This window comes from Malaclemys terrapin, chromosome 5 (genome assembly GCF_027887155.1).
Source record: "Malaclemys terrapin pileata isolate rMalTer1 chromosome 5, rMalTer1.hap1, whole genome shotgun sequence".
Classification (NCBI taxonomy): Eukaryota; Metazoa; Chordata; order Testudines; family Emydidae; genus Malaclemys; species Malaclemys terrapin.
The window spans coordinates 95,459,396-95,531,484 of NC_071509.1; the positions used below are offsets into that span (position 1 = coordinate 95,459,396).

At 39.3% G+C, this 72,089-nt stretch overlaps 1 protein-coding gene and 1 long non-coding RNA gene across 7 annotated transcripts; one reads left to right on the plus strand and one right to left on the minus strand.

Annotated features, from left to right (window-relative positions):
• Window positions 1-7,061: 7,061 nt before the first annotated feature.
• On the minus strand, window positions 7,062-45,311 carry PCDH10 (protocadherin 10). Of its 6 annotated transcripts, XR_008445102.1 has the most exons (7): window positions 42,463-45,311; window positions 40,655-40,713; window positions 39,938-40,044; window positions 30,679-30,984; window positions 28,194-28,226; window positions 23,866-24,212; window positions 7,062-8,650 (listed from the first exon to the last, which is right to left on the minus strand). XR_008445102.1 is itself a non-coding variant. In XM_054030003.1 (6 exons), exons 1-5 carry the CDS (start codon window positions 45,055-45,057, stop codon window positions 28,213-28,215), a joined length of 3,081 nt encoding a protein of 1,026 aa, XP_053885978.1. In that variant the 5' UTR covers window positions 45,058-45,311; the 3' UTR covers window positions 7,062-8,650; window positions 28,194-28,212. The 6 variants fall into 6 exon arrangements, 4 of the variants coding, with proteins under 4 accessions (XP_053885978.1, XP_053885977.1, XP_053885975.1 ...); XR_008445101.1 differs by lacking the exon at window positions 28,194-28,226; XM_054030003.1 differs by lacking the exon at window positions 23,866-24,212.
• On the plus strand, window positions 44,782-49,055 carry LOC128838114 (uncharacterized). The gene is made up of 2 exons (XR_008445103.1): window positions 44,782-44,868; window positions 45,902-49,055. It is a non-coding gene; the product is annotated as an uncharacterized LOC128838114 (long non-coding RNA).
• Window positions 49,056-72,089: the final 23,034 nt, after the last annotated feature.

The window sequence follows — 72,089 nt, forward strand, 5'->3', positions numbered from 1 at the left end:
TGTGGCTCTATTCCCAGCTCTGTGAGAAATTGCATTGTACAACCTGGATCTGAAGAAATGCTCTGCATAAGCTCAAACGGTCGTCTTTCACCAACAGAAGTTGGTCCAATAAAAGATATTATCCCACCCACTTTGTGTCTCCTAATTGTGCAACCTCAGTAATTCCTTCAGTAAAATGAGGAGACTAGTACTTGTATCCCTCTTAAACCAAGGATCTGAGGTTAATAATAAATTATGTGAAGTACATAGAATACCTGTTAATAGAGAAGGTGAGTCTAGAATACATGGCTTCCTGGCTTCTACACACGTGCACCTTCTCCTAAGCTAAAGGTTATTCTGATGGATTAAAACAGGAGGACTGTTTCATCTGTGTCCAGTCTGAAGGTTCAATTCTGTATGGTTACTTCAGAACAATACAGGAGGTTAAATGTGGCATGGGAGCATTCTCAGTGCTGTTGGGACTTTCATTCACAACATTAAGGATTAAATATATAACAAATTCTACTGTGCACATGCAAACGATCATTTTGCTTGGCTTATTATTGCTAAATCAGGACTGATTTTTCAGTCAGATTTTTCACATCTCTGACCTCAAGAGTATTCCCTGGATCAATTTCAAGTCCCTGCTCCTAGCCACTTGTGTGCTAGAGGTAGTCCAAAATGATCCAATCTTTTTTTTTAAAGATTGGCAAATATCTAGAACCCCTGAAATCCTCAGATATTCTCTTTATATCAGCAGAAATCCGCATCCACGGGTGCGGATAACTGTGGATCATTTTTGTGGACCGCTGATTGGATGCAAATTTTGTATCAGTACAAGACTCTACAAATATCTTATTTTTCACTAGCATTATTCTTGGACACAGTGGAACTTTCTGGCTAAAACTTTGAAAAAACTTAAAGCTGAGGCTGAAACAAGCATGGAAAAATTTTGCTCAGGTGTTTGCTAAACTTTAAAGTTATAAGTGAAAAGCATTAGGCATCCTTTATGTTAACCTTGCACTTGCTCCACCTATAATTATATTAGTAGTATTAATTGAGTACAAATTTAAACTGACTGGTCAATTTTTAACAATCCACATTGAGAGAAATGCAAATGGTAACCAAACAGTGTTAATAATAAAAAGTAATCTAGGTTGTTAACATTTTTTCCAAATCTAATAATCTAAGTGATAGTAATAAGGGCATTTGTTCGTACATAATGATTTACTGCCCCGTTAAAGTCAGCATTATTTGTTTTATTAACAGTATATACCTCAAATGGAATTAGACTGATTTGGGGTTTTTTTTAGATGAATCTTTCTGCTCTAGGGTCTGATGGAGGTTTATAGTATCACTATAAGGTATACTGTCTTTTCTTCTTAGAGTGTATTAATTAAGTAACTTCCCTCTCAGTCTTTCTCTCTCCCACTCTCGACAACGTAAATATAAATCCAATTGAAAATTCTCAAAAAGCTGAGTGGTTGTGAGTTCCAAGGGTAACACTGACTGTCATCTTCAGGGTATATAATGTTCACTTACATTCTTCATCTTTTCCCAGCTACACTAAGGCACAAAAACACATTGCTGTCACAGTTAGCTCTTTCTCTCTTACAATATTTATGGTGATGAATAACCGACTATTATTGTGTACCAATTCATGGCATCTGTGAGACCAGTAAAACTAGAGTTATTACCAAGAGAAAAAAAGATCAAACACTTCCATAAAATTCTTTGTCATGTGTAGATTCTACTCTCAATTACACTGATATACATCTGGAGTTAACTCCACTGATGTCAATGGAATTACTATGGACATAACTGGAAGCAGAATTTAGCCTACAAACTGCATCAGAGCCAGGAGGGTATTTTTTTTACACTGAGATATAAATGCAAAATTAGAACATCTCCAAACAGGTAGGGATGGAGTGTGTGTGGGTGGGAGGGTGAGGAAGGGGCACATATTACAGCAATGTTTCTAACAGAAAGATTTTGAGATCACCCTCCCCCAGACATAAAAGGTAGTAACGTTTCAGCCTGGAACCTTGGGGTAGACTAAATTACACCACCTAGATTGAGAACCTATAAGCACAAATATTTGTTAGTGTCCAGTATAGTTAAGGTTGAAGAGCAGTTTCTATAATAATTCTCTGTAAACTTTCCAAATTCACCTTTTGGGCTGATATTTTCTATTCTTGCTTTCTGCCTACAGATTTATATTTATTTTTCCCCAGATAGCATGAGCATAACTCTTTGGTCAGCTTTGAATTCTTTGTGAGTGGACTCAATACACCTTTTTCATTTAAAAAACAAACAAACAAACCAAAAAATAATGGGTTTTTTTAGACACAGTTACACTCTGAAATTTGAAGCTTTGAGCACAGATATAGTCCTCTCTGCCTTTGCTTGATTTGAGATAAAATCTTTGGAATTAAAATATGGCCATGTGAAGACTTCACACTGATCAGGTGCAATAGAAGATTTCATTAAGTTTATACATGTTCACACAGCTATAGACACTGCATACATATGTTAAATACACAGTGAATTGGGTTTTCCTTTATTGTCTTCAGATAATTTAAAGGCTCCTCTGGAGAAGCTTGTGAGCTACACATGCTAAAAAGCTGTGTGGAGAAATACAAAGCTTCATCTTTCTCCTATTTAATCAGTGGAATTTTGGACAGGCTTCATTGGAAACGGGCTTGGTCTCTAAATGCACAAAGAAAGTGTTAATAAAATGTTAAGGTTACAAGATCAAGCACTTGAGTCAGGAAATTCAAAAAGTTAAGGTTGGTCTGGCTACCTTCACTGTGCCATGTTGTCAATGTAACCCTTTGTTATTAATGTAATTCAATGAACAGTTACTAAAAATAAACAGATGTACAACGAAATTGAGTTAAATCTCACTTGTTTTTGGCTTTTCCTGACTTTTGTGTGCTTGAGTTCAGAGATGTATTGTTTGATTAGCACATGGTTTTATTACATTTGTGCAAATTGCAGATTTGCATTTTGTGTGTGTGTGTGTGTGTGTGTGTGTGTGTGTGTGTTTCTTCATCTCATTAATTTGCAGCAAGAACAGTAAATGTGTTACCTAAACCCAGTGTCGATGTTTTCTGAGTAACTAACATAACTAGCCTACATCCAATGGATACTTTCATCAGTTCAGACACACAGAACAAGAACACTGCCTCTGTAGCTTCCTCACAGTCTGTTTCATCTTCACTCAGTAAAATTTGCAGCATTTAGGTTTCTAACATTTCTGGCAGGATGCTTCCTAGATGAGGCATTTGCTTCCTGGAGAATTACACCCACATAGCTTTCATTCTTTCTAACGTTTCAACCAACATACAATATCATGAACTTTATTAACAAATTCAAATTCAAAAACAATTTCAGTTCAAGAAAGCTGTCCAAGTTTGTTTTTGCCCATTTCTTTACATATGAGGATATCTACAAAGACACAGATTTTGAACAATGGTTTTTAAATGTGTGTGTGTGTGTGTGTGTGTGTGTGTGTGTGTGTGTGTGTGTATTTGTATGTGTATCTACTTTATACCAAAACAGATTAGCAGATTAGTGAGAAAATAAAATGGAAGAGCTTTTTAAGAAGCTTTTGGGCTCTGATTGTGGGGATCAGTGGAACAGATTAAACTCAGTTTCAGAATTTTTCATAGTGGTAATAGCATAATGACGTCTTATTGGCCTGCTGCACTGTACTTCAAATAGATTAAACAACTTTCCCATATTTATAGACATCTGGTGCCAATGTGTTGCAGTAAAACCGAAATGACTAAATTTACATCAAAGTTGCTTATTTTGAATTAGGATTTAAAGATTTTTATACAAAACTTTTCCTGGAAATAAACTGGAGACCCAAACATAGAACAATGGGAGAGTATGCCTAGCCCTTTTTAAAAAAAATAAATAAAGGCCATATAAATACATAACAGCTTTGCAATACTACCAGGGAAATACACCATTTCAGGAAGAATATCTACTCATCTGCCCTTAACCATGACGAATTATAGTAATGAAAAATGTGTTTTTTCTTATCTATGGACAAGTAAAATTTTGTATGTCTGGTGTGTGTGTGTGTGTGTGTGTGTGTGTGTGTGTGTGTGTGTGTGTGTGTGTGAGAGAGAGAGAGAGAGTGAGTAATATAATGCATAACAAAGAGGCTGAATTCCCACTTTACATGGAAAACTTAATTCAGTCTTCATTATGGAGCCATTACCTCTATAATAAGTAATCTCATTTTTTTACATGGATGGTACACCTCTGAAAGAAACTCAGTTGCAGCTTTTTAGATTTTAATTAAAATTATCTCCATATATTATGGATATTATTTATAAATTAGAACCATCACAAATAGATGAAACTGTATTCATCTGTATGTAGGTCATTCAACATCCTTTCGTAACACTGGGAAGTTTCTCAGCAATAAACGTATATTCACTTTATTAACTTTCTAAATATTGGTCAAGTCAGCTGATAATACATTATGTGAAATACTTCATTTTTTCCTTAGAAAATATAATTTAATAAAACCCTATGTTAAACTACCTTTTTTTTTTTTTAAATAGCTAAAGAGTTTATTACAATTTGAGATTCTGGCACAAAGTCAGTCTGGAAAGGCTTTGAAGAAACTGAATGGGTAAGCCACTTAGAAATTCTCTCATATGTATCTAAAATGAATTTAAAATAAATAAATAAATATTATCCTCTCCTTATCCTTCATAGGATCTGATCTTGAAAGACTTTTCTGTATGTAACTCCCATTGACTTCAGGGGCAGTTCTGCACAATGAGAACTTGCAGTATTGGGCCCATTATATATATATATATATATATATTAGACACCTAATTCAGAGCTAGATTGTTCCTAACCTCAATGTAGCCATGCAGGAAAGGCAAGATAGCTCAGTCCCTATACATCTATTTAGAGCTATATGTAGATCCAGGCCTTGGTGTTCAGATGAATGCAAGTACATATTCAAGTTTCCCCTGGGAGCAAGAGGGTGGGAACTGGGGGAAGTGGGAGAGACCTAGTGCTAAATTTTTAAATGTCTTTAGATTCCTAAAGATGCAGATAAGCAGCTAGTGATTAATTTGGCACCTAGGCACTTTTGAAAATTCCACAGGATGCCTATTTGCATCTATAGGTGCCTAAATATATTTTGAAATCAAGCCTATAGAACTGTACACCCCATGTAATAGCCAGCACAACTGCCTGAATGCAAGGTGAGGAGCATACTTCCCTTCCAGTGCAATGAAGGGCCATGGGAATGATTGTGTTTCTCAGGAGCAAAATGCAGCCCAGGTGGGGCTTGGTGAAATTTGTCATGCAAAACTTTATTTTGCCAAAAAACACAGATTTGGGTTAGATGAAACCATTTACAAATTCAAGTCAATTGGCAATTTTTTTCAGTCAAAAAACAATTTAAAAAGTTAGAAATCTGGATCATTTTCTTTCAGAAAGACAGTTTGTTTCAGAATTTCTCTCAATTTCATATTTATTTTTAAAAAATTAAATCTAAAAAACAAATATTCATTTCGGGTCTATGGAAACAATTTGGTCAGCCCAAAATGAATCTATTCTTTTACATTTTGGCTCACAGAAAATTTTGAAACATTCTCATTTCAGGTTGACCCAAAATATATTTAATTTGTTTTTCCAGACCTGCACCTGAACTGGTTATTCAGTTATTTGGAGTGCAGAGCTCCTCCTGTGGCAATGCAGCTACATGCTGCTTTTTACTATCAGCTAAGTGCTACAAACACAATCTAGACCTAAATAGTGCTCAGTCTGACCATTGTTCTACATGTGGCTCTCCCACTGCACTCAATAGGATTATTTTGTGTGGACTGATAGCAAGATTAGTTATGGTAAAAAATGAAATGGATGTATGCAAGTACATAAACAGTACAGAGTTCATGGAACAAGTCCAATCATGGAGATGTATGAAATCATTTTGATATGGTTATTTTAAAAAATTGCATGCAACGTGTGAATGAGGTTTAAGTAAATAAAAAGCACTTCACTAGTCTATTAAAAAAGAAAAATGTGATTTTTTTTTCCCTCCCAAGACTGAAAACAACCTTATTTTACAGTATATATCTCAGTTTAAAGATAGGTTTAGAAATAAAGCAAAGCCAGTTCCAGGAAGGGCAATCACTTTCTTGCCTTAAAAGCAGCAACAACAAATTGACAGACTTCTTCAAATGAAATATACTACACACATTTCATTACTAAAATAGCCCATTTTTTCATAAAACTAACAAGGCATGTAGGTGACTAAAGTCCCATTACCTAAAGCTAAAGAAACATCCTACTGCTGTGTTTGTTTAGATCAATAGTTATTTTCTGTGCTTTTTTGTGATTATTATATATACATTTTAAAAAGGATCCCAAGAAGTTTTTGTAAATTGTACAAATAAGCTAGAAATATGTGTTAAGTGTTTAACAAGCCTATTTTGTTAGACTTATGAAATAAACTGATGACGTTAGGGCTCAATCCAGGTAGCATTCTGTGCATGGAACTCTCCCTGAAAGCAGTTTCAGAGTAACAGCCGTGTTAGTCTGTATCCGCAAAAAGAAGAACAGGAGTACTTGTGGCACCTTAGAGACTAACAAATTTATTAGAGCATAAGCATCCGAAGAAGTGGGCTGTAGTCCACGAAAGCTTATGCTCTAATAAATTTGTTAGTCTCTAAGGTGCCACAAGTACTCCTGTTCTTCTTTTTCCTGAAAGCAGTGAGAGTCTTGTGTGCATCAATAGTACGGGAGACTCCATACAAATGATCTGCATGTCTCTATCTAATAGCAATTGCCATTGGAAAAAAAGGAAAAACAAAAACAACTTCCACCACTTGGGGGTCAGATTCTGTCACTCTTACTCATGCTGTGACATATACTCAGCACTGACAAGGCTTTCAGAATCTGGGCCTGATCCAAAGTCATAGAAGTCAATGGGAATTCCATGTTCTATTGACATCAATGGGCTAATAACACAAAATTCTATAATTTCGATTCAGTATTTGACAGGCAATAATTAGGAAGTATAGAAGGAACAGTACAGTAGAGAATGTAAAAAAGAAAACATTTTACTAGATTTTACACTTGTAAATGATACTTCAACTCTGCGGACTTGAAAGTAAAGTTAAACTTTACTTTTCAAGGCTTTTCTTTTCAAAAAAGTTTTTTATATATGTATGAATCTGTGAGATAACATTTCAGTCTGTTGAATTATTAAAAAAGGTAAAAACAATATGGACAGGCTTGATCCTGCTCCCAATGAAATCATTGGCCAATCTCCTACTAATTCCAATGAGAGTAGGGTCTGTCTGAGAATGTGCCATGTTCCTACTCCAAATCTCTTCAATGTAAAAAAATAAGAAAAAATAACGGCTCAGCCAACTCTATGCCTTTGTGATTTGTCTTTTATCAAAAACCATTTCTAGCCAAGATGAAAAGATATATATATATTTGCTTAGGTTTGCACAAAATTATGTCAAAGAAAGATGTGTGTGTTAGGAGTTTGGGATGATTTCCTTAGAACAGTGATCTTCAGTTACATTACATCTTACATTTCAAAATGTACAGACACCCAATGTTCTTTTTAACAACATATACAGGTGAGTTTATAGATCCTTTATAAAAGGTGTTGTGATACCAAATTAAAAACCATAGAAATAGAATCAAAATAATGAAGATTGATATATACTTTTGATAGTACATAGTCAGTGCTCATTCTGGTAAAACTGACAGCTGCATCTTTGGCATTGAAAATTCAGTACAACTTCTAAACAAAATGTTGTTTCTTACAGCTTTAAAAATAACAAAAACAAACAACAACAACAAAGAAAAAACAGGACTGACCAAAATACCAAAATTGGGGAAATATTATTAAAGATTTATTTTTTTTTTAGCAAGGATAACTTAGGGACCCTGAATTACCTTCTCACTTTAGTGTATGGTTTGGACTATATGAATCCATTTAAAAATCAACTAAATTGTACCACATTTTTCGGAAAATTATATATAATATAATATATATATATTTTATATTTATTTAGAAGCTTTGAAATAGTACAGTAAACACTTTGCAACACGTGTATAAACTACAGAATGTCTTTGATATTTTGTGGGTCTGCAGATTAACAACATTTTTATGACCCACAGGTGAAAAGATTATGATCACAATCTCTCTTGTAAAGTTGGGATAGTTTGGGGAACACTTGATCACACAAAAATAATATAAAACAGTCAAGTTTAAAACAGTGATATTGCATTTATAATGCACATTTCTTTTATCTGTACGATTGGCTTCTTGTGGTGAATATAAACATCTAAAGGGCTCAGTGACATTTTGGAGAGAGAAAGATATATAGTGCTGTAAACAGGCACACACTGATCAGAAAGGCAAGATCAGTTGCCTCTGAAGTTTCTACAGTTCCACACATTTCAACTCATTTCTCAGGCCTGCTGAGAGCAATTAGGTCCTATTGTTGGCCATGATGTCTCCAACAGCACACAAATCTTTCAGTTACATAGAACTGGATGGCCAAGATAATGAAGTTGAAAAGTTGATGCTTTTTGTTGGTCGACTTTTGTGCAAATCATGCTGCTTCAGGTAAGTCCTGTAGAATTGACTAGCATATCCTTTTCCGCGCTGCAGGAAAGAAAGAAAGACACTTCTGAGAAAAATAAATCAGTCCCCAACACTTCTTTGTTTTAGTATTTCTTAACATGTAGAGAAACAATCAAAACTTGTGACAAACTGTCACTTGGAATTCCCATTGTAGCAAATAGTTTAATGGTGAATCGCTTTTCAGAGAACAGTCTTACTGTGGTTTGATATTCTGAAAACCAAACGTTGCATGCTGTTTTATTATCTGTCTAACATGTCATGGCAAGTATTTCAATGTGCCTTTATACAATCGGTTTATGAATAAGGCAAAGAGTCACACTTGCAGGTTCACTATTATTGATATTTCCAAGTCTATTTTTTTCTAGTTCATCTTTTTATTTGAAACAAGACCTAGAATCTCCAAAAGAATCAGAAGCCGACTTTCCTTCCCTTTCAAAGAGAATCATTATCCTCATCACCAACTGACCCTTTAGTCTGGTTTGACAGAGAGATAAAAAAAATATGCATTAGTTCTACAATTTGAATCCAAACATTTATTGTCATGCTGGAAATTGAACTAGTGTTATATGGGTGAAACAGGTCAATGCATTAGCAAACCAGTATCCTAATCCAGCAGTTGTGGTAGCTATATTAGCTCCAGACACTGGCTATTTTAACTGTAATTGGGAGCAAAGTTAACAAATGACTTGTACTGGCATTCGGAGTCAGATTCTGATCTCAGTCACACTGATGCTAATAAGAAATGGAACTGGCTCACTGGATTGAAGTCTTGATTTTTTTTTAAAGGATTTCATGATAAATTCAAGTTTTAACCTAAACTTCAAATTGGCAAAGTCTGATGTAGAGGAATCAAAGATTAGTCCATTCATGGAAGTGAAGTGTTACAATTAAAGTAAAAGAAATCTTCCTAACTGTATAATGATTTCATATATGTAAATCACATAGACCTATCCCAAGTCTCAATTCTTTAAAAACAAAACAAAACACCAATTAGGTTCACCTAACAAATACTGTAAATCAGTACAATATAATTCACAGGGAAGTTAGATTATTCATGGGGAAATCTATTAGCATATGTTTTATGTATTCATCTAATCTAGTCTTCCGACATAGACTATCGTCTGGCACTCATGATTTACAAATATAAGAGATGAAGTCTATTCAGTATATCATCCTATCAGTTCAACACAGGAAACTACCAGATCTGTTATTAACATTAAAACTAAACCAAAATAAGAAATATGTTTTTTTTTTAGTGACTATGAATTGTAAAGATTTTTTCCACTGGCAAGATGCATCAAAACAGATAAACTAATGAGATACTTTTCTAATAAATATTCACAAACATTACTAGTGTATATTTGTTATAAAACTATCTATTTTGTGTCTGTTCTCTTGCAGTTGAACGGGGGTAAGGGGAGGACTTTACAATTCACATTAACCACAACAAACAACAATAAAAATTTCTTTTTTTATTTGGCTTTAGTTTTGTAGGCCTGTGCTTTAGAATGTAACGGTCCTGACTGTGTCTTCTGCTGTAATAGAATACTGTAATAATTTGTGTGTATATTGTATGATGTTGCACTAGATAGATAGATTAGATTAGATATTACTCTCACAGCAAAATGACTGACCAAGTATTCTACGATTGGTTAATAACATAATAAAAGCATCCCAACTGGTTAATAACTTTGATTGGTTAATAATTAAATTGCACAGTATTTTAATATGTGCTGCAAAGAGCCGCAGGAGACACATTAAAGAGCCACCTTACAGCGCCTGATCCTCAGAGTATCATTGCGGTATCCAGTAAACTCAACAGCGGCTCACACCATGCACAAAACTGTCAGATTCTAAGTACTGGATTTCACATCCTTAAATAAATAAATAAATACCATATATATTTCCTTTAATCTTCAAAGCTCTTTATAAACACTCATATATTAATCTTCACAATATCCTGGTAAAATAGGTAAGCACAGTAGCCCCAATTGCCTGCCACTATTGAGAAAGCCATGGGACAGATATGCAGGAAATCACAACTGGGATTCCTGTCATGCATTCCCATAAGACAGTTTAATTTGAAGCCCTGTGGAATTTGCAGGGGATGCACCCCTACAAACCCACATCAGGGACAACTGCTGCTCTATTAAGGTCTATTGGCTTTATTTCCTATCTAGCAGTGTGAGTGCACTGGAATCAGGTCATTGGAATCTAGGTCTCTCAGAGCACACAGTATGACCTCTCTGTTTGCCTAGGCTTTCCTTAGAAATGTGCATTTTTGTAGTAGCTGGATGGTGACATCTTTGCCTTACCTTGTGTCAGTGTGTAAATTTTCTTATTTACTTACTATTTTTAATTTATGTGCTTACACTACAATTAGCCCATTTTATAACACTAAGTACATATCTGCAATGTCTGTGCCTTGGGAAGCTGCAAGTTCCTTACCCAAGTCTTTCCTGGTCCCAAAACCTAAGAGAACCCTTCCACGTGGAACACCAGCAGAAACAGATTTACTGGATTCTAAGGGTGGTGATTAAACCTACCTCCTCCTCATTGTTCTGCAAAGGTGTCTGGCTAGAAATTCATGTGCAGATAAATTTGTCTGACCCTGTATTATCCTTGTTTACAGATGGGGAAACTGAGTAAGAGAGCTAAAATGGGAAGAAGGATGGTCTTGTGGTTAAAACAGAAGGCAGGAAGCCAAGACATCTGGAGACTGTTCCTGGTTCTGCTAAAGATTTTCTGTGTGAATTTGGGAAAAATCACCAAACATCTCTGTGCCACTATTTCTCCTTATGTAAAATAGGAAAGCAATCTTATTCCCATCTCATAGAGGTGCCACAAGGCTGAAATCACTATTCTTTAAAATCCACTTTGAGATCCATAGATAGGAAGCACTATAGAATTGGAAATTATCAAAAGCAAGGTAAGAAATGGTATAAAAACTCAAGAATTCCTGGCTCCCAGTCTTTATCTCAGACAACACTTCTTTCTTCATCCCCATTTAACTGTTCTTGTACTCTGTTCTCATTAATGAACTCTGAAATATAGTGGAGTATAAAGCTATATATATACAGCCACTGGGAATGATGGTTTTTGGTTACAAATGTTGTAAATTAGTAAAGTTTAATAATGTTACTACTATACTCACATGAGTTCAACTCTTTAATAAGTGTCTTGGGGGAAGAAGGAGAAGGAGGACTAAATAATCAGCACAAATAGAAAGCCATTTTAAAATAGGTATTTTTCTTATTAGCATACTTGTGTGATGGGGTGCATAAGGATGGAGGTGGAGTTTAAAAGGAAGCCAGACAGCTCAGAAGAGGGCTGACAAGGCAGGAAGACCGACCTGTCCTAGAAGCTACTGAGAAGGGATGTTGTGACTGTGCCTCTGAGAAAAGAAGATCCTACCTGCTGAGCCCAGACAGACTAAAGGTGCAGTAAACACTTTTTCTTCAGTAACTTTTGCTAGAGACTGCAAAGCTTGGACTATAGAATGAGGGGTAGGAAGTGGTCTAGGGAAGGTATCTGTAAGGCATTCCTGGGTGCCTGCCCTTTGATAACCCTCACAGGACCCTGGACTGGAGCCTGTGCAGTGGGAGGGCCCGGGGGCCCCCTACCAGCCCTACTCTGTCTTAAAGAGGAGCTGACCCCCTAGCCACTATGTGAAGCTTCCATCGTGCACCAACCATCACAACTTGCATGAAGGGTACTTCAAATATTGTTACAGATCCATAATCTATGTTATTTTGGAGGTAGTTGTCCTTCTCCCAAGGGCAAGGGTTTTGAATATTACTGTGAGAGAATATAATATAGAAAATTTATAATAGATTTAAATAAAAATTGGAAACAGAGTACAGCAGCCTTACATTAACATTTATTCTTCCATTAATATGCATGCATACCTATCCCATTAATAGTTACTTATAGAGATTGAGGAAAGAAGACACAAAAAAGACTTGGTGGAAGAAGAAAAAATGAAAAGGGAAGAAAAATAAGATAATAGGAAAAATAAAAGAAAAAAATACAATAACGATAATTAACAATTCTGGCTTATAAACAACAACAGAAATATATTGAACAAAACAGAAGATCTATCAAGATACATTCAAAAGAAACCTTTCCATCACAAAACCTCACCCTTGTACTCTTTTCCCACTGCCTGCCCTTTTGTCTGTTTTCTCTCATCTTGCCAAGGAATCACTTAGGTCTGGATTATAGCTAAATTCTAGGTGGGTTATGAAGAGGGGGAAAGGTACAAGGAACATTCCTTACTCTAATAACTCCCAAACAGGGACTTGCCACATTTGCAAACCTTGCACTTCTCTGAACAGAAGAGTAGTCCTGTTAAACATTGCTAGCCACCCTAGAAGGACAGGAAGGAGGCAGGGCCGTGACCCTGCAGCTTCCCTTCACAATGGCCAACAGAGAGGGTCAGCTGCAAAAGGGAGTGCATGTACCTCTTTTATGGCATAGCTGCAGTCATGCCCACCCTATGCACTGACAGTGCCAGAAAAAATCATGGCATAATACCTGTAGCAGTGTGACCCCATACTTCCCCCATGATGGGGCAGTAGCTTTAAGATCGAATTGAGCCCTTACATTGAAAACTCTTCAGGAAAGGGACCATGTAAAATGCCATGCATACTAACGCTGCTGTATAAATATTAGTGCTACTGCTACCAAGAGGAGGAAGAAAAAAAAAATCTCTTCAATCAGAGACACCCATGTAACCAAAAAACAGAAAGGGAACAAGGCAGCACTATACATGCTATATTTACTACCTGAGGGCCAAATTAACCTTTAGTGTGGAGTTTAAGTACAAAAACTTTTATACTCCTTAACCCTACATAGCAGCTGTGCAGGAGATTGCCATCTGGGCTGCCATGCAAGGGCACAATCCCATGCACTGTATTTGTCTCCATGCCTTTCTATTTGAGGTAAGCACAGAGGGTCACTTTGGGGGGTAAGGTGGGTATTTCTGCCATAGGAAAGAAAAAAGCAGTCATGGGACTGTGTGGCAGACCTCCCCAACCTCCTCACATTCCATTCACAAACAGCCCAAATACTCAGGCATTATACAGGTACAGCAGGGGTCGGCAACGTTTGGCACGTGGCTCGCCAGGGTAAGCACCCTAGCGGGCCGGGCCAATTTATTTACCTGCTGACATGGCAGGTTCAGCTGATCGCGGCCCCCACTGGCTGTGGTTCGCTGTCCCGGGCCACTGGGGGCGGCGGAAAGCCACGGCCAGCACATCCCTCACCCGCGCCGCTTCCCGCCACCCCCATTGGCCCAGGACGGCGAACCACGGCCAGTGGTGGCCGCGATCAGCCGAACCTGCCGCATTAGCAGGTAAATAAACTGGCCCAGCCCACTAGGGTTCTTACCCTGGCGAGCCGCGTGCCAAATGTTGCCGATCCCTGAGGTACAGCAAATTTCTTCCACGGATGTATAAGAGTCCTACATCATATTTACATTATGTTTATCTTGATTTTAAATTTGCATTATTAGTTGTCTTGAACTGTCTTTATATTTCTATAGTTTGTTTGCATTATTATATGTTTTAAACACAGATAGTGATATCTGGCACTATCAAACTCCCATTGATTTTGACAGGGCCAGGATTTCACCAGGGATGCTGGGGGGAATGGATTACTCAGATGACTAGCAATATATATCTGCTCTGTATTTCTGGTGCAAAGTTAGCCCAGTTTGTTAGTGATTACAATTTATCTGATGGTAGCTTGGTGCCCTATATGAAAAGAATTGGCAGTCTCAGTCTAGTAATTAGTGGGCAAGTGTCCACATCACAAAACCAATCCAAATGCCCCTTTTTAAAGAGCAGTTAAGGAGTGAATGGGAAAGTGGAGTGAATTACAGTACCACAATCCAACACCCTTTCTGGTGGTTTATTCAGGTAAAGGACGAGATGCATTGCTAGGTTGGGGATGTGGGAAGGGGAAGATTACACTCCTGCTGCCCATGTTAAAGCTGTTCTGTGGACAGAGAGTGTTCCAGTCACCAAAGCTGTCAATCCAATACATTTCACAATCCATAAAGTCATTTTAAATATGTAATATTTAAAGAGACTTTTTAAACGATTATTAATGATATCTTATAAAAATGCCATTAAAAGACATTCCAGATATTTCTTAATGGGATACTGTCAGTCTTGTGCAGTTCCCAAATCACTAGTTCGCAAATGTGAAGATGACATTTTCCCAAATATTCTTTCCTTACTGATGCAGAGAGGAAGTTTTTTTTTTTTTTCTTTAAAGAGTTTAGATGAGATGTTTTGTGCTCCATACATACACCTGTACATCTGCATGTTTGTTTTTAAAGTTCAGAAGTCACAATTTAGGGGATTTTATTTTGCTTAAAAACTTTCTCTGCATGACAACAATGTGTTGCAAAAAGGACTTTGGAAAAATACTCATTTTATATCTAGAAGGAAAAATCAACCAAGTTCACCCATGTTGTAGCTCTAGTGAAGTGAGTAGAATAACATCAGGGCTCGATAACTTCTTAGGGCTCCACTGTGCCATTTAGATACAGTTCACATAGTAAGAAGTGGTATAAAGTTACAATGGCCCAGAGGTATTTAGGTGTCTATCAGCCTCTTTAGGCACTGAATTCCATTGATTAGGTGCCACTGATATTTTCAAAATTGCTGCTCAACTGCTGCCTGATCCTGTACACACCTAAGTTCCCTAGATGCCTATGTTTCTGATGGTCAGCATTCACAAAGCTGCCTATAACCTGATGCTACCCCACAACTAATGAGCAGCTCAGAGCCCTGGCTCAAGCCAAAGTCCTGGAAGCCCTGAACTACAATTCTCAAATGCAGCGGGGGACTGCCTATCTCACAAGTAGGGACTGACCCTATAGGCATGCTCTGAGCATGCCTAACATCTGTTACCTACCAACCCCACAGCAGGATGACCAGATGCAGGCCACTGATGACTGGGGAAGCAGCACAGAACCTGCACCAAAGTCAGTCAGAGAACAGGGAAACGTAGGATGCGTGAGAGAGGTATCAATCATGAGCAGCAGACAGAGAGAGATAAATGGGTTTGATTGCTAGGGGATGAGCTACCTAAGCAGCTGACCTGGAGTAGGAGCCTAACTCCAGGAGAGGGTTTGTGTCTGAGGATCCTGAGCAGAAGGAAGCACACTAGGTCAGCTACTTAGGAGTAGTCTCCTCTTCTCTTTCCATCTACTCTTCTCCTCAGCATTTCACTCCTAACTTAAGTGGTTTCATGATCACTTTGCTGGCTCCAGAGGATCCTTTTCTTAAGCATTTAACTCTCTGCCTGGGCGCCTAACTCAGGACTGAGGATTCAACTATGTGGCAGGCTGCCCATAGATTTGGCATTGCAATGCTGAACAGAACAACACCTATGTACCTTTGAGGATCTGGGCCAAAACCTCAGACTGAATATGAAGAGCCACTACTCCCAGTGGTGCTGAAAGCCATTGAACCAAACTGTAAACCCTGTATATCATAGAAACCTCTTCAAGCCAGTGGGTGCTACTGCACCTCCAGCACCCATAGTTCCAGAACCCCGACTACACTCTTTAGGGAGATCAGTCACTTCTCTTGGCCAGTGTGTGTATATGTCTGAGTGTGTCTTTGTGCAGTGGGATCCTCGCTATCTGTCCACCAGGGGAGTAGGAAACGCATAGTGCATGCTTTTTCTTATGCACAGGGCTGTGCCTGGTAGAACTACTCGAAGTCGGGAAGAGGATGAAGAACCTCCCCCCCCCCCCCCCCCCCCCCAGCCAACACATATTGTAGCCAGACAGAATTTGTCCTTTGAAATCTGATAGCATTTGGACTGGTATGTACAATTACTCAGATTGTGTAAAATCAAATGAGAACGTGAGCATTAGGTCTGCAGGCTGTGAATAAAATAATGAGGCTGAAATACAAAGGATTAGTAATTGCTATGCTGAACACTTTCTCACAAACATCCTTGCTTTTATCTAAATAAATAAATCCTAAAGATCATTAAATTCTGTTCACTACACTGAGGATTTTCTACACACTTAGGATTTTCTACACTAGCATACCCCAGAGTTATCTTGCCCATAATAAATAATGTAACCACATACAGTGCCCTTTCCTTTTGTCTTGCATAAGTGCGTATAAGATTTAATTGTCCAAATTCACTGAAATCAATTCAAGGACAATGATTTCAAGCAACTGGAGATTTGACACTGATAGACGTTGCACTGATCACACCGTGTTTACAGCCTATTGAGAATTACTTTGATACTGATATTACCTCCTCTCCCCCCATTCCCCATTAAAAAGGGGCATATCACTTGTCTAAATACAAGAGGGTCACTTTGCAGTGATTTTTCCTACTAGAAATTAATTTTGAAATCTGCACCAACACCTAAATGGATGATCAACTTGTTTTTAAAGTTTGTTGTCCAAATTCTATATTGACATACACTCAGTCAACTTGACTAGCTTCAGTGCGGGATTTAACAGCACATGTTTTAGGAAATTTAATTTCCTCATTTTTAATATGCTTCTGAGTTCTAGGCCCTACAGATACAGTGACTACATTGGGGAATGTACATGCATATCTGTGTGGACTAATGGACCATTCACATTTCCATTTTCATTCCAATCTTAAAAAAGAAAAAAAATATATTCAATGACCATAGTTCTGAGAATAAAATCCTCAATATTTTGCTACATTGAGGGCCATTCCAATAATTTGCCACACAGTGCAGACTTGAGGTACCATACTCCCCCACTCCATACTTAGAATACTTAGTGTGATAAGAGACTGGTATTTGATGGCAGATGCTGCCTTTGTAATGCAACTCCTGTATGATATTAAGATTTTAGCCATTTCTCTAATGCTTATTTTTAAGATTTCAGTAGTGCTTGGCTTTTGCTGGTCCTTTGTCCAGAAGGAAATTTCACTTGCTATGAATTAGATCTGATTCAATCAAGTGTTTAAGCACTGTTCAGGGCCATACTTAAGCAGGTGCTTACCTTTAAGGATTGACTTCAATGTGATATAGGTGCATGGTTACATTTAAGCATGTGTTTAATAGGGATGTTTTTCTGAATTGAGTCCTGGCTGTTTGTTGCTACCAGTGTTCTGTGGCATGTATGGTACTTCTGTGTGTACTTGATTTTCTGTGCTAAATGCTGAGGAATTTTTTTAACTACCAAGTACAGCCTGGTGGCAAAATATGTCAGATTTGATTAATCTTCTAGTTGTCTTTATTTACTGTGGAAATGATGCCTTCCAGATACTACTGGTGAATGCAGAGAACAGTCAGCTATTCTCTACAATGGACCAAAGAAAAGTGAAAGCCAATGTTCTGACTAGAAGTACCAACCAGTAGCAATTTTTTCTTCTCTGTTGTACTATATCCATAATATCTTCTGATAACATGGTAGATAATACACACAGCATCATTGTCTTAGAGACAGAATCATTTCAGACTTGAAGACACCTGAATAGGTCACGTAATCTATACTCATGCATTCTGGTGGGACTGATTTCATTATTCCTCAACCATTCCTGATACATGGGTGTTATAGCTAGCATTGAACATCTCCAGTGAGGGTAATTCTAAATTGTCTATTGGCAACCTATTCCATTGCACATGTGTCCTAATCACTAATTTACATTTTTCCTGCTTCATCTTAAACCACTCATTCCTTGCTGTACTCATTGACTAATGACCATAATTGATCCCTATCTTCTTTGTAACAGCTGTATGTGTGTGTATATATATATATATATATATATATCTTTCATTTCCCTCTCAATCTCCGTATCTCTAGATTCATTAATCCCCACTTGCTTAGCCTTTCGTCTGTCTTATTTTCAAAATAATTCAACATTTTCACTGCACATTTCTGACATCTATGAATATTTGTCTTTTTTTAACTGAGAAGCCTGAAACTGAACAGAGCACTTTGATACAATATTACACCAGCACTGCATTCCTGTCTTGTGCCCCATTTAACATTTACTATAACCTTTGGTGCTTTTCTGAGGCTGGTATTCTTTTATCTAAGCATTTTATTTGTCCTTCTTAAATGAAGCTTCAGTTTTTACTGAATACCATACTTTCAAATTTCTGCTAGTCCCTCCAATTTACCAAGATTACACTGTGTTTATTATATTCTAGAAAGCATTTGTAATGCTCTCCAAGATTCTATTGTTCAAAAATATGATTATCACATATCTCCACAGTATCTTCCAAGTCAATAATGAGTCTAGAATAGGCCACTTCAAGATACTACAAATATCCTCTCCCTAGCTATATATATAAGCCCATTATAACAACAATTACTGCTTTTTGTTATTTGTGAGCTAGTTTTTTAAAATCCACCCTTCCTTTTTGCACTCAAAGTTATGTGCGACACATTTAGATGTCATGTGAGTGTGAATTTGCTGTCATTTAGATGTCATATGAAAGCATAGCCAGGTAGTTGAACTGACTGTACTTAAGGGTTCAAAGGCCCACGTGAAATATTGCAGAACCAGGAAGGAAGGTTGCGTTGAAGCACTGTTCATCATCAGTCCCTCTTAATTGACTCCACATCCATCATTATACATTACATTATTTCAGCTTACCGATGAAAATGTCATGTAAAACAATAGGAAACTCTATATCAAGAAGATATGCTTGACCACATTTCTGAATTTTTGAAACCAGGATTCTGGATTGCACACCACAGATCTGGACAGTACATATTGCATGCTTAAATACTACAACAGAATATGTAAAACTGGCAATTATGTGTACATTCAAATACAGGTTTTACTCTTGCAACTCATTCATGCACACATTTTGCAGGTAGAATTTAGGAACATGTTTTGAAGACTTGCTTCACTATGTTGACTATATTTTCTGTAACCAATAAAGATTGTTTTCCTATCAAAGAAATAAATTAAATTAGTTTAGTCTAATTTGGTTTTCATGAATCCACATTGCTCACCAATCATAATGTTATTTTACTCTTGGTGCTTACAAACTGAGTCTGACTGCTTTATTCATTTTTTTTAAGCAATTTACCAGGAACTGAAGTTAAACTTAATGGTCTAATTACCTGGGTCTCCCTTTTCCCTTTCTTAAAACAAGTTACTATGTGTGTCATTTTCCAATCCTCTGAGATCTCACTAGACTGCAGTGACTTCTGAAAACAAATTAACGATATTCACAGTAACTTCATGCCAGCAGCTATCCCCATTGCTAGCATGAATCTCTTGGCATGGTCAGTGGCTGACATGTGAGAACAAAGTTGAAGCACAGTCTATGGAGAAGAGGGCTTGTCAGGTAACAATGTGGTACTGGACATTAGAGTGTTCATGTGTAAATGTCAAGATATCAGTGCAGTTACTCCTGAGGACTGCTTTTCCTTGCCCCCCCCCCCCAATTATTTATCATATTCTTTAAACTGTTGTCCTCTTTCCTGAGGGAAAAAAAGCAGTTGGGAAAGGGGATGTGCCTTTACAAATGAAAGTGGAGGAAGGAGAAGCAGAGCCTTTTGGAGGGTGTTTTCAAGGTTTTGCTGTATATAGAACAGTGAGAAGACAAGCAAAGGAACAGGAGCTAACTAGTGTGGGTGTATGAAGAAGATCATTTTGCCCTGGAGTGAGCTGTGAGCAAGAACCACTTGGGGTCCCGCCTCCATTGTGGAGAGCATATGTTGAAGCTGTGGTGAGGAGAATCTACTTTAAATAGAGCCAGGGGGAGAAGCAACTTCTGTTCCGCACTCCAGTGTCAATCACCAGAGAAAAGGACAGAGGCAGTGGGCCTTCATAATGAATGTGATGCTAGCATTGACTTCTATAAAACATTGCATGCCTACCGTGAGTAAAATTTTCAAAGCCACCTAAGTGATTTGGGAGCCTAAGTACTGTTGCCGAAGACACTTCTGAAAATGAGACTGACTGCTAAGTCACTGAGATGCTTTGAAAATCTTATCCTATGATGACAGACACAGCATTCTCAAAAATAACTGACAATGTATTCAGCAGATTTTTTGTTAGTTTCTTTAATACTTTAGTGTTGGTGATTCAGAAGATGACACTCTATTTTCTGATGGTATGGCTACACTGCAATTAAAACCCCAAAGCTAAGGAGTTGTTTTACTGTGGTGTAAACATTTGGGCTCGAGCTCTGAGACCATCACACCTTGCCAGCCTGAGCCCCAATATCTACCTCACGGTTAAACAGCCCCTTAGTCTGAGTCAGCTGGCATGGACCAGCCACATATTTTTAACTGCAGTGTAGACATACCCTGACATTACTCAACCACTGTTCTAAAATGGTGTGTGTGTGTTTGCGGGGGGGGGGGGGTGGTGAGGAAGAAGTCTGCTGTCTTTCAGTGAGATGTAAAAACAAGATTCCAACAACTTGATATAAAAGAGCTCATGGCACCTTTCATAAAAGTATGGGGGTAAATTCAAGAAACCTGGTCAAATTCAAGTTGCCTGCCTCACAACAAATCCCTCTTTAAACCAAATAGAAAATGTATTCTTTACTTTTTGCCCTAAACTGTTGTGAGTTGCTGATATTTGTGGTATTTCATCCCAGAAGTGGCTGCATTTCAGTGGTGGAAAAAGTGTTCCCTATACTTCAGGGGTTCTCAAACTGGGGGTCGAGACCCTTCAAGGAGTCGCAAGATTATTATGTGGGGGGTCGCGAGCAGTCGGCATCAACCCCAAACCCTGCTTTGCATCCAGCATTTATAATGGTGTTAAATATATTAAAAAGTGGTTTTAATTTATAAGGGGAGTCACACTCAGAGGCTTGCTATGTGAAAGGGGTCACCAATACAAATGTTTGAGAACCACTGCTATACTTACTATTGCATTCCTCGCTATTTTATAATATAGAGGGATACTATGAAGTTCTGTCTAGTGTCTTAGCTATATAAAAAGACTCAGGTAAATATTGCCTAAATAAGGCAGCTAATATTCCTGGTTTAGAATGGAAAATTGAATGAGTCTCTCATTTTTCTTCATGTTAAAAAAATGGTACAATTCAATTAAAATAACATCACTCCAGGGTAAATTTTATTAGGCCATATTAAAATGAACATATTCAGTTATTTCTGCATTTTCTAAACTTTTCCTTCTGGATTTTGCCATGTGACTTATCCATTTCCTCTCTAACTATTATTGCATTAGATACCCTGTTACCATTATTCCCTTTGAGACATGACTGCAAGAGGAATACAGTCACATGAAGACTATAAAATAGTGGAGAACAGGAGTTTAAAAAACATTACATAAGTTACTCAATAATGGCTGAGCAGTGAATGATCATGAGTAATTTATGTAGTGTCATAGAGTACTTACTGTAATCAGTGAACACATATTACCTCTCACGCTTACCTTATTCATTCCTATAACAAGATTTTTAAGTACTTTATTTTATTTAGAAATATAGCTTAAATTACTTTTAATGTCCCACAACAAATTTAGGCTGATAAGTTTTACTTATATAACAGCTTCTGTCTCTCAGCATTTTAAAAATGACAGTGGGAAATCCAAGAGTCCCTTGTGGTGCTTAGAAGAATAGGCCAAATGCACAATTGGGTTATAGGTATTAAAATCTATCTATGCAACTCAGCCTTCAATTTTTGTGTGTGCAATTTTGTGCGTGCAAATCATTTGCACATAAAAGCCTGGATCCTGAAATCTGAGTCATATGGGTGCCCAGGAAGAATTCCATTCACTCTACTGGGACTCCATGCCAATGTAAAGGGATCACATTTACAGGTCAGACTACAGGATGAGGAGCAACTTTTTAGCCATCTTTGTGCACAAAATTATAGAATTATAGAAATTATATAACTCACTCATGCATGCATATAAAGTTTTACGCATACACATTCTTTTGCTTGCACACCCAAATAATAGTACTCGAACTTGTGCATTTCAGTGCAGACTTGTTTGAAGCCACCTTTGAAAAATTCAACCCTTACAGTCAATTTTTAGAAGTAAGAACCCAACTGCACATGCATTTTTGTGCATGTTTATATATATTTGATTGCAAATATGTACCTCAATTTTACATGAAAATTCTGCATTTGCATGAGAAAAATCACAAGTTAGGGGCCCAACTAATCTTTGTGATACCAATATCTGCTTTGTTTGTACAACTGTGTGAGAAATTATAAGCGCATAAATGCACATGCAAAAATGGGTACAAGGCCACTATCCTCTCCTTTTAGAAATCAAGCACCTATTTTTTTTCCCAAATGTTACTTTTTTTTTTTTTTTTTTTTGGTAATGCCACAATATTGGTGAATATATGGTTTGTTTGGTACCTATTTATTTTTATTATACTTTAAAGCCATGGTAAAACTATGCAAACAATTTTTCAGAAAGAAGGCATAACTACACAAAAAGAAAAGAAAATTCTGCTTTCACAGTACTGACCACATAAGAGCCTCACTAATTACATGATTGATTTTTAATTTTTCCAAAAAATACAATGGAATTCTTAATGAAATGTGTTTTTCCTCGATTTGCTTTTACCTTTTGTTGAAAAGTGTTCTGTGGTATATATGCTATCATGAAGTAACATTTCTCTTTGATACTAGGGACACCCAAATTCCAGTAAATAAATAAATAAATAAATTAAAAATCCTTATCAACACACTTTTATTCCTTGAGAAAAATCACCACAGGGCAGCGACTGACTCCGTGTAATGTTAAAAAGATATGGAACACTTTTTACTTCTGGGTCATTTATTCTAAACCGATGCAAGTTGATGGATAATGACTACATTTGGAAGGATCAGATTTTTAACAGTAAAGGTTGGTAAACATTGATAAGTCCATACACACACAAACCAATAAAAATATATATATCCATCGATGATAATCAGAATTTCAGAAAATTAAAGTAATAAAAATGCTGCTTGAGAACTTATTAGAGTTTGATTTAAGGATATTTACTTTGTATATTTTAACATGTGATATTGACAATGTATGTTTTAACAGTTATAAAGCTTTAACTTTTGAATTTCAACATCTATTGTCGATAAATTATTATTGTCCGAGCCCCCACTGTCTGACCTCCCCCAGTTTCCCATACCAGTGAAAATTTCATTTGATACAAATAAAAAATGCTTAAAAATAAACATTGACATTAACCATTAAAATTATATTAAAAAAACCTGAATTCTGCTAATCCTAATAATGGCTGTGGGAGGGAAAAAAAAACATACCTTATTATTGTTCTTTGGTAGCTTGTTTGAGATTAGTTGATAGTCCAGTTCCTAGGCAATCAGTTCTTCAAAGATATATGCATATACTTAACTTGATGCATAAGAGCAATTTTGTTGACTTCAATGAGAAGTTAAGCTACATGCATGCAAAGTTAAGCATGTACCTAAGTCTTTGCAGGACGGGAGCCCTGGAGTTCATATCAAACAAAATCATAACAATCGTGGTCAAAGATTATAAATGTAGGGAGACTCCAGGTCCAGGTTGAGGCACATTGGTGAATAGTGTAGCTAAGCTTGGTTAGTTCCTGCCTTACATTGCCGCTGTCCATGTTGTGCCTGTTCTGCTGCTGATAAGAAAAAATAATTCTCTATTGATATCAATTCACAACTCTCAGAAGCTCTCAAAAGTATTTCTATCTATCTATCCATCTGTCAATCAAGGATGACCCACAAGATACACAAACGTGTTTAAATAGGATGAAAGTCAATGCATTTTTTAAAATTAAGGGTCAAATTCTCAGCTGCTGGAAGTCAGTATGGCTCCACTGAACTCAATTAAACTATGCCAGTTTATACCATCTCACGATCTGGTCCTAGGTGATTAGGAACAGGTTGATGGTCTAATCCAGGGATCAGCAACGTTTGGCACGCGGCTCGCCAGGGTAAGCACTCTAGCGGGCCAGGCCAGTTTATTTACCTGCTGACGTGGCAGGTTCGGCTGATCGCAGCCCCCACTGGCTGTGGTTCGCCGTCCCGGGCCAATGGGGGCAGCGGGAAGTGGCGCGGGTGAGGGATGTGCTGGCCGCGGCTTCCCGCCGCCCCCATTGGCCCGGGATGGCGAACCACGGCCAGTGAGGGCTGCGATCGGCCGAACCTGCCGCGTAAGCAGCTAAATAAACTGGCCCGGCCCGCTAGGGTGCTTACCCTGGTGAGCCACATGCCAAATGTTGCCGACCCCTGGTCTAATCCCTTTGGTCCAGACGCCCCAATGAGGATTGGGGCCCCATTGTGCTGGGTGCTGTACAGATATGTAGTGGGACACAGTCCTGGCCCAAGGAGATTAGACCACAAAAACAACAAACATCTATTAGCAGAAGAAGAACAAAGGTTTAGAATTAGAGCTGGGGGGAAAATGCAATTCTCCCCACCCCAATATTCATTCAAATTTTTAAATGAATTTGCTCTAGCCCATGTTCAGGATTTGATTTCTGTGACCCTTCAAATGATCAAGTTTTAATAGGAAAGATGTTTGCAGAAAGTCAGTTTCAAGTCTATGCCTGACTACTTGAGGAAAATGAATTTTTAAATTTGCATGCACAAGTATTCAATTTAGTAATGCTTGTTCATTCATCCAATCAGAAATGAGTAAAGGGCCCTGTGATTTATTGCCTGAGTCACAACTAAGCAGCACAGCGTGAATTTCAAATATTTATGATAAATCCACACAGTGAAAATTTTGAAAAGATATTAATCAAATAACCTAGTATAACAAAGGAATTTGAGGATATCCTGATCTGCTCGTGGATGTTCCATTAGCATAAAAATAAGCTAAATTCACAGGAACATAGGAATTGCTATATTGAATAAATTCAGTGGTTCAGCTAGTCTGATGTCCTGCCTCTGACACAGGCCCGTTCCAGATGCTTTTGAGGAAGGTGAAGAAAAACCTATAATGGAATAATCTGCTCATAGGAGATGTTTCTTCTGAACTCCTTTGAAACAGGAGGATTTATATCCCTTTCTATGTCATCATACTTTCTAATGTGGTTGCTGATGTTCTCATTTATCCATACAAATGTCTGATACTACTTTTAAATTCTACAGAGTTCATGGTTTTAATTACATCTCATAACAATGAGGTTAACTGTGAATTGTATCAAAAGTAGTTCCCTTTTATGAATTTTAAATTGATTGTTTTGCAGTTCCTTTGTTGCCCCCTCATTCTCTTGTTATAAGAAAGTGTAAATGGGACTGCTTAATTTACTTTCTCTGTATCATTTATTATTCTGTATTCCTCATGTTCCCTTTCACATCTTCCCTAAACTAATCAGTACTAATCTTTCCAGTACTTCTTCACACAGAAGTATATTCATGCCTCTAATCATTATGTTACGAGTTTTTCTATGTTTGGTTTTTGTTTGTTATTTTTCAATTGGAGTGACCAGAACTGAACACAGCAATAAGGTGAGAGGGTATGATGAATTTACATAATGGCATTATAATATTTTCAGTATATTTTCTATTCCATTATTTGTACAACGTAGCATTTTCTTTACTGTTTTAACTACCAGTGCACATGAACCAGATGCTTTTCATTACATTGTCCTCAGTGATTTTAAAGTCTTTTTTTCTCAGTGCTAACAGTTAATTTATAATTTATAAAGGTACAAGAATAGTTCAAATAACTCTTTCCAGTATATATTATGTTCCCATTCCCCTAGCTTTGCTAAGTCTCTCTGAAGTTCCTCACAGTCTACTATGGCAGTAAGGAGTCTGGTGACACCTTAAAGACTAACAGATTTATTTGGGCATAAGCTTTCATGGGTAAAAACCTCACTTCTTCGGATGCATAGAGTGAAAGTTACAGATGCAGGCATTATATACTGACACATGGAGAGCAGGGAGTTACTTCACAAGTGGAGAACCAGTGTTGACATGGGCCAATTCAATCAGGGTGGATGTAGTCCACTCCCAAAAATACTTGCAAAGTAACTCCCTGCTCTCCATGTGTCAGTATATAATGCCTGCATCTGTAACTTTCACTCTATGCATCCGAAGAAGTGAGGTTTTTACCCATGAAAGCTTATGCCCAAATAAATCTGTTAGTCTTTAAGGTGCCACCAGACTCCTTGTTGTTTTTGTAGATATAGACTAACACTGCTAACCCCTGATACTTGATACTATAGCAGTGGTTCTCAACCTTTGCAGACTACTTTACCCCTTTCAGGAGTCTGATATGTCTTGCATACCCCAAGTTTCACCTCACTTAAAAATTACTTGCTTACAAAATCAGACATAAACACACAAAAAAGTTTCACAGCACACTATTACTGACAAATTACTTACCTCCTCATTTTTACCATATAATCACAAAATAAATCAAATGGAATACAAATATTGTACTTACATTTCAGCGTATAGTATGTAGAGCAGTATAAGCAAGTCATTGTCTGTATGAAATTTTAGTTTGTACTGACTTAGTTGCCTAGTTTTACAACAAGGACTAGCAATCTAGATGAATTGATGTATCTCCTGGAAGGCCTCAGTATATCCACAGGGGTACATGTACCCCTGGTTGAGAAACACTGTACTATAGTATTGACTAACCAAAATAATTTACTGTCATCTGCAAATTTCCCCCTCTCACTTTTCATCCCTTCTTCCACCTCATTAAATATATTAATCGGTATGGGTCCCTGTACAGGCCCTTGTGGAACCCGATTGTTAACCTTCTGTTGGTGCTAAAAACAATCCATTTATTCCTAATAATTTTCTCTCTCTTAGACAGTTTCAAATGTGTGATAATACTTTATCTCTAACCCTGTGACTATGCTTAGTCACTTTAATAGCCTCTTAGAATTTGTCTGAACATTCAAAAAGCTTTTGACAAAGTTCATCTTATCAATCAATTCTTTTTTACCCACCATTGCTTAAACATCCTCAAAGAATTCTAAAAGATTGAAGAGGCAGGATTTTCTTTTACAGAAGACATGCTGGTTTGTTCCTAATATATTATATTCATAATTGTATATTTTTTTAAAACTCCATCTTTCATTACCACTTCAGCCATATACCTGGTACTAAATTGAGAAGGCGTACTGGCCCATAATTTTCAGGAGCATGCTTAGTGTTTTTTAAAAAACAACAACACTTTTTATTAAGGCATACTTACAATAAAACATTAACATATTACTTTGTATATTACTTATTCAGGATCACATTAGTATTGAAAGAATTTGACTAAAGATTCTGGCTTGCTGACTGGGGACCCCTCCGCCAATGAAAGCTACTACATTTCCCACCTATTAGACAGCCCCCACAATAGCTTATTTTTGTCACAAATTCTGCCATTTCATTCTAAACTTCCTTCAGAACTCTTGATGAATACCATCTGGTGCTAGTGACTTGTTTCTATTTAATGTATCCATTTATTCAGTCCCCTCATCTTTTCACACCTCAGTTTCATTTTTCTCATCTTTACTTAAAAAAAAAATTGGTCTGGGGTAGGTAGTTTCCCTAACACTCTTTTTGTAAAGACCAATGAAAATATACTATTTAGCTTCTCTGTGATATCTTAACCCTCAATAATTGCAGATCAACAGACCTACCTGTTCTCTCACAGGCTTCCTACCTCTGACATACTAAAAAGAATAAAAAAAAATGTGTATTAGTTTTCATATCTTTGGCTATTTGTTCTAAAAAGACCCTCTTATCTCTCCTAATTTCAATCTTACAATTTATCTGTTTTAATTTATGATTCTTCCTACTGGGTTTACTTAAGCTAAGTATTTTTTAAATTGTACCTATTTATCTCAAGTAACCCTCTTCTCTCTTGCAATTTAACCATATGTTTTCTTTTTTCTTACCTTCCTGCTTTCTTTTAACTTAGGGTTTTTCATATGTGCTATGATTCTGGTATGGTGTGCTTAAATAGATTTTATTTTCCTCACTTGAGGGCCCTTTTAGACTAGCTTCTTTAAAAGAAAAAAATCACCCTTTCTAAAATTTATTATCACCATACCACTTTTTGGTGCAATTCCTCCCAGGAGGATATTAAACTTAATTATATTGTGGTCACTATTAATTAGTGGCTCAACTATAGTTATTTCCTGAACTGGAGAATGCATCTCCTGTGCATTCCTTAACAGTAAATTGAGACTAGCCTCTTCTCTTTTCTTATTCTATGAATAAATTATTCATTGTGAATTATCTGCTCAGCTTTACAGTGTAATAGGTTCACTTTCTTTTCTTTGTTCTTTTATTATTTGCTATACATTTTAAAATCTAAAATTGTACTAATGAAAACATTTAATATGGGAAAATAGAAGACAGGAATATTAATTTAGATTTTTTTGAAGGTTTGTATTGGAAGTCCAGTGCAATTCAGAGTCCAGATTTAATTTTGCTGAATCTGGTTCACAACATACCACTCACTCCTTCCAATGTTGCCTCAACTATTTTATTTTCTCATGCCATAGTTTGTTAGGAAAATAAAGTTTAAACTATGGGACAATATGCTTACAGACTGATAAGCTGAATAGTTTATATTAACTGCACACAAGTTTAAAAACTAAACTAACAGGAAAAGGCACATTTACTTTAAAATAATCAACCTCCAAAACATAGAACAATTAAACAGAAGCATCAGTTTTGCATCGTTATGGATAATCCTCACTATAACAAATGTATGTATCTAAACTGAACAAAAACAGAGACATTGTCATAATGAGGCTGGAAGTGCTATAAAATCCAAACATTTTAGTTGAAATTATGAAGATGAAATTAATAATGCATGGCAAGAATGTGCCCTAATATTAAAAGACACTTGTGGAAGACTGGATGGTTATGGGGGATTGGTAATGAAAAACAGAAGAGTTCACTACAAGGTCAACTGTTCACATTTGACCTTTGTCAGAAGAGTATAGGAGACATTGCTAGCCGATGGCTGTGTTTTTGGCCTATGGGAAATGAGATGCTTGCCTCAGGCCAGTTCCTTATAAGTGAGTGTGCACATCACAAAACTAATAATTTTCCAACCTTTTTCATAGTTTCAACAGAAAATCCAAGGACTGAATGGGTAAGAAGACTGAACTACCCTCAAACTTTGAAAGGTACCCTCACACTATCAGGACAGAGCTGACAGAGATCAGAGAAACAAGCACCACTGCTGTCCATGCTGAATTTTTCTGGAGACAGACTTCAGTTTCCAGGGCTCTCGGTGCAGCACCTTTCACAACTACTGAATTCATATGAAATTTAAAAATTAAATAAAAAGCCCACTCCAGAGAAACATTCCTCACCTCATCTACTGTCCTAAGGGACTGCTGATGCTCTAAGAATGATCACAGGTATAACACAGCCTCCTTGGCTCCAGTCACACAGACTAAATGAGCATCATAAACTCTTCAAGCCAAGGGAGATCTTGTAGTGTCTTAATAAAATACAATGGGCTAGTAAATATAGTGGGAAAACATCTTAGACCAAAGTATGATTTTAGTGTACACCTTTTAGCTCAGAATCCAAAACGCATAATTAACTATCTTTCCTATGTCTACATACTGTCTTTTGTGTCACCCAACCACAATGATGACTATAAAAGAGGTAAGAATTCAGAACAAGATAGAAAGCACTGAGCAGAATACACAAGTTTATATCTTGTAGGATGACCAAGAAAGTAAAAGATAGTGAGAACAGTATGAAAAAAAAAAAAAAGACTCATCTGCTGCCTTCCAAACCCTGCCTCAAGTTAGCAATGTAGGTATGATACCAGCACTGCTTGATGAACAATATTCAGTATCAATAAGAAAATGAGGCACCTGGAGCAATTAAAATGTAAAGAAAAATTTAGCTTGCCATCACCTTATACTGTTTTTGCTGCTAGCAACAGTGACCTAATATCATGACACAAAGTCTTTTCTTTTTTAAGTAGATTCAACAATGTCCTTTTCAGTGGTATCTGAATCCAAGAGCAGTAATTTTTGTTCTCATTGCCTCCAATACTCTGACTGTACTATTCATAGTAAGGATAGCAGAGAGCCAAGTTTTATTCCCGCAAAGGGAACATTTTCACGCAGCCTTCTGAATAGTACTTACTCAAATATGGTGGTTTGTAAGGCGCTCGTGTATTAGTCAGCAGTCCATCCAACTCCTTCCTCTCCAGAGTATTGTGAAGGGCCTTCTCCTTGCCGAAGGTGGAAAAGGACCTCTCTGTTCCAGGCTGGGCTTCTGGTGTTTCAAACACTTCAGTGTCTGGAACAGAGTCCATACCGGGCACATGCAGATTGCTGCGATAATCTGCAGCCTGGCGTCCATCGGATGCGACAAAGGACGGCATCCAGCATCGATCCGAGTGGCCCAGTGCTTTACATTCCTCTGTGCAATTGGAGAAGAGATCCATGCCTGCAAGCAGGAAAGAGAAAGAAACTGTAGATATAAGCTTCAGCATCATGACAAGCTGCTGACAGATGAGAAAGAACATGGTGGGTGAAAAGAGAGATAGGAAGAGAAATCTTACTAGAACTCTTTCCACTGCCTTCATTCCACCAACAAAAGATCTGATCATTTTGGTCTTCACCAGTCAATGCTACCATTTACAAAGAGAGGTACTGCCAGAATGTCACAGTGTGCAAAACAATCATGAGAAGAAGTGTGATGATGATTCACTTCTCAGAATCTCTTGTGAACCTTACTTCCTAGAACCCATTCAGGTACAAGACTAACTCAACTTACAGGTGATGGCAGCAGATCATCGCTTGTTAATACTTAATAAGGTACAAATGGGAAAAAAATTGGTGAACATGGATCTTACAAAAAGAATGAAATTTCAGTAATAAGAAATCTGAGAATTCGCTTTTGAAAACTAAATACTAATGACTCCTATAAAGCAATTGTTTGTGTGTATATGAATGTATATAGACAGAGACTATGAATTACTAAAAAGCAGTTCTGACAAAATAGGTGAATGTACGTAGCAATCGAGTGTGCGAGGAAAATGATTTACTAAGACCATCCTTTTAGTTAATTCTTCAGAGTTAGTTATCATTGCCACCATAGTAGCTCTTACCATCATCAAGCCACTCTAGTGACTGGAGAGAGTCCCATAGTAAATTACAGTAATTAGTGGCACGAAGGTAGCTGTAGTCCGATGTGACATGGCTGCAGATACTATTGACAAATGTGTTAATGCTCACTATATCAGCAAACACTTGTCTCCACCAACTGAAAACTGTTTGCTTACAAATCCTTTAAAGCTATTAAGATTTCAATGACAAGCAATACTTCCATTGACTACCTTCAGACTGGTATTTCAACTGAATATTTCCTGACTCTGATTCCTTAAATTGTTGGCTTAAATTTCTTGAGGGAGGAGTAGTGTCTGAAGTCTTTGGAGTAAAATGGAATAAATACTATTGTCTCAGATTGATATTCAACAGCATAAAGAAAGAGCACAATTGTAGAGAGGTATTTTTCCCTTTATTTGTAGAGTAAACTGAATGTTTTGGAATATATATGTGTCAAAAATGAACAAGATCAGTTATAAATATTGTATTTACAACCAGTGCATTAGAATTACAAAAAAAGTGTCATAACTCACTGAAAGAGAACTAGGAAAAAATCTGAACACCTACAACAAGATTCATGTAATGTAGCTTATTCACCAGTCTACACCATAAAGAACTTGATAAGCTTGATCTTCTGGGTGAGGATTAGTATTTAAAATTCTGCCACAGTTCTGCATTGCAATTTGATTTATATTAGTAATAGTTATGTGTTATCTCTCACTGTGAAAAACAATTTTTCAGCAAATAAGAATCTCCTTTGAATTATCAACAAGTGCTTGAGAACAGAGGGCAATCATTTAGATAAACGATAAAAAGAAGAAGCTTTCATCACAGATTAATCTCGCTTCATAATGACTTTTTTATTTTAAATTAAGCTATGTATGTTACTAAGTCCAGCTTCGATTATAACCTTCCATTGATAATTGGTAAGCAGAAGTCTGGAAATAAATTACTGATCAGTGAGCTGTTGAGGAATGCAAACGTGAACTGCAGTTGGAATTAAGGAAACAGACAGGGAACAGCATGCAAGACCTACAAATTGTTCATGAGGTAGCTGGCTAGTTTAGTTCTTGATATCATAATGGTAGCATCTACTACAAAAAGGGATGATAAATAAAACAGAGAAAGAAAGGTTTACCCATGTACATTCTACGAAGAGGTGGCCATACAACATCACTACTAACATTAGTATTAGAACAATTCCAATATTTTTTTCTATGCAGAGTAAGGCATTCTTTATATTTTAAGGATTCTTGCAAATCAGAAGGTAGAGGCAACGCTTAATACAAACTGATATACTCTGTTTTCAGATTTCCTAATTTAAGTCAAATGTAAATAATATCCATATATTTTGTAGGAAAATTATTACAAATTACATTTCACTAATATTACCTCAGTGATCAAATTCATTCAATGTCTTCTGAAACTGAACGGTGATGGGAAAGGGAAAGAAAAGCTAGAGGAAAAGCATTGAACTGTTGTTGTTCGTTTGTTTTGTTTTGCCAGTGGGAAGAGACAGCTTTAGATATTTATTCAAGGGCAGACCTTTTTTTTTAACTTCTCCCTAGGTTTATTTTTGTCCTGGAAAATTACCTGCTATATTACTATTTTGGTTTTATATCAGCTCCTAAACCGGAAAATTCTGTCTATCCACCTATTACTTCTTAGTTTCCTTTGATTTCTGCTTGCCAACAGCAGTGCATTGAACAGTTTTATATAACAGCTTATTATAGGACCTGAAAATGATGTTATAGCCACTACAAATCAACATTTTAATAAATGAAGAAATGAAAACAGGGGGCTCTGAAATGTATATTGTATGTTCCAAATCTGATTTATCTTGAAGGAAAGGGAAGGTACCAGAAGATGATTTAAGAATAAAGATTTAGCTACTAATATCCATGGCTGTAATAGACAGCCAGAATTCAAGTGCGTATATAGGTGCGTGGCTGGTGGAGAAACAGTCCAGGGATGACTGCTCCCACTTCTCAGTGGCTACATTCCCACAGACTTTAACAGGTGCAGAATCAGGCCCTTAGATATTAATATATTTACAGCACAGTAAATTCAAATTAGCATTCTAGTTTTGAAATCTCATGGGTACCTATACTCACTTTTATTAACTATGATATAATAGCTAGATATTTGTCCTTTTTAATTATGGTATAATGGGATGACACTCGCAAATCATTTCTAACTGGAAGTATTCAATGTGCAAACCAACAGAGAAAGGAAAATGATTGTTCATTTTTCTGTTTTGAAGAAAGGAGGCTATATCACAGAAAGTGAAATAAAGCATCCGGCACAGGACTCCTTCATAAACCAAACACGATATTTGTGATTTATAACGCACAAAAAAAGTTCAGGCTGTATAACACTTCCATTGTATCTCCTTCATATATCCGCCAGATGTACAGTCTTTCTGGACTAAACTATCCATCATAATTGTAAATCCACAGTGAAGAAATATTTCATACTATAATTGAATTGAAAAATATAAAGTCTTATGTACCAGATAAACTGAGATTTTAAAGGTGAGAATAAATTCAATATCTACATCAAAAGAATATAAATATCTGGCACAGAGTTCTCAAATAACAATACATGATAAACACTGCAATTTAATATATGCATGAAAAAAGACCAGGAGATCATTCCTTACCCTATAATCCAGTTATTGGATAGGTCACTGGACAGTGAACAATTCCACATGCCACATGGCCTGACATATTTAGGATGGCCAACGGAGATAGGGGTTGAGGGCAGAGTTTTAACGCTAACTCTCATTCCTGGATTTGGTTGGTTTGGACCAGATTCTTAATGTACTTTATTCTGTAAACTATCCCTTTTATCCCAATTTTAAAAAGACAAAAAAAAAAGGGCTATGAATATGTATGTTAGTTGGCATGAAAGACTCTCTTTAGATCAAAGAGATATTTAGGTAATTTTTGAGATTCATTTTTTAAATAACTTATTTTTTAAATGTAATTAAAGAAAAATGATTCACATGCCAAACCTTCAGAGTAATGAATTAATATATTCAAACATATTATTGATGTTAATTATGTAATAAAAATAGCAAATACTGATAAAGTGTTAACAAAACAACTGTTCTTTTTTCGGGGTGTGTTATTTTCTACGGCATCATTTTTTATTAATAATGAAAGCATGTTACCAATTTCTTCTGTTATGAAGATAGCCTTCACAAGGCAAGTGATATACTGCCCCGCATAAAACTGTCTCCATCCTCAAAACAGCATGAATAAAGACTTAAACATCCCCAAGATTCAGTACTTCCAAATAATAACTTCAAAGCCTAATCTGGATCACTGAAATGCAAACATCGTTAAGAATTCAAGAATCCTGCCCCTCCCCAAAAGGGGGGGGGGGGGAGAAACTCGGCTAGAGTCAAAGAACTTTTCTACACCACTTTATGTTCACCTCCATAGTATTTTTGCCCAGATGATCTTCAGAACAGTATTTAATTGTTATATTGGAAAGGAATAGTGATTTTTTTCTTTCCTTTCACTGTTGGAATTTCTTCTCTTTATTTCTCAATCTGTTTTCCCCGTACCAGTTACAATATGGTGCTGTTCCTACATCCCACAGGATAGACACATTGGCTTGTGCTAAAGCTATTGAACAAATCACTTGATATGAGGGTTTGGAATGGCACAATTGGCACCTTAAACTCCTAGAAACTCACCAGATGTCTTTGTAATGTTCAATCTCTTAAGATATAGGCCTGGTCTACACTACAGAGTTAGGTCAATGGAAGGCAGGTTACATTGACCTAACTCTGTAAGCGACTACACTAAAATGTAACTCCCACCAGTGTAACTTGCCCTCTACACTGGCTTAATCATTCCATCTCCAGTAGAGGAATCATGCTTAAGTCGATGTAGTTAGGTCAACACGGTGTCAGTATAGATACTGTGTTGCTTATATCGACTATTGCTGCCTTTCAGAAACCATCCCACAATGTCCCACACTGGCAGTTAAATCAGTGCAAACACTCCTAGGGAGGATGCACACCACTGACATAAGGAGCGTAGTGTGGATGCATAAAACTGAATCAATTATTGTGGTGGCTGTATGTCGACGTAACTTAGGTCGACTTAATTTTGTAGTGTACACTTGCCCATAGTGAGAGGAAGACTAATTTTAGATCTTAGCCTTGTGATCTCTGATATTGCATGTTTGAATAGTTTGCAGAATAGGTAGATGTACCTAATGGAACAATGTGGGTGTATCGTTGTATCTACAATGTTTCATATACATGCAAATATATCCACCTGCAAATATATCTGTCTAATTATGCTACAAAACTAATTCCAAAAAATGTGTTATGTAAAACTAATGGTATACAGAATTCAGCAGATCCCAAGCGAAAATCTAGTGTTTAAAAGCCATTATCATCAGATGATTACTTGGTGACCAGCTATATGAAACGAACTGGAAGCATCGCGCCAAGTCCTTGTGGACATGTGTCTACATTATAAAACTTAAACACACACACACACATATATATATACACACACACAGAGCAGTAAATGGCATCTATGTTGGCAATCTCAAAAGAGAGGCCAAGAACATAATTAGGTGTGGAGAACAAATTAATTTCATTCTTTAAAGAGATTTCTCTAGAATATGATTGATACACATTTAGGGGTTGATGTGGGGAAGCTAGAACTGTCACTGCTCTAGTTGTATCTGTTCTACAGATAAATAAGAACTTTTCTCTCCAAGACTCTAAGTCAGAGAGAAAGTATGTCCAATAATTAGGTTCCTACATACACTTGAAAATCCTGCTATAAGTGACTTTCCCAAGATCATACAGGTAGTTTGTGGCAGAGCAAGGAACAGGTTCTCCTGAGACCCAGGCTAGTACCCTAACTCCCACTGATTTCAATGGTAGTGCCTGAATTCCCCAACTGTGAAGTGGAACTAATAGTACTTCTGTACCTCACAGGGATCTTGGGAAGATAAATACATTGAAGATTGTGAGGTATTCAGCTGCTACAGTACTGGGGACCATATAAGTATTTAAGATAGACAGACAGAATCAAGCACCTTTCACATGCACTAAATTCAATCAATATTAAGAAAATATGAATTTTTTAAAAATGAGTCAAATTCTTGGTTCAGTCACTGGAGCTGCAGTATACACCAACAGAGGATCTGCCCTATAATATTTCAAAGGATTGTAACATCTTACTTCAATATACCTCCTAAGCAGTTGTGCATGGTGGAACTATCACACAGTGAAAGACTCCCATTATGCATATGTATCTGTGACATGGTTCACAATTATTAAATCACTACCTCTTCCACAGTCACTTTGACCAGGCACTGGACTACTACAGGACAACTGGTAACAGCAGGAATAGTCACACAGTATGTAAAGTGAAGTGCAAAATGCCTTTCCAAGCAAAGCCAGCTTCAGTGTGAAAATGACTAGGAGTGTATTTAATTTTGCCGACGAACCATTTATCAAGTATTTCTGGACATGAATATGATGCTATTCTCTGGCAGGTACTATCTTGAGAAGAAGAGAGACAGATGATAAAATGGTGATGAGGAAGAAAAAAAAACAAAATATAAAGAAAGGCAAAAGAGAAGAAAGCAAAAGGAAACAAATATAGAGCTAGAGGAAGAAAAAAGACAAATGCAAAGGAAGGACAGTAGATAATAGCATATAAGCAGAAAGGCTGAAAAGAAGCAGCATAAGGGGATAAGAGAGCACAGTTGGGCTGCACGTATATAATTTTTCACTGAGATGATGTTGCTCATCATTATGTTTTTGTTTTTGCTAGCCTTTCTGTGGACCAATGTGTTTTTGATGGTAATTTGGAAAGAATTGAAAATCGAAGAGCTACATTTAAAATTAATTGAGAAGCAATGTCCTCAGACATCATATTCCCTCAAATCATTGAAATTCAAACAAGATTTACTCTCATCCTTTCATATAATTCATTAAGAAGTACTGAAAGTGTATGAGTAAAAGTTTAATACTGAACTCCTTCTCTGTATCATCACTAGTGCCGATGTCTGTTTAATGACAGCAAGATTCAGCCCAGAATTTATATTAGATTTTACTATATGCATCCAATAGATCCAAAACACCCTCTAGAAATTTCCAGTATACCTTGTAAATACATATTTACAACCTGTTTTGTAAAAATCTTTATGCAAAATAATTACCCTAAATGCACTGCAGTAGTTCATCAAAATTGGATGTTGAATTTTGTATGTTTGTGTTTTCAGTTTGTGATATTAATTCTGATTAGACAGAAAGTTTATTGTCAAATTTCATTTGTTCATGTCAAATCTCTGTTTTAATTGCATGAGCCCATAAATCATATTAAACTATTATTTTAACACAAATTAAATGTCCTTAAAAGAGCAAAATCGATTTTTTTCTTCATTGTAAAACAAAAGCAACAAAAAGAATTGGCTCAGTCTGAAAACTGGTGCCAAGTTTGAGAATGGTTTCAATATTCATGTCTGAATTATAATACTTTAAAAAAGAGGAGGGGGTGGGGGAAGCAGAAACATAACTATAGTAACAACACTGGATGATTCCAAAATAAAATAGCTTTTGGCTGATGTGCAACTATGTGATTATATTCCCACCATCAGTCTTTCAAATCCAGCCCCTTATGCAGCTGTTTATTCTTTTCTCTCCTGTTTGGTTATTATCGTTCATTATGCTGAGGGACTAAACTGATTGAAATGTTCATCGAGATGAGTGCTGCAGTAAAACATGTAAAAAAATGAAATGCAGCTAAGTTAAAAAAACAGAGGGAGAGGGGCGGGAGGAGTGGGAGCTTTTTATAACTCTCTAGCACTGATTGCTGCTGCATCAGAAACTGTGTGAAAGAATGGGTGGGGGAAGGCTAAATGCACTGCTTTTTAAGACAACAATAAATCATACACCATATATAGGCCAAAAATGAAAGGGGGCTCTGTGTTCAGATGTAAACTTCTGGCAAGACCGGGTTTGTTGTCAGGTTCCCAGACACAAAATAGACACTCTGTTCAACTCGCGGGAAGCCCAGCAAGGAGCGGGGAGCTCCAGAGACTCTTGGCTCTTCTCAAGTCTCATTAGGTCTGCATATTAATGACTTGCAGCAATATAAAGGGGCCCTTGAGTATCCTGTTTTCCCCTGGTGCCTGGGTTTCCCATGGCAAAGAAGACAGTGGCAGGAGCATGAGAAGACACAGCATGTTCGCAGAGCAGGGAACTAGCAGCCACAACTCCTGGGCAAGATGGGAAAATGACAAGCATTTCTCTTTGATGCTTCTGGGAATGCTGGTCTGAGATCAGTGAGAAGGGGATAAGAAGAGGGAAGTGAGGGAGTGTGAAATCACCTTTCATAAAACACTTGCAGCAAATGCCTGGGTAGAAGGAGAAATAAGTTCTAACTAATCTGAGGTTCCCACACCACTGGACATTGTGTTTACCTGAATTATTAGCTGAGTGTACTCTGTGTGTGTGTGTGTGTGTGTGTGTGTGTGTGTTACAGCCAAATACACAGAGCCTATCTTTCAAAAAGAATTTACTCTAATATGAGAGCAAAAAGAGAACAACATATATGCAGAAATAATTCCACTGTTTAAACACATCTATCTGCTTTAAATCATGATATGATAGTATTTTTAAACATTTTTTCTTTCATTGGGACTGAAGGGATGACCATTGTATACCTTATACTCATTAACAAGGACATCACTATATTATATAGTCACTTTATTTGAATTACAAATCAAGCCTCAGAAAGTCTGAAAGTATTACTCATTACATATTCAAAGCACTCTATGTATCTCCACCGATCCCAGCAAAAATCCTCACAATCTGGCTGTCATTCAATCAGAGAGTTCAGTCTTTCCCTTAGGAACTCCCACTATGCTTCACACTACCATGCCAACTAAAGTCACTATTAACCAAAGTTGCCTAATGCTCTGAAATCCCTCAAATCGGCTGTTGAAAAATCTGTGGTCTGCTATAAAAATATACCAACAACTTTGCTTTAATGTGCAGGAAGAGCAATGGATACAGAACAACATGCAGAAAACAGCTATACTTCTCAAAAACTAGTCAGGATTGAGAAACAATCTTTTGACTATCTCAGTATACCATCAAGTTGACCGTAAATTCATCCATCCATACATTATATACATATGCTGTACCTATAAACACTCATGTTATATTATTTATAACCACATAATTGCCCTTTCTGGCTCTCTTATTAAAAGATCAAATATTTAGATTCCGTTATCAGACTTACCAGAGGATTGACCTCGATTAGTGGCATCATGATCACTGTCTCCTTGCTCGCTGTCTCCATGACCACTGTCCTTAGAGCTTACTATGTCTGCTTCCTGGAATGCAGAACTAGAAACATCAAAAATCTTATTAGAATAAACATGAAGAGGGACTCATAAAACATTCTTCTGCCATCACATGGCCACACATGGTGCTGCATTCATCCAGGCCTCCTTTCTGCAACTCTATTTCTGCAAAACCAATCTGTCCATCATACACAAAACTTGTATTTTCAGGCATTATTAATCCAACTGAAATAGACAGTAGCCATTATTACACTGCCTGGGTTGTATGTAGTTGTTATAAATAATTTGGTAGCATTTGCTTAAGCTGGAAGGCTAAATTTACACTCAGATAAATCAATATTATCTGTCAGAATCTACAGAGGGACTCATAAGTATTTAAACCGCATTTTAGATGAGTACAGAATTAGAATTTGCTCTCTTTTCACCTGACTTAAAACAGATTCATAAAAGCCATAATTCAGAGATGTTTACATGGCACTGCTTATTTTATTTAATGGTAGGTCTAAATAAATTCATAATTTTAAATACATTTTGGTTGCTTAGATATTATTTTACATCTGAACTAAACACATTTCTACATCCCCACTCACACTTGCTAAAATACATCTTGGATATATTCCTACATTAAGAAAACAAGAATAAGGAGTTCATACCTGTTTACCCGTCGGGGTCTATCAACTAGATAACTGAGCTCTGCACGCTGATGTTTTGTCTAGAAAAAATAATTGGAACTTATTTTAACTCAATATTTTTACAACCAACAACATCAGAAGGCACACACATACAGCCAGGAACACTCATCACAAAGGTACAGCTATAGGTAGGCCATAAATAATTGTTTCCTTACATTTAAGGGGCCAAACCCTGGTGGCCTTACTCATGCAAGTGGCACTACAGATCAATAAACAAGGGGTTTCCTCAGTTATTTAAGGCCAACTTTTGATCCCCTTAATCATGATGAATAGTCTCTTACACCACAATTGTAAGTTAATTAACTGAAATCAATGGGGCTACCTGTGGTGTAAAGTACCACACATTGTGAGTCAGGGGGTCCTCAGTGTATTTTTTAAATCTCCTGTATGAGAAAAAGGGAGAGTAATCATCAGAAGGATAGACTCCTGAAAAGAAAATATGGGATATCCTGTTGCCCTCAAAAGGCACCAGAAGCCACGTCTTTACAAACATCTGATGTAGGGTCTACACTAAAGGCTAACATTTAAAATCTTGCTGAAAGATTTTAAAACAATTTTAAACAAAATATAACTCAATATCTTAACTTCCCTTGAAGTACTCAGCAAATCAGTATTAAGGAAAGCTGTTTTTTCCTTCAGTGGTACATCATCATAATGTACTGATCCACACATTAGTTAAAATACAACAGACAAAATTATTAATAGGAGAATGTTAAGTCTTGATATATGCTTTCATAGAAATTCTTTACACAAAAGAGTACAATATAGACAACATGTTTAATGGGTGAGAGAGAATGTTAAGCCTTAATGTATGCTTTCATGGAAATTCTTTTGTGATGTTTTATTTCCAAGTTCTCCTTCAGTATACAAAAGAACTATTAAGGCAGAGTCAAAAAAAGTCAATTAATGAACACTAATTTTCACATTAATTAAAGCTCCTGCCAAGTATAGAGATGTTCACAAACTCCAGAGTGGTTTCCCACAGCCTTAATTGTACATGCAAAGATTTCTAAAAACAAATACATATGCTTTACTTTTTTTCATTAGGAAAACTCTGAATTCATTGTGCTGGTAATTTCATTAATGCCAATTGCAGTGATTTTGCCAGGAACAATGCCCAAAAGACAGCACACAGTTAAAATAAGATTGGAAACTAGTATCTTATTTTAATGCAGAAAAGCTCGCAAGCTTCATTCATATTCACATGGTGTGGGAGTTTGGATGCAACAGTTTCTGAAATGCTGTCTAGTGCACAACTGATGCTTCAAATGAAAAGAAGCAACAGACTCACTTTAAGGTACATCACAGCTAAAACTATTATGCAGTGTCAGGTTATCTTGTTGACAGGTGATTAAAACCATGCAAATATTTATGATCTAAGAAGCATGAGGATAAGAGGCTATTATGAAGGAGGAGGGGCAAAGAAAAGCAACATTCTTCACCGGGAAAGGAAGGGCAGCAGCTTCAAGAGATTAACTGAAAGCAAAGATGGGGTTGGGGAAAGACTGCAGTGCAGCTTGACAGTGACACTGACAAGACAAGAGAGAATCAAAAGTGGTTGAGACCTGCAAGCCCTAGGGAGAGTGAGAATTAGGGGCATACGAGTACATAAAATAACAAAAGCAAGCTCATTTTTCAAAACCGTAAAATAATAACAAACAAGCAAAGCAGCACAGGGAGGCATGCACATATAATGAACGTGCACAGCTGAGGGAAGCTTGCTACAAGCGGAGGTGTTGGAAAGTGCTACAATTTCCTTTCAACCTTACCTCGTTGGACAATATGCTGCCATTGGAGATGATGTCTGGTTGCTGGTCCGTGTAACCTGTCACTATGGCTCCGCAGGGGTTGTGCTCAGTGTCTGTGCTCCGAGATGGGCTGCAGGGCTTGAGGAACATCAGGTCGGTCTTGGCTGACTCCGGAGTGAGGCAGACCTGGTAGCAGTAGTTCTGGTTGTGATGGTGGGATCCGAAGCTGCCCGATTCCTCCACGGGGACCTGGGCCGGGTTACTGGGTACGTTGGAGCTCTGCACCAGCATGATGTCCGACTTGCTCAGCTTCTTCTTGCGGGCCCGGGCTTGGCGGCTGCAGCAGGGGCAGCAGCAGCAGCAACCCAGGCAGCAGTCGCTGGCCAGGCAGGTGTAGATGTTGAGCTTCTTCTCCTTTTGGCAGCGCACGGCCAGCACGATCATGGCCAACAGGAAAATGAACGACACGGAGCCCAGGGCGATGATCAGGATGAGGGTCAGGTCCAGCGAGGTCTCGCCCCCGGAGCGGCTGGGGCGATGCTCCCCTCCCGCCCCTCCCCCACCGCCGCCACCCCCCGCGCCCAGGCCGCCGCCTCCCTGGCGCTCCACCGCGCTGTCCACCAGCATCACCTGGATGGCGGTGGTGGAGGAGAGCGGCGGCTGCCCGTGGTCCCTCACCTCGATCACCAGCTCGAAGGGCCGCTGGGGGTCGCGCTTGGCCGGCACCTTGCGCGCGGTGCGCAGCTCCCCGGTGCGCCAGTCCATGCGGAAGAGGCTGGCCTCGTTGCCCCGCGCGATGCTGTAGGTGAGGCGCGCGTTCTCCCCGTCGTCCGCGTCCACCGCCGCCACCCGGCTCACCAGGTAGCCGGGCTCGGCGCTGCGCGGCAGCACCTCCCGGGCCGGGGTGCCGTTGCGGCCGGGCAGGGGGCTGACGATGGCGGGCGCGTTGTCGTTCTGGTCCACCACGATGATGCTGACCGTGGCGTTGCCGGACAGGGGCTGGGGCTCCTCGCCCGCGTCGCGCGCCTCCACCTGGAAGCTGAACTCCTTGAGCTGCTCGTAGTCGAAGGAGCGCAGGGCGTAGAGGAAGCCGTTCTCGGCGTTGATGGAGACGTAGGTGAAGACGGACATGCCCTGGATCTGGCTCTCCAGGATGGAGTAGGCGAGCTGGGCGTTGGCGCCCTGGTCCCGGTCGGTGGCGCTCACGGCGTAGATGTAGGCGCCCGGCACGTTGTTCTCGCTCACATAGACCTGGTAGAGGGGCTGGCTGAAGCGCGGCGCGTTGTCGTTCACGTCGCTCACCCGCACCTGGATGGACTTGCTGGTGCTCAGCGCCGGCTCGCCCATGTCCCGCGCCACCACCGTGAGGGTATAGGCGTCGCCGCCCGGCTGCTCGCGGTCTAGCGGCCCCTCGGTGACGATGGTGTAGTAGTTCTTGAAGGAGCTCTTGAGGCGGAAGGGCGCGTCGCCCTGTAGGAGCTCGCACTGCACCTGCCCGTTCTCCTCCGAGTCCCGGTCCGAGACGCTGAACAGGGCCACCACCGTGCCCGGCGAGGCCGCCTCGCTCACCGCCTCCTTGACGGTGGAGAAGCTGATCTCGGGCGGGTTGTCGTTGGCGTCCAGCACCCGCACCAGCACCTTGCAGTGGGCGGGCACGGCGTTGGGGCCCAGGTCCTTGGCTTGCACGTACACCTGGTACACGCTGCTCTCCTCGTAGTCCAGCTCGCCGCTCACCTCCAGCCGCCCTGTGCGCGGCGAGATGCCGAAGAGCTCCCGGGCCCGCGCCGAGATGTGGCTGCTGAAGGAATAGATGACCTCGCCGTTCTGGCCCTCGTCCGGATCGCTGGCGTTGAGCTGCAGCACCAGGGTGCCCGGCGGCGAGTTCTCCGGCAGGGACACTGTGTAGACGGGCTGCTCGAAGGCGGGCACGTTGTCATTGGAGTCCAGCACCCTGATGGTGAGCAGGGCGGTGCCGGTGCGCTGCTGGGGTTGGCCCCCGTCCACCGCTGTCAGCACGTAGCGGTGCACCGCCTGCTGCTCGCGGTCTAGGGGCTTGTCCAGCACCAGCTCAGCGAAGCGGTTGCCGTCGCCCTGGGTCTGCACGTCCAGCGAGAAGTAGCTGTTGGGGGTGATCTCGTAGGTGCGCAGCGAGTTGGTGCCCACGTCCGGGTCGAAGGCGCTCTCCAGTGGGAAGCGAGTGCCTGGCGTGGCGCTCTCGGAGATCTCCACGGTCAGGTCAGGCTCCGGGAAGGAGGGCGGATTGTCGTTGATGTCCAGCACCTCGATCTCCACCCGGAACAGCTCCAGGGGGTTCTCCAAAAAGACCTCCAGGTGCAGCTGGCAGGAAGGGGGGTTCTGCTTGCAGATCTGCTCCCGGTCGATCTTCTCGTTCACGTACAGCACCCCAGTCTCCAGGTTGAGCTCTAGGTAAGGGCTCCGAGAGTTGGGTACCGTCTGGAAGCGGCGAGCCGAAAGTTTTGTAATGTCCAAGCCCAGGTCCTCGGCGATATTCCCCACGAACGTGCCATGCTCCTGCTCCTCTTGCACCGTGTAGTGAAGCTGAGAAAGGGCTCCCTCCACCATCCAGAGCAAGGCAAGGAGGAATAGCACAATCATCTCCAAATGGGGAAAGAGATCCCCCCCCCCAACACCACTTCCTCCTTCAGAAACCACCACCTCCTCCTCTCAAAATACTTAGGGCAGTGTGCGTGCGTGGAGGGAGGGGGATCTGAGTGGGATTTAGATCTAGGTTTTTTATTATTATTATTATTATTATTATTATTCCTTCTGCTTCGTATTAGGATTTTTTTTCTCCCCCATTTCCCTCCTTTTATGATTATTTCACACGCCGAGCAAACGAAGAAGATAGGCGTCCCCACCTCATCTGTGATCTTCGAAATAAATGACCAACTAATAATACCTAGAGCTGTATGGAGATAGATATACACACAGTATACACAGTAGCCCGCTCTTATTTATTCCGAGAGTCTTGGCACTGCACCGCTGCAGCGGCAGTGGAGGCAGCAGCAGCAAATCCCAAAGAGGAAATTTGTATATTTCAAGATTGTCCTCGGTTTGCCTTCCTGATGGGAGCAGGAGGGGTGGATGCTGCTGGAGGAACCGCTGGACATGCCCTCTTTAGATGCAAAAAAGGCAGAAAAAAATGAAAAAAAAAAAAAAATTATGACCAGCAAAAGGATCTGATATCAAAAAGGCAGAGAGCAGGTTTGCCGCCCAAAACTTTCATTCCCTGAATTTCTCTGGGATTTTCTCCTTTATTATTATAATAATTACTGTTATTTTATATTTTCTTTCCTTTGTTTATATTTTCTTCTTTTATTGCCATTGTTATGATGATGACCATCATTTTGCTCTTTATTGATGTGCTGATCAGTCTTTCTTCTCTTGATGCTTTTTCTTCTCACCCTCTCTCACTCTCCCGCTGTCTCTCTCGCTGCAGCTCTCCTCCTGTCCCGGCTCCAGCTCCTGTGATCTCTACTGGCAGTTTCTGAGCTCCGAGCGCTCGGCTTTTCTGTTTTTGCGCAGCGCCCTGCTCCTGCCAACCAATGAATGTGTAGCAACACCCACAGGCGCGACAGCCCATTGGATCCAGCGCACGTCAAGCAGGCTGCATCTCAGGGGAGAGAGGGGGGAGAATCCAGAGCTCTAGTTGGTCTGTGTGCATGGCACAGAGAGACAGAGAGAGAGAGAGAGAATAACCCTGCAGCTCCCGAAGCGCTTATTGGGGAATCTCTGCCTCGGAAAGTTACTATTCCCCTGCTGCAGTTACTGAATAGGGAGATCACCTATCGTCATCAATGCAAACCAAGACGACAATAATAACCAGTTTTCCCCGTGGAGGAGGAATTTCCATCAGCTACTAACTTTTTTTTTCCTATTTGGCTAGCTCTATATCTGGCTCAATGGTAAAACAAACATTTTTAAAAATAAACAAGGGAAACTTGTGCCTTATTTTACTCTGGGCTACCTTAAATAATTAGTTCAGTTGACAAATGAGAGAGTGCAAGTTTCCATCACACGCCTACACTTTTTGCTAGTTCATCTAATTAACACCGTCATGCATTTGGGCCAAATCCTGGCCTGATTTACACCCTCTGCAGTTTCACTGTCTGAAGTGAAAGAGATGGTACACGATGTAAATCAAAGCAGAATGTGATAATTTGTGTGATGGCGTGGAATAAATGTCAACAGTGCTTGATCTGAAATTAGTTTGTGTGTGAGGAGAAGAGGATTAGATGGGAAGAGTCAATAGAAGTTTGCTAATGAAAAATATTATTTAATAAAATGCTCCGGATACAAACGACCATTCTTTTATCGGTGTTTACTATTGTTTCAACTTTCCTGACATGGAAAGCACTTTGATAATGTTACTTAGTAGCTGTTTCACTATTGCAACTGTACACAATATCCCTTTTTGTACCCTTTGCTGAAATACTATTTTACAACTTAAACTAGTACCCTTCAGCAACACACATTGGATAGTCTTACGTCTTGTACAACACCAGCACACTAGATGCCTTCTCTTCCCCCACTCCCAACAATAGTGGAAGGACAGTAGGCGTAGAAGACTGTGATAAGTAAGGTCAATGGCAATTTCTGCATTGATATAAATAGGTTTTGCATTTAAAGTCAATAGGTAACACGCATTTTGGAGACATGTATGTATGTGTCTACATTAAATGTAAACCATCTGGTTAAGATTTATGGATTAATTTTGGTACAAGTGTTCATAAATCTAAACTGTGGACACATTAATATATCCGGTGATTTATTAAATTGAAGTTCCATTTATATAACTTTCTAAACCTTATACAAATAGAATGAAATGTTCATAAATTTCACTTTTTGCTAACTGCTAGTTGGTTATTGTTTATAAGGAACACCAAATATTAGGCAGAAAGAGAGACTTATTGTAAGATCAGTGATTCGTGATCACATCTTTGATAATAACTAGTAAAATAGTAGAAGGATGGCTTCCTTTGATACATTTCAAGAAGCTGTCTGTTCAGATGCATTTTTCTATTGTGGAAATAGAGGAAATTACATTTCGATACAGGTTCATTTATAAAAAAATCTTCTATGTATTTATAAATGTTTGTATTTATCCTTCTATCTATCTTGTTCATTCATTGCAGTCTGGTCTTCTCCTCCTCCTTCCTTCGCTTCTTTCATGTGAATGGGTCCTATCTTTGAGCAGTTAAAGCTGGGTTACCAGAAAAAAATGGCTAATCCTTTTCCAGCTGCAGTAAATTTACAACCCGGCAAAGCCAAGCTAAAGCCGCTGCAGCTAAAATGATTTCAGTGTGATGTCTGGGGCTGAGAATGGAGAGACAGTTTATAAAACGACCTGTGGATCAATGAAAAGGAGATTATGGCGTATCTGAATATGAATACAGCCATCGGATCAATATATCATCCTTGTCCTCCACCCCCCCCCCCCCCCACCCCTTTCCTTCCTTCCGTTCCTTCCGTTTTTACTCCTAGGATCCGAAAGGAAGGACACGTAACTTGAAGGGGCTTTAGCTGCCTCCTCGAAATTTTGGTGCATTTAAAAAAATGTCTCTGTTTTTTGTATGCTTTTATCTAAAATAATGAATGACAATGCAGATTATTAAATCTCTGTTTCAAACAATCTGGAATGGAGACAAGCGCCGGCAACTCATTGAAACCTGGAAATCTTAACGAGAGAGGGATATACAATAGATGGACGGATCTTGTTGTAAATAATCACTGCATCAACTATAACACTTAAGTTTTATACAGATGTAGTAGCTGAAGGGATGAGTGGATTTGCTTTGCAATTGTAGGTAGCAGGCTCCTCCTAGCGGTTAAAGTCGCACACTGCACGCAAGATGTGATTTCTTTAGAGGCATTTCTGTGCAGGACGCTGGCTTCATTCCTCCTCTCCTCCCGGATTTCCCCAGTGTCTCCAAAGGATGAAACTGTGATGTAAGATGCTTTAATTTATTTATCTCAATAGCTGTTTATATTCAGTACATCAGTTACTCAATTGTTGGTTATTCATATGCTTCTTTTTGTATTCGCTTGCAGGACTGTAATCCAAAATGTTCAAAGCTCTGCATGCAGCTGCAGTTAGGGAATTTTAATGGATTTTTTATCTAGCCGCCATCCAGATGTTGACCCAAGCATACTCCATCTCGCATGAAATTCCCTTTCCACCCGCCCTGAACTGGGATCTTATTTTGCATTCCTTTGCATTTATCACCAACTTTAAGGTTTAATGTATTCGCTTTGCTCTGCTGATTTTCCTTCACAGGCAGCGTCCACCGCTCTTAGTTTACAGGGATTACATAAACAAATGGCTTTGTTGTTGTAATAACGGCTGCTTTGAAGTGCAATATAACAAACACAGTGCTGCCTCTCCACGGGAGCAGTAATTACAGCAGAGCAGCAACCTAGAGAGGGGGTGAACCATTAAAGTTACCCATCAGTGCTCACACGGCGGGAAATCGACCCTACACTAACAATTCTCTCCCCCACCTCTCATTCCGTTGCAAACGAAAGTTTTAGGAGCACAGTTTGGCTCTTAGATTTAGTTGGCTTTTCTATAATAAAATGATTTAATGACTGAGGCTGTTTATTTTGGATTTGGATCATTTGTTCATTTTTCTTCCCCTTTGTTTATTTTTTCTTTAAAATGCAATAGTTCCTCCTTACATGAGTAACAACAAACTAAAAAACAACAACAACAACAACAAAAACTGAATTTCTATCCTATTTTCCTTTGTAAGGGAGCCACTTTGTTAATTTACGCCTAGATATATGACTGCTTGCAGTGATTTAACATGACTTGAAAGCAATCTGTTTCTAATCTAAAGCCTCTTATTATTGCAGTGTGGCAGAGCTCAGTGCTCAGAATCGAGAAAGGCGATTTTTTAAAGTAATTGAGTAAAAGCAGGAAGTCCAGATGTGACAATAAACAGGGACCTTCAAAAGTTAAAGATCGCCCGCTTTGTGCGATTAAACAACCAATGACCACCAAAGCCAAGGGAACTGCCTTTCATCAAGAAAGCAAGCTCATCACTTCTAGGTAAACATTGCGTGTGTTTGTTGTCAGTGGTGGAGCATACATAAATATTTTAAAGTAATATGACTAATTTGTCTATTGTCATCCAGGATATATTCAAGTGAAAATAATTCTCATACAGCCAACATTAAACATACACTGGAACTGCTAGGTTAAGCAAAGAAGCATGCTCACATAAACACTGTGGTTGTCAAGTATATAATACTTTGAGGACCTCTGAGAACAAACAGATCAGTTTTCTTTTTCTCAGCTCAGGACAGTGCCAGAGTTGTAGCAGATAAGTGCGTTATCTCCACGTTTGTAAATCAAACACACGTCTCCATTTTGTTTAAGCCACATGCTATAGCGCTTCCTTCCTATGCAGTCTCAGTTGTCAAGCAGGGCCGGTGTTTTGTTAAACTCTAACCAGTGAATTAAAAGCGCTGATGATCTGAAGCAGCCCTCTAATGCAAAATGACAAATTGCACTTAGGCAATACATGAACGAGAAAATGATTTATGGATTTTTACGCTGGTCTGAGCAAATGAAGGCAACATGAATTATACATCCTAACGCGCACTATATCATTTTCTAATAATACTGTTTCAGTTCTGATGCCGAAGACCACTCTCTTCGGTAGGGGGTATTGATTAATAAGAACTCCCGGGCTATCTTTAAACCGGGCATGCCTTTTGAGCCGGCACCAAAAGAGGTTTATGTTTGTATTTATTTATTTATTTGCCGAAGCAAGTGAGGAAAATCGAGCCCAGCAGGTGGCTGTCACCTTTGCCATGTTAGAGACACAAGGTGGGTCACCACCTTGTCTCTCGAATAGCATACAGCTTTTCCATTTATCATCTTTTCTGCTGCCATTCACCAAATGGAGACTAATCTTTTTAAGAGCCGCATTTTTCTCCACCCTGCAACTTAGAACTGTAAATCAATGGCTTAAAGATTGTAAATCCATCCTTCAGACTGGGGTGGAAAATTAGCCAGTGATCTCTCCTCACCTCCCAAACTGCTCAGTTTGAATCCTCCTTTCCCTCCAGAAACTAGTTATTTTCCTCTCACCTCCACCTTACCCAAGGTTTTGGATTTGGGAAAGGATCTCTTAAACATTGTGATCACCTTTCAACAACAATGACATTTCCTTGGAAGAAGAATATATGGCTGCTAATCAATGTTCTGGGTTCATCATAATGTTCCATAAACCTCCATTTGCAAAGTTATTTACAGGATTTCACAGATTTTCTTAATGGGGAAAAATTGCTGTATGTTCATATTTAAATATTGATCATTTCTTTCTCTGGGACTGAAGAAGCTACACAAGAAACTTTGTGGTACAGCTCTTGGTCCTGCCAAGATATGAGACCCGCTTAGACCCAGAAACCTTAGTTATCTGCATGAGAGTGCATCAGATAGCCTACCCAAAGTAGCACACTCCCAAGATCTTCAATCTAGATTCTGATGCCTTTATTCATATTGAGTAGTATCTTATTCCATGAGCAGTATCAATGGGACAACTCATAAAGTAAAATACTACTAAACATTAGTAAGGATGATAGGATCTGGCTCTTAGTAAATTGCTTTAGACAGTACCCATGGTCTTCAGGCTGGTGAATATTGTGGCACATTTACTCTTTGAGCCATTAAAATCATTTATGGAGTTTTTAATTCTTAAAGGATCTATGGAGTGTTATTGTTCGTCTTAATTTTAATTATCTGGATTTTCAAAACCCACCCAGGCTCTGCTTTGAGAGAATTAATATCCATTCTTTAGCGCAGGAAAGATTACTGAAATCAATGATGTGATTAAGATTGTAAATAAGAGCTACAAGACACCGTCATGAAAACAAAACCGTCTGCTTTGCTAATGGGAAGATATGTGGGTTTTTCCTGATGGGGTCTTAGACTGAAAATCCTGCTGCAGACATTGATGCTGATACAGAACAGTTTCAGAAATTAACTGAAACGCCTGATTAAAGATATCTGTGTGAGCGGAGAAAGGTTCACTGCAACCACCTCCACCACTCCCCCAGTGAGTTTCTCTCTTAATTGTGATTGATCGGACAAAATAGGAAGGTTAGACCAGTGGCTCTCAACCTTTCCAGATTACTGTACCCCTTCCAGGTGTCTGATTTGTCTGGCATGCTCCAAGTTTCAACTCACTTAAAAACTACTTGCTTACAAAATCAGACATAAAAATACAAAGAAAATTTCACAGCACACTATTACTGTAAAATTGCCTACTTTCTCATTTTTTCCATATAATTATAAAATAAATCAATTGGAATATAAATATTGTACTTACATTTCAGTGTATATTATATAGAGTAGTATAAACAAGTCATTGTCTGTATGAAATTTTAATTTGTACTGACTTCACTAGTGCTTTTTATGTAGCCTGCTGTAAAACTAGGCAAATATCTTGATGAGTTGATGTACCCCATGGAAGACCTCTGTGTACCCCCAAGGATACACATACCCCCAGGGGTATGCATACCCCTGGTTGAGAACCACTAGGCTAGACCATTTGGCTAATCGATAGAAACTGTTTGCTTTAGTATTTGTCTGAGGAACAGCCCCAGAGTCTGATCAATATAGCATCCACCAAAGTTCTTGTTGAGGTCACCAGTGATCAAGACAGTCTGTTGGCTTTCCAAACAATGTCGGAGATGTGCATCTGCGGTGGGGTTGCAAGAATAAGCAGGAATTTGGAGATGTCATGTTAATCAACCTCTTTGTGCTAACAGTCTGGAGGACTCCTGGTGATAATAACAACTCATCACTGTATTTATGACCGTATGCAGTTATTTTAGTAGTGCAGAAATACAAATAGTACTCTGACCTCTATGAAGAATTAAACACTCTAGGACCTCTCTAGAAGGCCTTGGGAGTTTCCTCTGAGTAAGGACTGCAGCACTGATGTTGCCACAGATAAAGGTGCTTTGCTGTTTCCTTAGGGCCAGATTCTTTCATACCTTCTGACACTGAATAACACCTTACTCACTAAATAGTTAAACTGATTTCAGTGAGACTACTTGTCATAACTATAAAGGGAAGGGTAACAGCTGTCCTGTGTACAGTACTATAAAATCCCTCCTGGCCAGAGACTCCAAAATCCTTTTCCCTGTAAAGGGTTAAGAAGCTCAGGTAACCTGGCTGGCATCTGACCTAAAGGACCAATAAGGGGACAAGATACTTTCAAATCTTGGGGGGGGGGGGGGGAGGCTTTTGTTTGTGCTCTTTGTTTTGAGTGTGCGTTCGCTCTCATTCACCAGGGAATTGGTGAAAGGTTTCTCAAGGCTTCCCAGGGAGGGAATCCATTGGGAATGGTGGCAGCGGGACCAGAGCTAAGCTGGTAGTTAAGCTTAGAAGTTTTCATGCAGGCCCCTACATTTGTACCCTAAAGTTCAAAGTGGGGATACAGCCTTGACACTACTCAAGCAGTCTGGTACTACTCAGTGTGAGTAAGGGAGGCAGAATACAGGTCATGTCTATTATGTTTCATTCTCTGGACATCCAAATGACACTTTCACAATGTTTATCGAAATAGACAGGATGTCCAAGGTTTTCAAAAGTGATTAGTGTTTATGGCTGCCTCTGTTTTTGTGTGCCCAACTACAGACACCTTTAAAAAGACTTATTTTCAAAGGGTTAATGCTCCAAACTTCCAGAGGCCTCAAATGGGGCACTGAAAAATTGAGTCACTCAAACTCAGTAGTCATTGTCACCCTGCTTGGTGTAGTTCATGCCCATGAGTGCTATCCTGAGGGCAGATGGTCAAAATGCAGGGCACACACCCCAAACTGTTGGTATGTTCTATAATTAGATTTCACCAGCCCAGTAACAAATGTGAACTCCTGAAGCACAGTAACAGTCTTACCATGGAATCACAGACAATCCCCTGGGGCATTCCAATCTATCTTGCCACCCAGGCAAGCTGAATTTAGGGATGGTTATTATATAGCAAAGATCACAAAAGATTCAGGTTGCTTTCAGTCCCAGTTACCCCAGATCAATTTATATCTATGATCTCATACCGAAGGCAACACTTGTAGCCAATCTGATAGTAAATTATAATAAATAAGGATTTTTTGACTAGGAAAAAGAGGTTAAAGCAGGTAACATATATACACATATGAGTTACAATCTATGGTTCCAAAGTCAGAGTTTCAGCAATCTGTCAGCACTGAGTGTCTTTTAGGGCTAACCCAGGTTGACCTTGGAGATCTCTGCTTCTGTTTCATAGCTCCAGCCCTTGAAGAGGCCAAACTGCAAAAGAGATGAACAATTTTCTTGTTCACTATCTTTATTTTGTTCTTCCAGAATTCAAGCTGATGGGATGAACCCTTTTGAATGTAGCCTCTACATGGGTGTGAAGGGGCAATTAACAAAGTCTTTGTATTGCGATGTCCCACAGTGCTCCATTTAATTTAGACAGCCTTCTTAATGAGCAGGAGATGATCCCTTTGGATGGGTTGACAATTTCAGGGCAAATATTTTTTACAGTTATAAAGCAAAAACTTTAATATTATATTATACCATGTAATAAAGATATTATAAGTGAGATTAATGCATGCAGCAACTTGTAAGCATTTTATAAAGTCTAAATCCTATAATACATTGTTGTAAGTTCGATACCCAGTTTAACCATATTAAGACACGGGTGAGCTGTGGTGGTTTCCAGCAATGAAATTGTCAGTACTTGGCTGAGGCTTAATGATTTGGCAAGAGCTGCACTGGGTCTGCCAACATCACAGTCACTTTTGAAATTCTGAGTTTGTTAATCAACAATGCTTTGGGCCTGACCCCTTCTTCCCCTTAGCTTTGCCTAGTATGAAGTCATTTATACCTGTGCAAAGTGAGTGGGAAATGCTACAAAATATGAACTTCCCACTCACTTACATTGGTATTAGCATTTAACATACTTTGTACTCATTTTACAAAGCTGTAAATGATTACACAAGAATACCAGATAATGTAGAATTAGGTTCCTTATTTTAATTAATCTGCTTGCTTGTAGAAAAGTAAATAAGAGCTATAAGACACTGTCATGAAAACATTATTTCTGCATTGTTGAGCTTACCTAGTACCAAGATATTTCTTGGCAAGTCTACTTTTTAATGTTAATAAGAAGTAAAGTAACATTACTTTCCATGTTTTTCTCTTCCTTTGCCATCAATATGCTACTATTATGAGCCCCACCTACCATGAAGCACAAGTACTATGTACTGTGAACCTCATATCATAAACTCCACCACATCATGATATTGTTTTGAACTTTGGTATGATTCAGTTTAAACCATCAACTTTTTTAAACCTGATTTAAACATGATGGAACTATAACTAAATTTAGCAATTAAGCATGTATTAGTAGTAGTGCAAATGGGACCAAAACCACAGTGGAAAATAAATTCCAGGTGCTTGAGTTTCCTTCAGGTTTCTGATTATTCCATCAATGGATAATGTAAGTGGCTGTTGTTATTCATCATAGGGAAAAATTGTTTTGTTGACTTTATTTTCAACAGAATGCAAATGTTGAACTAAGGTTAAGTTTGTGTTGAGGTTCAACCAGAAACACAGAAGTTCAAAGACATTCTATAATGTAAAAGCTTATTTGTATTCTTGTTATCGATATAGCATCACAGTTTGGTATAGCATTTTACAAATAAAATAAAGGTAGATTCCTTGCCCATAAGAACTTACAATCCTGGGCTCCAAACGGACAAACACATAATCACCTGTGTAACTTTACTCACATGAGTAATTCCATTAACCAGACCCAGAGACTGAGACAATAAGACAGGCTGGGGTTGGGGAAGCAATAGGATGAGGGCAAGACACATTATAATTATGCAGTCAATTGGAAGGATAGCACATTCATCTAGATGTTTACAATTATTATGGCAACAAAGAGTCTGGTGGCACCTTAAAGACTAACAGATTTATTTGGGCATAAGCTTTCGTGAGTATAAACCTCACTTCTTCGGATGCATAGAGTGAAAGCTACAGATGCAGGCATTATATACAGACACATGGAGAGCAGGGAGTTACTTCATAAGTGGTTAACCAGTGTTGACAAGGCCAATTCAATCAGGGTGGATGTAGTCCACTCCCAATAATAGATGAGGAGGTGTCAATTCCAGGAGAGGAAAAGCTGCTTCTGTAGTGAGCCAGCCACTCCCAATCCCTATTCAAGCCCAGATTAATGGTGTTGAATTTGCAAATGAATTTTAGTTCTGCTGTTTCTCTTTGAAGTCTGTTTCTGAAGTTTTTTTGTTCAATGACAGTGACTTTTAAATCTGTGATAGAATGACCAGGGAGATTGAAGTGTTCACTTACTGGCTTGTGTATGTTACCATTCCTGATGTCCGATTTGTGTCCATTTATTCTTTTGCGGAGGGACTGTCCGGTTTGGCCAATGTACATGGCAGAGGGGCATTGCTGGCACATGATGGCATATATGACATTAGTGGATGTGCAGGTGAATGAGCCCCTGATGGTGTGGCTGATGTGGTTGGGTCCTCTGATGCTGTTGCCAGAGTAGACATGGGGACAGAGTAGGCAACGAGGTTTGCTACAGGGATAGGTTCCTGGGTTGGTGTTTCTGTGGTGTGGTGTGTAGTTGCTGGTGAGTATTTGCTTCAGGTTGGGGGGTTGTCTGTAAGCAAGGACTGGCCTGCCTCCCAAGGTCTGTGAGAGTGAGGGATCATTTTCCAGGATAGGTTGTAGGTCGTGGATAATGCGCTGGAGAGGTTTTAGCTGGGGGCTGTATGTGATGGCCAGTGGTGTTCTGTTATTGTCCTTGTTGGGCCTGTCCTGTAGTAGGTGATTTCTGGGTACCCGTCTTGCTCTGTCAATCTGTTTCCTCACTTCCCCAGGTGGGTATTGTAGTTTTACGAATGCTTGATAAAGATCTTGTAGGTGTTTGTCTCTGTCTGAGGGGTTGGAGCAAATTCGGTTGTATCTTAGGGCTTGGCTGTAGACAATGGATCGTATGATGTGTCTTGGATGGAAGCTGGAGGCATGTAGGTACGTATAGCGGTCAGTAGGTTTCCGGTATAGGGTGGTGTTGTACTGTACAAATAAGTGATGGTCACATAAACACCACCCTATACCGGAAACCTACTGACCGCTATACGTACCTACATGCCTCCAGCTTCCATCCAAGACACATCATACGATCCATTGTCTACAGCCAAGCCCTAAGATACAACCGAATTTGCTCCAACCCCTCAGACAGAGACAAACACCTACAAGATCTTTATCAAGCATTCGTAAAACTACAATACCCACCTGGGGAAGTGAGGAAACAGATTGACAGAGCAAGACGGGTACCCAGAAATCACCTACTACAGGACAGGCCCAACAAGGACAATAACAGAACACCACTGGCCATCACATACAGCCCCCAGCTAAAACCTCTCCAGCGCATTATCCACGACCTACAACCTATCCTGGAAAATGATCCCTCACTCTCACAGACCTTGGGAGGCAGGCCAGTCCTTGCTTACAGACAACCCCCCAACCTGAAGCAAATACTCACCAGCAACTACACACCACACCACAGAAACACCAACCCAGGAACCTATCCCTGTAGCAAACCTCGTTGCCTACTCTGTCCCCATGTCTACTCTGGCAACAGCATCAGAGGACCCAACCACATCAGCCACACCATCAGGGGCTCATTCACCTGCACATCCACTAATGTCATATATGCCATCATGTGCCAGCAATGCCCCTCTGCCATGTACATTGGCCAAACCGGACAGTCCCTCCGCAAAAGAATAAATGGACACAAATCGGACATCAGGAATGGTAACATACACAAGCCAGTAAGTGAACACTTCAATCTCCCTGGTCATTCTATCACAGATTTAAAAGTCACTGTCATTGAACAAAAAAACTTCAGAAACAGACTTCAAAGAGAAACAGCAGAACTAAAATTCATTTGCAAATTCAACACCATTAATCTGGGCTTGAATAGGGATTGGGAGTGGCTGGCTCACTACAGAAGCAGCTTTTCCTCTCCTGGAATTGACACCTCCTCATCTATTATTGGGAGTGGACTACATCCACCCTGATTGAATTGGCCTTGTCAACACTGGTTAACCACTTGTGAAGTAACTCCCTGCTCTCCATGTGTCTGTATATAATGCCTGCATCTGTAGCTTTCACTCTATGCATCCGAAGAAGTGAGGTTTATACTCACGAAAGCTTATGCCCAAATAAATCTGTTAGTCTTTAAGGTGCCACCAGACTCTTTGTTGTTTTTGTAGATACAGACTAACACGGCTACCCCCTGATACTTGACAATTATTATGGGTGAAGCTAGTGATGCCTCCTAGGTTAAGGTTGCCCCAAACTTCCCATTATAAGACCCTGTTTTCAGCTGCTTGTAACTTTGCCAAACTGTAACTGTTTGGGCTAAAATTTTCCACGCTCTGTGTCTTCTTAAGGCTGAACATTTTGTAAGGTTTCAGCTAAAGAGGTTCAGCCATTTCTGAGAATGAGATTAGGGAAAACTATGTTATTTGAAAATTTCTTACAACCATTTAATTAAAAAGTTGTAGCACCTCCATGCTTTGCAGCAGCAACTTGAAATTTGGTGGGAGCAGAGGGGAGGCTCAACTGTCTTTGCTTCCATGTCATTGCCTTGATTCGGTGAAGTCCTTTATGACAAAGGATGGGATACTCATTGTGGCATTAGACCTGTTGGTCCACTATCTTTATCTTCAAAAACAATGAGGAGTCCGTTGGCACCTTAAAGACTAACAGATTTATTTGGGCATAAGCTTTTGTGGGTAAAAAACTCACTTCTTCAGATGCATCTTGAGACAGCTTTTTGAGATGATGGCTGAATTTAATAAGTCACATGCCGCACTTTTTATAGACTTCCATCATGCCTTTCATTTCAGGGCATTAAGGAAACTGAATGGGATCTGATGATGTGAATCAATGATAGAAGAACTCTATATAATGGAACAGAAAGCCGTTTTTAAGTTAATGGCAGATATATGGCATTTCCTATTTCCACAGGAGTTCAGCGAGGCTGTATCCTGTCAACACCATTGTTCAATATTAGCATTAATTGGTTGATGGATAAGCTTGAAGAGGCAGCTGTCAGCAGTGTTGAGCTGAACACTGATTTGCTTCTAGACCTTGAATGATGACATTGTCTTGTTGGTGCAGTTTGGTGAATTGCTGCTGCTGATGGCTGATCTGGTTAGGCAAGAAGCAGTGTGCTTTGGTCTGGTTATTAATCCAGATGAAAGTAAATCACTGGCCACTACCATCATGTAGCCTTCACTCTGTAATAACCTGCCCAGATGGGATATCAAGCAGAGGGCAACTGTCAAATACTTGGGTAGCATCATATACAGTGCTGAAAGATGTAGATGCTCATGTAGTAGCAGCTGCTGCCATGTTCGGGGTCCTTCAGTGGCCTCTGTGGAGTTGTTGTGGCATCAGGTTTATTAGAAAGCTGCAGATCTACAGAACCATGGTTATACAAAGTTTACATATGGAAAACCAACAAATTACAAAGCATGTTGACCAAGGAATGCCAATATATGGTCAGCAATCATGTGATCACCCAAATTTTGGCAGCTGTCCGGTGCCTCAAATCCAGGGATGCTGAGCCAGATTTTTACCTACTGCACCACCACACCACAAGGGTAGCTGAGGGAAATGCAGTCTACACCCCACCATCCATTGACTTAATGGCTTTTAGCGCCCTGTGACTCAGCTGGGCTATTAATCCAGATGAAAGTAAATTGCTGGTCACTACCATCATGTTGATTAGACACCACCAGGCATAAAGCTTCCTATTCCTGTTCCATGAGCAACTTGTTGTTAGGCCTGCTGCTGACCAGATCTCTGAGACCAAGTTCCTACCTCCTTGCCTGGTTCCTGCTCTTGTTACCATTCCTTCTTCCTAGTTCCTGCCTGGTTCTTGCTTCTTGCCCATGTTCTGCTCCTGGTTTCTGTTTCCTTGCCCTCATTCTAGAGACTGACTCTGGTTTGACCCTTCGCATGGCTATGAACTCTAACCCTGACACTGACTTTGGTGTGGCTCCTGACTCTGCTTTGGGATTGACTCGTGGTGTGGCTTTGGGTTCTGACACTGACTTGGACCTTTGGTGTGATTTCTGACTGCAACCCTAACTCTGCCCCTGCTCTGACCACTAGGTCAGGCCACCATGTTATAGGCTGGGGTCGGCAACTTTCGGCACACGTCCCATCAGGTTAATCTGCTGGTGGTCCGTGAAACATTTTGTTTACTTTGACTGACCACAGACATGGCCCCCCACAGCTCCCAGTGGCCATGGTTCACCATTCCCGGCCAACGGGAGCTGCGAGAAGCAACACGGGTTGCAGGGACATGTTGGCAGCCACTTCCCACAGCTCCCATTGTCTGGGAACGGTGAATCGCAGACACTGGGAGCTGCAGGGGGCTGTGCCTGCGGATGGTCAATGTAAACAAAATGTCTTGCGGCCCATCAGCGGATTACCCTGGTGGGCCATGTGCCGAAGGTTGCCACCCCCTGTTATAGGCCCTGACAGGGGCATGATAAGCTCACCAATGACAAATATAAATTGAACATCCAGATGGATGGTCTTAAGGTCCTAGCTAGAGATTGACCTGGATTCTGCTCAATCTAGAAGGAGGCTTTGGGATTTGCCTTGATGATGAGGGGGTAGGGGTTGCCCTGATGTCCCCATGAAAATACACCTAAATTTGGACAATTTGCTGAGTAGAGACTTGTAAAAATTTGGCAGCTAAATTCTCTGAAGATTGTGTATGCACTGAGCATGTTTCATCCCCTCACAACTCCTATACGTTGACCAGACTGTGGATATGCCATCCTTCTAGTGAAATAAGCATGTTCTATCCTAAGTGTAATGGGGTGATCTGCCCCTTTAAATGGTGTCTAGCAGTCACCTATCACATGGCATGTTCTTTAAGAGTCTGGGGTGCTCTGAAATATGAAGCCTGAGGAGCTATGAGGAGAGGGGGAAAGGGTTCTAGGAAGAAGTAGCATTTAGAAGGAATCTTGTTATTGTATCTTTAAGGTCCTGGAGCTTTGTAGGGAGGGTCAATGAGGGTGCCTCTCTCACTCAGCCAATAAGGAATGAGCTGAGAGAAGGGGTCAGCATAAATGCTGTCTCCTCCTTTGTAGCAGGACAGATATCTGTATATACTACAGGCAGCAAGAAGGCTTCTGCAGGATCCTGAGTGTATCAGGGAGAAGATAATAGCAGGTGAAAGTCAGTTTACTGAATGCTTCTAGCCTGAGGATGGAAGGATGGAGTGGGAAAAGGGCCAGCTGGAGGAGAAGCTGTCTGATGCTCTTCAGCTAGCCTAAACTACAACTCCAGCTCCAAAAAGGAGAGCTAGGAGGCTCCTGCCTTAAGGAGAGCGGGAGAGGGATTGTCTGAAGTACAACCTAGCTCTGGGAGGAGTGCTGGGGCCTCCTGAACAAGGGAGGAAACTGACCAGGACTCTTGTTAAAAATCAAATTTTAACCATATGTAGATTATCAGATCTATGGCTTAGATTGCTATCTAAGGTCAGATGGTATTTTCATGGACTCAGGATGGATATGAACTTGAGTGATTAAACAGTGAGTTACCCTTTGTAGGATGAGTGAATAAACGAGACCAGCAACTTGGCTTGAACTAATCTACGCTGTGTAACTGTCTGAAAAGATGTGAGTGCAATGTGCCTGCAAGGCTGCAACAGGCCTGTGACACCAAGGCTGCAAAGACTGAGCAGAACTTTCCCTGAAACTGTTGCTCCTGGCTGCTCTGTGCTGCTGGGCACAGGAAATGGAAGCAGCAAACCTGTGTTCTCAATGCTGGTGCTAAGGTAGCATGGAGAAGGATGCAGCCTGAGTTGAATGCAGAGGATTAAGGGGGAAACAAGAGTAGAAGAGGAGTCAGGGAAGAGTGGGTTCCAGGAACCAGAGTGTGAAGAAGGGGCTGGGGCAATGTAGGTGCAGAATGGAATGGGGTTGGATAGGAGCAGAAGGACACAGGGGTAAAAGTGTCTATAACCACTAGATAATATTCCCTTCCAGAATGTGAAAATCAGCCCAGGCAGCCTGAGTCTCTACATTCTTCTATTGTCTTTAAATAGTTGTCCACTGGCAAAGTGTGTATCTCATCCCCTTCTATTGGTTGGTTGGTCCTTATTAAGGACAACTGCCAACTAATGCTACAAGTTACCCCGTTATTTCAAGTGGAAGAGGTCTGTGGTGCAGAACTAAGGGTCCAAATGTTGCTGATGATCCAAGTTTGGAGTCAGTATCGTTCCCCATGATGGAAGTGCAGGTTTTTTTTTTTTTTTTTTTAACTTGGGAAACTACATTAGCAATAATAGTAATAGTAAAATTTTTATTTGAAAAAACATTAAGGTCACAAAGTCAAATACTGAAAACTTAGGAAAAGTAGGAATTAAAGATGCCCATGAAACCTTATTCAGCTCCCTTGCTGCATAAGCATTATGATATAGTATTTAAATACATGACCACATGCAATTCCCCACCCTGCCCACAAAGGATCCTAGCATCATTCCATGTGCAGGCTGGATCTACTGTGGGAATGAATCAGGGCTGTTTATTGAAGGAGATTGTCTTTTTGATCTCTTGACTCCTTTGTTGCAGAAGCTGGAAGGTGTGTGTGTAATGGGAATGAGGCAGGAGATTGCAGGAAGAGAATGAATTGTCTCCTATTAGGGCAATTGAATGCTGCTCTGGAGAATTGGATACTATCATTCCCTATGCCACAGACTTCTTGTGTGATGCTGGGTAAGTCATTTAAACCAAATTTTTCACAGGTGGTCACTGATTGTGTGTTCCTCATTTTCTAGATGCCCAATGTGAGACCTCTGGGTCCAGACTTGCAGAATAACTAAGTACTCACAACTGCAACCGAAGTCAATAAGAGCTGTGCTTTAAACACATAATGTGCTATAAACATGTTATGTACTCTGAAAATTCAGGACCCTAGGTTTCTCAAGTTGGATATCCAGCTGACAATTTTGGCATTATTCTCTCTGTGCCACCATTCCCCAGCTGTAAAATTGGTACAATAATAACTCCTCTCCTCACAGGGGTGCCTTGAACATAAATTCATGAATGTTTTTGAAGCAGCCAGTTACTATGAAGAGACCCATAGAAATAAACCCTCAGGAAGAAATTATTAATCTGGTATTAAGTGCAGGGTTTGGATGCTGTGAATTAAGTAAAGTACTGAATGAGGGTGACCAAAAAAAAGGAATACCTCTTCAGTGAATGAGGCTGGGGTCCTGTGGAAAAATAGTATGTGATCACATAATTAGACAGTATTATAATGCATAAGTGCAAGGGTGGTGAACTAAGGTTGTTCAGTGTGGAAGGGTATATTAACCCATCACTGAGTCAGCAAGGCTTACTGAGCTGCTGTAAGTCCACTCAGCCCCACCCTGCTTCACCTGCACTCACTGTCAAGTAACTAAGGGGTAGTTTAAAAAGGGGAGGAAGAGCACCTACTTGTTGGCTGTATGAGGAGAAGAGCAGACCTCTCACCATTCATTCTGTGAGAAAAGGATGGCTTCTGCACTTCTGTAGGGATGGTGAACTGTTGGAGCTGTGCTAGAGGAAGGTAGGCCTTACACAGGACCAGTGAGTTTGTTTTGAACTATGTTTGATTATAAAGGACTGTTGGCTCAAGGTTGGCTACCTGGGAGAGGCCTGAGGGGCCTACCAACACTCTCGGCAGGGGACCCTGCAACAAGAGATGTTGGAGAAACTGCATTGATAAACTCTGTGGACTTTTTCACCCTGCTCAAGTCTGCTCTGCAGTTTTTCTTGGACGCTGAAGAGAGTGGGGGCAACTTTCATTCTGGTACTTCCTAACTTTTGAGTACTTGACTTTGCAAACTTAATTTCTTTTAACTCTCTCTCTCTTTTTAATGTAATATATACAAATGCTCCTATATCGCTAAAGCTAAGTTTTATGTGCAGCCGAAGAACTTGGGTTTGAGAAAAGACTCAAGGAAGATATGGAGAAGACATGGTGTTTATGATTTGTTATGGGAGCACCAGGTAGAAGAGGTTGCTTTAAAGAAGGCATGGAAATTGGTGGGGGGAAAAAGACCATGAAGGAAGAATTCTGTTGTGGCTTGGGTTAAGCAGAGTTCATGGAGGTTGGGGGGCAGATAAGAAGCAGTAAAAGGAACAAACAAAACAAGCAAGTAAGAGGGAGCTAACTTGTGAAAGATCTTGAAGAGACAAAGAAGACACTTGAATGTGATCTGGGAGTAGGAAGAGCTGGCACCAGTCAAGAACATACTGGCTAAAAATGACTGGGGGGATTCCATCTGATTAGCTGAGAACTCCCCTATGATTTCTGGTGGAAATTTGGCATGAACTGCAGTCCCCACCATCAACACTGGGCATTGTGAGATGAGAGCTACAATGGGCATCAGAAAGAGCCTGTTGGAGCAGATTTCCAATACTATTGAGTCTTTGCTGCCATAAAGACATGTGGAGAGCTCAAGCCAGTAGCTTTTAGAGGTGTTCCTCAGCAGCTGTAACTTACACTGATGCTGGGTGGCATGGGATCAAGGAGCCGTGTAGCATCCAACTTCACTGTCTCCAAATGGCACTTGACCATGGTGGAGAATCTAGGCTAGTGTTGTAACTTACTGGAAAACTTGATTATGCATCTTTTGTATGATTTGTAGTTGACCCTTTGCTGTGTTTGGTTACACATAATAATGAGGAAAAGTGCAAACGGAAGGAAACTGCACACTATCTTGGAACTACCATTGTATATTGACTTTCACTAAACATCATGATAAATAACTTCAGAAATGCTATTCTCGCCACAGGCATAGGGTTGAAATGAAGAATAACTGTCTACTCTTATTTTAAAATACTCCTGTAGGATTACTAGGTAGTGTTTAAGTATATTAACTGGAAATCTCTGATTGGAGTTCTGACAACTTAAACATGACCAATGGTTCTTTAGCTGCATAAGTGTTTATATAACTGACAGTCATACTGCCCATCTTTCACTTTTCAGCAGGCAGTAATTATTCTCTATCATCTTGAGTGGTAGTGCTGAGGGAGGAGGAAAAATAAAAAGAAATCTGATTTACATTCCAATTTGTGAAACCAGCCAATTTCTTAAACATGACCATGGCTTGTTAGTGAGGTGGAAAATGTTTAGATATGTTTGGGGTTTTTTATCCTTTTCCAGAAGAATGCTTTGTGCAAGGCTTCCTTGCTTTTTTTTAATCCAATTTTTGTAAGTGATTATCATGGTGAGGGGTTATTTAATTGCTACACATTTTTAGGAAAGCAGTGAGGCCCCTCTGGACTATGGAGAATAAGGCCTAGGTTTTGTTATAAGCTCAGTTTCTGGCCTAGTGATCCCGAACAAGTCACTTTACTCTTCTGTGCCTCAGTTTTCACCATCTGAATAATGGTGATATTGATACTTGGCTTGTCTGTGAAACAAATTCAGGCCTCTGTGAAAAGTGCTATAGAGCTAGATATTACTATACCATTATCTTACTGCAGAACTTGATAAAACACTTCAATCAAAGGGTATCTGTAGTAGACATCACACAGCAGGATTTGGACCACAGTCATTGCAGAAAGTCAATGAGGTTCTTCATGATTCCTATTATGACAACCCCTTTTCCTTTAATTTCTGATTTTGAATAAATTATGACTTTGTTGGAATATTCAAGTTTGCAGTTCAGAAATAAATGGTTGTTGGGAGCTTCCACTCTTCCAGTCCTTTTTTCTATCCTTAAAAGATATTCTGTCTTCCTCCCCCGCCCCCACCCCACTTTATCATGTGAAGCTCCAGCATGTTCTCCTTCTGTGAGTGTGAAAGACAATGCTATTTTGCTCTGCAAAGTGATAGCAGGAGCCTGAAAGGATGTTTGTCCTGGTAGTTATTCCCTCCATTACATTATAGTACTATAATATCCCTGCAAACACTGTGTGAAGACATTTACAGTTTAAGACTAGGCTTGGAAAGATTAGAATTTTACTGGAAAATGTTGGTCAATGTCCACTTCACTATGTACTTGCAAACTTTCCATCAATAATCAAAATTTACAGGTAGGCAAAGTAACAAATGCTGCTTGAGAGTTTATTGGCATTTGATTTAAGGTTATTTACTTCATATACTTTGGCATACTATGTTGATAATTTGTGACTGGTTGTAAAGCTTTAACTTTTTAAATCTCAACATCTGCTATGACTAATTGTCTGACCCCCTTCATAATTTTGCACAACTGTGAATTTAAATTGAAGGAAAATAAAGCTGAACTGGCTTATCTTTTTATAATCCTGTTAACTTTTATGCTAAATATTCCATAACACTTTGCAAAGCTGAAGACCACTTTGGCATTAGAACATAAGAAACTTGTCAAAGGCAAAATACACTAATGTTCTACTCTGGTACAAGCTGGGGAGGTACTTTCACAGACTGGTACCTGCAATGTTAGTATCCAAGCAAAGATAAGGAAAGTGGAGAACAACAATGTAAGGAACTAGTATCAACAGGAGGGGGGAGGGTTGATTTTTAGTGACATGTAGACTTTTTTAACTCAAAGTCCTCCTATAATTACTACTAGCTGAAATATTTAGTAATGTGGAAGCACACCTTCTGTGTAAGGTAAACTTTGCAATGCTGCACAAGCTAGCTTCCCAGAAACTGATATCCTATTGAAATTTTTTCTGTATTATTATTGGCAATAAACCTGAGTCCTATTGGTTATTTGGTCTGAGTAAATTTCATAATGGCCCAAAGTATGGTCAAGCAACTGACTGTACAATTTACCAACATAGAGAACCTTGCTCAGGCCCTCAGTATGCAAGTAAATGTCATCCTAATGACTGAATTATCATCTTGTGGTGATGATGCTAGAAAAGTGTAACCCTGAATGTAATAAAAACTAGGGCCCGATCCTGTTCCCATTTAACTCAATGGTGTGTGTGGTTTTTTTTTTGTTTGTTTGTTTGTTTTTGTCCCCCCCCCATTGACTTCACATGGAGTGGGATCAAATCCTACTTATAAATACTGCTCCATTTGACTTACCAAATATGTGTAACACATGTGTATCAGCCTGTAGGTGTCAATTCTTTGAATTTCTGCTCAAATATCATCAATAATAAACTTTTCTCCTATCAAAAGTCCAATTGCTGTCAATGGAAATTTTCTTGGAGGTAATAAATACAGGACTGGGTCCATGGTCAGTATTTGGCGAATGCCTATGCATTGGTTTCTAGTAAACCATGAACTTTGTTTTGGGTTGACTGATTCTGCATTGTTTTCCTAGCCATTTCTATATGGAACATAAATTATATTAGCCTGATCCTGCATGTCTCTCACACACATAATTCTGACTGAAGTCAATTGAGGTTTTGGGTGTGCACTAAAGATTCTCATTATGGAGAAAAATTAAATGTCTAGATTGCTCCATCTCTGTATACTACAGATGTGAGGACTGTGATACAAACTCAAGCCTTTACTGTGCTGGCTAAAATCTTTATAAATTTCTCTTGTAGACTGCGGCACACCCATGAATATGGACTGCCCTTCTGAGAGTCCTTTTATTTCCATTCTTCTACTCAGAAATTATCAAATGAATTGGACTGCATTATGGAAGGGAACAGTCAGATTATGAGGTTTATATATATTTAAAAAAAAACCCTGAACAACTTGCAAAAACCTGTAAATAAAAAGAAAAACAAATATAGTTACTTGGCGATTTGTAGCCAGTTGTTTTCATAAATTTAAACTGAATTCTCATCAGCAATGTGGGATTTTTGTTTTTTAATGGGATTATGATGCAACTCTTCAAGTCAGTATGAAGACACCCGATTGACTTCAATGGTCTTTGGATCAGGCCCTTATTCTCTGAGAAACTTGTGTTTAATTGAACTACAGGGTATTTGGCACAGACTGTGGATGGGGGTTTGTTTTTGTGGTTACATGTAAAGATGGAGGCTTACTAACTGATTGTCTACTTGCAAGTTTTGTTCTATTTCATTGTCCTTCTCTTCCCCTTCCAGCTGTTTTTGTATATAAGGAGTTCCAAGTAAATCCCCTTAAAGTGTGCTTTTGTGTTAAGGTATTTAATGTCAAAAGTCTTTGAATAGTTTTTATGAAACTTGTCAGGGCATATCCTGCAGTAAACACCTGGGAACTGCAGGGTTCAGCAAATGGTGACTTTGTGTTAGTATAGAATTTCACTATCTGGCTTTACATCAAGACTCCTTTTATATCTTCCCTTCAATGTATTTCTTATTTGTAAAAGGGATGGTGTTTGAATATTTAAGGACCTATCATGGATTAAGATCTTATGATTCACAAGCAGAGTAAAATGTCTCTTCTTTCATGAATACGCTGAAGCAAATTACATCTGCATGTGGCATGAAGAGCAAAGTTGCTAGTCTCTAGAGACAAATTGCCTTAATACACAGCAATTAGGAGAAATGATGTTTGTAGATAAGGCACAGAGAAGAGGAACAACACATAACAGGAGGCACCATGGGTATCTGGTCCATCTGATATGGACCAGAAGTTAGATCTGAAGATGGGTGCTGATATGTTAGGCATTAGCAAAACAAAAAATGTGTTCATTCATGATATAAAACACAAAAATAGATCAACATTCCTGTATTAACTAGTATCTCTAAGAACCTAAAATTGGAAAGAAAGGTGGTGAAGGAGGATGATGGACAGTACAATGGAATATACACATTTAAAAATATAAAGTATCACAGGAAAGGGTGAGTAATATTGTGGGAGATTCTAACATTGACATGTGTAGGCAGTAAATGTAGGCAACCATGCCCCCACAGTCTCATTATGTTTATTGCCTTTTGGCAAGAAGTATCATTATGCTTGGATATACTGAAGAACAAATGTTCTGTGCTGGAATCCATGTAATAGTGGTTCTAAAAGTTTTGTACTGGTGACCTCTTCCACATAACAAGCCTGAGTGCAGACCCTCCCTCCCCCAATAAATAAAACGCTTTTTATATATTTAACACCATTATAAATGCTGGATGCAAAGCAGGGTTTGGGGTGGAGGAATTAACAAATGTTAAATATGACTTTAAGGGTAATGCAGTCAATTATTACTAGTACCAGCTGAAGAGCAGATTAATGGAAAGGCTATGAGAAAATCAAGTTGTTGTTGCCTAAATTTAGCTGTATTTAACTAAAGCAAAGTTGGTCTGTTAAATTAAGTTGGGCAAGGTCAACAAGGGTGAATGTGGATAAACTGGGTCAGCTTTTGGACCAATAAAATACAAGGTTAGTCTTTTCATTGATGTGAACAGACCCAAGTTATCCCATAAAATCCACTGCTGATAACAAGTCAGTTCAAGTGACATTAAAACAACTGTGGCGACAGCTTCCATACTTTGGTGTAAGGCACTGAAAATTGCAGCTCTAGTGCTGGTGGTGACTGCAGTGACCTTGGGCAAAGGTGTTGTTGACAGAAGGGTTGCATATTGACGGTTACATTGAAGGTCAGCTTTAGTTTCTGCTAGGAGCTCCACAGAAAGTAGATCCCTGGCCTTCATGACCAAACCACCATGATGCTGATGCTTAGATATTGTATTTAATTATATTGAATACAGTGATGCATATTAGACTCAGCTCAGCACTGTGGTACCTGAGTACAATATAAAAAATAAAGAAGCCTGCAAACAGTTGCATGCTAACTGCTTGATTCTTCATCCGTTATTGTGGGTAACTTCACTCATGAAAATTCTCACTGAATTCATTTAGACTCTTAAATCACTCCCTTAAGTGAAAGTCCTACATAACTTACTATGGAAGGATCCCTTCCCTCCCCGCCCCCCCCCCCCCCCCACAAGGTACTAAAATTTAAGTTGGCCCCAAATATTACCTAAGTTTGTGGGTAGCTTTGTCCAAGGTTTTGATTCAGGTCCATCTCTAAGATCACCATTCTCTTGATGGCTTAAATTCCTATCATATTGTTTATACTTAGCACTTTTCAACTTTGAAACAACTTCTAAATCTTTAGAATACTTGATATGTAAGTAAGTAGTATTATCTCCAGGTCTACAGATGTAGAACATGAGGAAGTGGGATTGGTGATTTTGCTGAATATTCTGGACGGCATCAGAGGGGGTAGAAGATGGAAAGAGTTCTTGGCCTTCAATTCTGTAATTTAGTATTCTGTGAATACTAAACCACATGTTAGTTCCTATCACATGTCTTAGCAATTTCAAATAATTTCCAGGTACTATATGTTACCACAAACTCAAAGGTGTCTTATGGACTCTATTCTAAAAATTCTTTGAGAATTTCTTTGTTTACACTTCCCCTCCAGAGTTCTAGTTCCTTTGGTTTACATTCTTTTAGGTCTGTCTCCATCCATGTTCGGATGGGGAGAGAGACTTCCATTAATGTCAGAATTAACTAGTAAGTCTCCTGTGAATTTACAGGAGGACAGTGATTGTTCTTCCATGGGCTTGCAATGATTCATTTCATTGTTATATTTGTTAGAGCAGAGAATCACCAAGTGCCATCCATGGGGAGTTTCTCTTAAAACATGGCCCACTAGTAATAATTGAGAAACCTTGTCACAGAGAATTGGTCATAAACTCAGGCAGCAATCCAATCCTAGATGCAGCTACTGACATTTTTTTGAAAAATTTGTAGAATTTAGAATCCCTTCTGGTGAAATAACTTAGCAGTAATGAAGAATTAAAATTCCACCAGCCTTATTAGCTGTACAATTGGATGCTGAGCAGCAAAGGCTGAATGGAGTTTAGCTAGAACTCAGAAATGTTCATTTATCTCCTATCTTTGTCTTTCTATGTTGCTTTTGGCTGTGTAGCACCCTTTGAATGACACAAGAAACGATTGTGCTTCTGACATTGTAGCCTTCAATTGTAGTCTTTGGTCCTCTGTAACTCTTAAAAAGAATAAGGCTTTAAAAGAGATTGGCTTCCCTCAGCTATAGAGCCTGCCTGTTAAGGAAGATTAAAAAAATGAGTGGAAAAAATCAACTAGGATAATCTTGTTAAATTGACTAAGTTCAAGATTCATTTTCAAGCATATGGTTCACACAACAGGTGGGAGGTTTTTAATACACATTAAAACAATTAATACATAAAAACAATTACAATTTCATATTAATGTTAGAGTCTGGAAAGTGTCTGAGAGGAATATGGAAACCTAAAGGATACTACCTCCACCTTGATAGCTGTGAATGTAGTAACATGAGAACTAGTGAACACACACTAAAACTTGTAAAAGTTATTGACTGCATTCCTTTTGTTGCTATTTTGTGCTCTTTAGTCACTCTGCAACATTTGCCTGGTCAAGGGTGGAGTGTGGTGGGGGGCAACACTATTGGAAGGTCAGTGTTTAATTGGCTTGCAGAGACAATTTCCCCCAATTCCATTCCAATTTAGATTAATTTTTTCTTTGCTGGAAAACATTGAAATAGAATGTATGATACTTTAGAACTCTGGTATGAAATGAAGTGAGCGGAGTAAAACAGCTGCCATTTTCACTCAATAGACCCTGAACCTTCCAGTGAATAGTTTTGAGCCTGCTGAGTAGGAATTGTAAAAGACAAGAATTCTTTTCATTAATTAGACCAGTCAGTCTGCTTTGTATCTGCAACAATGAATAGCCTTTCATTCCAGGGGTGTAGTTAAACCCTTAAACTAACTTGATTTCTTGCTCCATTCTGCTAAAACATAATTCCTTACCTTTATACATCTTGTTCTAGGCCAATCACTGGAAAGCTTCTATTTTTCTTTTAGTTCAGGACTTGTCTAGACTAGGAACACTTGCACCAGTGATTAGATCGGTGCAACTCTCTGATTGCAAAAACAGAATATATAGCAGTTTGACTGCATTTATTGTGGGGGGGGGAGAGATTTACCTGTTTTTTTCCACTGGTTTAATACAAATATTGAGGGTTTGTAATGATGTAGCTACATAAGTGGAACAGAGAAAATTCTAGTATGGACAAGGCCTTAATCCATAGTATGATTTTATTATCCTAATCATATCTGCTTATTCTTTGGAATCTGTTCTGAGTAATCCCTAAGTAATGGGAAGGGGGGGAATTAATCCATTTCTACTTATAATCTGTCAGATATTTTAAGTGTTAAGCACTGCAGTTACTGTCTATAGAAAACAAGTCTGTATTCGAGATCTGCTAAGAAAAGTGTGTGTGTTAATCTAAATTTGAACAGTACCTAGCACAACAGGGGTCCTGATCCTAATGGTGGCCTTTAGGTTGATTTTATTATAAAGCCTCTGTTTAAAACATATACTTCTGTTCTGTGTTCCTTGAATGGTGCTAGTGCTGAACATTGGTTTGGTTTCTTGCTACTGTACTGAGTTTTCTGTCCAAATATACTGGATAATACACTGAAATGACAGCCATTTGGGAGAAACCCACTTGCTTAGAAATGTACTAACTAATTTTAAGTTTCAGAGAACCTATAATTTAAAGGAGTGCTTTATGAAGAAGTGTAGTTGGTATATCTACAGGGATCCAAGTCACACCATTTCAGATAACTGC

What these genes read in the sequence shown, in the direction of transcription:
- PCDH10 (XM_054030000.1), bottom strand. Translation starts at nt 45,057, where the DNA reads ATGATTGTGCTATTCCTCCTTGCCTTGCTCTGGATGGTGGAGGGAGCC. An exon ending in GCAGCATATTGTCCAACGAG is followed by an intron (nt 40,714 to 42,462) that starts GTAAGGTTGAAA and finishes TATTTTTTCTAG; the next exon opens with ACAAAACATCAGCGTGCAGA. An exon ending in AGACCCCGACGGGTAAACAG is followed by an intron (nt 40,045 to 40,654) that starts GTATGAACTCCT and finishes TGATGTTTCTAG; the next exon opens with TTCTGCATTCCAGGAAGCAG.